This window comes from Plutella xylostella, chromosome 15 (genome assembly GCF_932276165.1).
Source record: "Plutella xylostella chromosome 15, ilPluXylo3.1, whole genome shotgun sequence".
NCBI lineage: Eukaryota > Metazoa > Arthropoda > Insecta > Lepidoptera > Plutellidae > Plutella > Plutella xylostella.
The window spans coordinates 12138781-12203264 of NC_063995.1; the positions used below are offsets into that span (position 1 = coordinate 12138781).

General features: G+C 42.5%; 3 protein-coding genes across 4 annotated transcripts; 1 reads left to right on the forward strand and 2 right to left on the reverse strand.

The window, feature by feature from the left end:
* Window positions 1-702: 702 nt before the first annotated feature.
* Window positions 703-4221, forward strand: LOC119691277 (thialysine N-epsilon-acetyltransferase). 2 transcript variants are annotated; one of them, XM_048625985.1, is made up of 5 exons: window positions 703-910; window positions 1634-1685; window positions 2044-2285; window positions 2862-2942; window positions 3350-3468. In XM_048625985.1, the coding sequence occupies exons 1-5, from the start codon at window positions 821-823 to the stop codon at window positions 3434-3436; spliced, it is 552 nt and encodes a 183-aa protein (XP_048481942.1). In that variant the 5' UTR covers window positions 703-820; the 3' UTR covers window positions 3437-3468. The 2 variants fall into 2 exon arrangements, with proteins under 2 accessions (XP_048481942.1, XP_037964397.2); XM_038108469.2 differs by lacking the exon at window positions 3350-3468 and adding an exon at window positions 3884-4221 and having other exon boundaries at window positions 706-910.
* LOC105389444 (GATA-binding factor A) lies at window positions 4058-38190 on the reverse strand. Its single transcript, XM_048625733.1, has 8 exons — window positions 38025-38190; window positions 12242-12472; window positions 10484-10621; window positions 9402-9571; window positions 7657-7790; window positions 7152-7288; window positions 6780-6985; window positions 4058-5307 (listed from the first exon to the last, which is right to left on the reverse strand). Exons 2-8 carry the CDS (start codon window positions 12426-12428, stop codon window positions 5215-5217), a joined length of 1065 nt encoding a protein of 354 aa, XP_048481690.1. The 5' UTR covers window positions 12429-12472; window positions 38025-38190; the 3' UTR covers window positions 4058-5214.
* A 10337-nt stretch (window positions 38191-48527) lies between these two features.
* LOC119691254 (mediator of RNA polymerase II transcription subunit 29) lies at window positions 48528-56094 on the reverse strand. The gene is made up of 7 exons (XM_048625869.1): window positions 55885-56094; window positions 51388-52456; window positions 50829-51012; window positions 50531-50706; window positions 50316-50459; window positions 49759-49891; window positions 48528-49175 (listed from the first exon to the last, which is right to left on the reverse strand). Exons 2-7 carry the CDS (start codon window positions 52444-52446, stop codon window positions 49165-49167), a joined length of 1707 nt encoding a protein of 568 aa, XP_048481826.1. The 5' UTR covers window positions 52447-52456; window positions 55885-56094; the 3' UTR covers window positions 48528-49164.
* Window positions 56095-64484: the final 8390 nt, after the last annotated feature.

Genomic DNA, 64484 nt, shown 5'->3' on the forward strand with positions numbered 1-64484 from the left:
GGGGGGGGACATACTTTTTACGACTTTGAGAGCTGATATCTCAAAAACCGTTCACTTTAAGAAAAATGTTTTTTAGAAAACTTTATATCATTTTAAAAGACCTTTCCATTGATACCCCACACGGGTATGTACATCGAAAAAAAAATTTCATCCCTCAGTTACATGTATGGGGGGCCCCACCCCCAATTCTTTTTTTTACTATTTAGTGTCATATTTTTGTAGCGGTTCATACAACACATATTCCCATCAAATTTCATCACTGTAGTACTTATAGTTTCCGAGTAAATCGGCTGTGACAGACGGACAGACGGACAGACGGACAGACGGACATGACGAAACTATAAGGGTTCCGTTTTTGCCATTTTGGCTACGGAACCCTAAAAATCGGTGCAGGAACGGCGGAGAACGAGCCAGGACCAAAGGACAGACAGGCGGACATACATGACGAAACTATAAGGGTGTGTCCGCACAACGATATTTCACCGCGCGATATTAATTATCTCGAATTATATTCCGACGAACGCGTATACGTCCTATACGCGATTTTTGCCGCCAGTGCGGATACTCGTCGATAATGTGAATGACTTACGGAACCCTAATGAATGTGACCTATCATCAATCACTATTCATCTTCAGGCATTTCAGAACGGTTTTTTTTCACTGTCATCAACATCATAGACTATTCAAACGGCTGTCATTGATTGACATTGACATTTGATTTGATGTTTTGACTTTTGTGTTGAAGATTTTCCTTGCCGGCTGGTCACCAAATACTTTACCAATTTTTACAGTTAATTGTTATTATTGTACTGTTTACAAGATGAGTGAAAGTGAAAAATACACGGATGATGAGATTTGCGTGCGCCCTGCTAAGAAGGAAGATATGAAAGCCGTCGCTGAAATGATACAAGTATGTACTTAATGAATAATAACACATATATTTTATGTAATGATACCCTTTACTACCTCGCTTACCCTTGTTATTGTTAACTAGCTTTTCAGCGCCTCCTTCACATCGCGTCTCTAAGGACCTGTTGGGTAAAAGTGGCCTATCGCACTCAGAAAGGAGAAAGAGTTATCTTTGTGAAACTGGTCTGATGATTCATAATATAGGTTCTCATGTCAGGTTTTGCTGTTTTTTTGGAGTTAAAACATCTCCTAATGTTATTTTGTAGGCGTCATACAGACCAAAAGTTATGCAGGTGTTAAATTTTGTCTAAAATTTAATTTATAATATTTATAACCTAAAAATTCTTACATAAATACCTAATAAAAAAACACATTAAAATACACATAGCATGTATACAAAATTGCCCAACAGCTATAACAAAAAATAAACGATTTCATTTCATTTCATTCATACTGATGCTTGTTTCAAAAACAAAGCTATTCCATTATATTGTACCATATTCTACTGCTTATATTATGAGTGATTTAAACGTTATTGTAACAACAACAACTTATTAACTTTAATCTTTTTTTATTTCCCTTAATAGTGCAGTTTACCTCCCTCCCTGCGCCATCATGTAGTGGGACATATTGTGCTATCTTCCACACAAGTTTCTTGTTTCTTGGCAGTCCATATGTTGGATTGAAAGTATCTTTTCATTGTTTTTGTGATATGATGTTTCAGGAACTTGCAGATTTTGAGAAGATGCCAGATGGTCCAAAGATGAGTTTGAAAGGTAATAAAATTGTTGGTTTTAAAGTAGTGATACAAGTGATAGTTAGCGTGTATAAATCTTATGTAAAATAAATCAGACAACACATTGCATGACTGACATATAATTATACTGAGCTAGCTGTTTCCTGCAGACTTTTCTTCACGGGTATTATTTATTTACAGGGTATTCTTAACTTACCCATTTATAACAAGTATTAATAGGATTAAAAATTTATATAAATTGCTTGCATAATAGTTTATTTTGTATTTAATTTATTGTAGTTTCTAAAAGTAAAAGCTACTCTGCTGTCACCATTCACCTGTTATGTAAGTAAGTACATATTTATTTGTTTGTAACGGGTCGTCATGTCTACCTACAGAGCTGGAGCGCGACGGGTTCGAGCTGCAGCCGCCGGCGTTCCGCTGCTGCGTGGCGGAGCTGGCGGCGGGATCGGGGGGCGCGAGGGCGGGCGCGGGGGGCGGCGTGCTGGCGGGGTACGTGCTGTACTTCCCCACGTACTCGACGTGGGAGGGGCGCGCGCTGCTGCTGGAGGACCTGTACGTGCGGCCCGCGCAGCGCCGCCGCGGCGTCGGCGAGCGACTCTTCAACCACGTCGCTAAGGTACAATAAGGGGCAGATAAACCTGACTCCCCTCCGAAGCATTATTAGTATGAGAGGGGGTCAGGTTTCTTTACACCTGCCTGACCGTACATACATTTACACTAACCCCCTTATTCATAGAAAAGTTACAAGACGTTTTAACTAATATACTGTTTTGTCCCTCTCTTTCAAAGAACAAATTGTTCTTTGTCGGAGAGGGACAAAACAGTTTATTAGTTAAAACGTTCTGTAACTTCTCTATGAATAAGGGGGTAAGCGTGTGAAGGTTTACTCAACATTTTAATGAATATACCAGCATATTCTGCTGCATCTACACGGGTTCGTTATCGACGTAGATAAACGTGGCTCGCTATTCGCTATAAATACAGCGCTGTGATTGGTGAAACGCTCATTATACGAGTTTATCGACTTCGATAACGAACCCGTGCAGCAGCCGCGGTGTCAAACATTTTCTGTCAAGAGTTTTCTGATAGTTCGAGGCGTCACATTCAATGCCAGTTTTTTTTTCATCAACTATTATACAATTTATACTAGGCATACAAAATAATAAATAAATACATACATTCTATATTGCAGGAGGCGGCGCGGTCCGGCTGCTCGCGCCTCGACTTCCACGTGCTGGAGTGGAACCCCGCCACAGACTTCTACCAACGAAAAGTGAGTACAATACTCAATAACAATACTTATGTAGCAGTATCAGACAGTATGACTCTATTAAGGCGCGATTAAACGACGCGGGCTAGCCCGAGCCGAGGCTGGCTCCGCCCGTGGTTCGCCGCGCCACGCGCTGTGTAACTGCGCTCGGCGCGGCTCGCCAGAGGTCGCACGGCTCGGCTTGTGTTAACACGCGCCGTCTAAACAGATGTCACAGAGCGCGAGACGAAGGAAGATAGTATTTAGTTGTTTTCTTTTCTCATCTCCACGGACGGCTCGGCTGGCGTAGGATCGGGCTAGGCCGCGTCGTTTAATCGCGCCTTAAGTTAACTAGGAAGACTCGCCTGAGAGCGGCATCCTTTTATAATATTTATATATCCGAGGATGAGGATTACTGACTGTTGTCTCAGGTAAAGTCTACCGACAAGAAACTGTATCGCATTAATTTCCGCGAGGGCGAGGAGCCGGCGCCGCGCCCCCCGCGCCCCCGGGAGTAGTGGCGCCCCTCGCGCCCCCGGGGGTAGTGGCGCCCCCGGGAGTAGTGGCGCCCCCGCCCCCGCAGCAGTGACGCCCCTGTTCCTTGCCACCCCATCGCTGCACCCTCCCAAGCTCATGAAATTATACAATCGCAAGATTCCCAAGTAATACAATTTAGAAATCACTGAATTGTTACTATGTCGTTACTATGTATTGTACTGTATGTATTATTATTATCATCTTAATCTAGCTGGGTGTTTCATTTATTCCTCCATATTTATTTTGTTTACTAATCATTACTGTCGTAGAGTACAGTTTGTAACTACTTATCTGAGTAGCTATTGTTTATCCTCTGTATATTTCTAACTCTACATCCCTGTATCTAGCTTAGTAGGTATTCACCTGCATAGTTAACTGGAGAAGCTGCTTATTTTAGTATGTAAATAATGCATGTGTTGTGTGTGCAGGGAGCCGAGAACCTGACGGCCAAGGAGCAGTGGTGCTACTACCGGCTGAGCGGAGCCGCCCTCGCCGCCGCCGCCGCGGGGGCGCCCGGGGTTGGGGCGCCGGGACTCCACGCGTGACCGACTGGTCAGTTCATCCTTCACACACCTCAAGGAATGTAAAATAAAAACCCTTAGTCAGACAGTGCTCAAATTTATTTTATAATATTGTCTTACAGGTAATATTTGAACAAATTTTGAGAGTTGCATTTGATACTGCTGTGATAAATCTTACAAGTTTTATAACATTGTTGATAAACATAATGATTTTAATTTATTCTATTACATATTTACAGCGTTAAGTAAATGCCTTTTATTTTACATTATCCTATTATTTGAGTATAATCTGAGTTTCATGTTATAGTCATTGCTGATTATCAATGATGAGTTTATTGAGAAAATAGTTAACTACAAGTGCGAACTGATTCATAGCGGATACGGACAAGTATTTATTTACACAATATTCTATCTGGCATAACAATAGGAACATTTCTAACCTAGTGTAATTTAACTTACGTAAGTGTACGTACTCATTATTAGTACAGACCTATGTACAAAATATTCAGATCCACGCTGTGCCTGTGAGTAGGTAGGTACATAACGACTTTCATTATGAAATATACACAACCAAAAATTTCTAAACTTACTCTCATTACCTACACGCTTTGTGTTTTGTCTATAAACCTACCCATGTTTAAGTTATTATAATATTAAAACGTAGCTTAATTACATTACATAGGTTTCTAATTAATATTTACACATGTAATAATACTAGATCGAATTTGTTCTCATGATTGCCTCCTGCCCCACAGAGCCCGCCCGGCAGCGGGAGGTACAGGAGGCGACGAGATCTCCACATTAGATTCCATCTTCCATTAGACCCATAAGTGTTAAAATCGTTTCAGTCACGGCGTAACGACATCTATTCAGTCGGATAATCATTACATGAATTACCTAATTATATCTACAAGTCAGTAAACCTATGTACAAACTAGTGAACGACTTCGTAATGGTGTGAAACCACATCGAAAGATATAAAGCATCGAATTGGTTAGTGATTGGTCAACCCTTACGAAAAGGTAATACTTGGTCCTTTCATTCTTATTGATAAGCGACATAAGTTATAGACGCAAACTCCTGTTTACTAATGAGTTGGGAGTGCGTGGCTACGCCTTTAGTGGCGCATGTTCGCTGCGTGTTCGCGCTCGCGGCTTATGTTCGCTGCGTGCCACGCCCCTAGTGGGGCATGTTCGCTGCATGTTACGCCCCCAATGACGCATGTTCTTGCGCGCTCGCTACGTGCTCGCCATGAGCTTGGCGTGCGCGGTGACGTTGCGCTGGTGCAGGAACCCGCTGCCCTCTTCCTCTTCACCCGTGTTAAGCCCGTACTGCTGAACGAGAAAAACGACATCATATTAGGAGAGATTAGATAGATGACAAAATGTAGGCAAAATCTGCTACATAGAACATACCCAAAAGGTCCAGTGTCATAGACCTATCTTTATCACCATTCCATTACAAGATTCTGTAGAGCGGTTACTCCTAAGCTGCTAACTTCTATACTGTGGCAAGTTACTTGGCGACCCTCCTTGAGGGGTGAAAGAAGTGGCGGGGGCGAGGTAGCACGACATGCTACACACGTAGAAAAGTGTGCCCGGATTAATCTCGCGATAGCTTGTAACTATTTCTGACGTAAGTAAAATTTTATTCTATGAGTGTTCCCGTAAATGTCATATTTAGCTTAAAATTTATAGTTTGACAGCATTAAAATTTGGATGTTTACCTTCAGAATATCTACCAATTTGAATTTATTTATGTAAAAGTGTTTTATTTTATAAATCAATTCCCATGTCACTTTCATGTTCACTCTCTGTTTGAACTTGTTCATCGTCGTCGTCATCCTCATCTTCATCATCGTTTTCATTAACTTCAATTATAAATCTAAGACAAAAATCAAAAAACATTATACCTACTTTAAAGTATAATGTACTAGAGTACGCCAGTCATATTAGTTCAGTGTACACCTATAATATTTTATGTTTAATTTACATTAAATTATAAATAAACAATAACATACCTGTCCAATACATCGTCAAATACTCTATCAGATTTATAATATTCGTCTTAATTTTTTATGACATGGTCGTCACAATTTCTCCACTTTTCAGGCGAATAATTAGAGAAAAGCAACTCAAAGTCTTTTATCTCTTTATCTAAGTTAGAGTCAATCGACGTTCTTGCGAGCTCGCCTTTCACGTACCCCCACATAAGTTCAATAGGATTTAATTCCGGGTGGTATGGGGGTAGGCGATGCACGATATGACCATTTTCTTTCAAAATTTCATCAATTTTGTAATTTTTCTCTGTGTTTTGCACATTAATTACTATTACTTTCATTAAATCACATAAATTTTGGTTGCTTTCCTAGTTACAAGAACTGACAACTGACGCACTGTCATATGGACTCTTCGTCTTTGTTGTTTACTTTTTCGTATCTGACTGCGCAGTACCAACCTTTAGCCGCGTAGCATGACTGATCCGGTACGCTGATTATACGATTTGTTGTTTTTAACGTTATTTTGTTGACGAATTATAGATACCTAAGACTAATAGTCTCAGGATCAATGATCTCATGTGGGTCGCACTCAAATTATGACAGACTATACAGCATGCTGCGCGGCCGAGACTGCCGTAACAATGACGTGCAGTGCACGCGTTGCCCTTCACCGCTGCCCCTCCCGCTACCCGCTGTCGTCTTGGGTACCTCGTCCCGTCCGCGTCTTTCACCCCGCAAGGAGGGTCGCCAAGAAACTTGCCAATCTATAAATTGTTATTGGAGATGGTAGTGGTATGTTGGTACCTGTAGCGCGTGTAGGTAGTGCTGCTGCGGATAGTGGGCGTGCGCATAGGCGTCGTGCGGCGTGGGCTCGGCCTTGATGTTGAACAGCGGGTGCGGCAGCAGGCCGGGGTAGGCGGGCGCGGCGCGGGGCGCGGGGGGCGAGCCGCGCGCCGCCGCCGCCGCCGCCGCCGGCAGCTCCGAGATGCGCGGCTTGCTCTCCAAGGGAACTGAAACGTGAAGGGACTTATTTCAATATTCCGTCCTACGAACCGAACACTAGTTGGCGATCGCCAAACCATTCGGTGAATGATTAAGTAGGTAAACAATAATTGTAAATGAGAGTGAAGCAATGTAGTGTAGATGGCTGATGGTGATGATGTTGAAGCGCAGTACCTTCAATCCCGGGCGAGTGCTGCTCGTCCTTCTTGCCGCCGCCGCCGCCGGGGGGCGCGTCGGCCGCGGGCTTGCCTCCAGACTTCTTCGGCTTCCGCTTGCGCGTCTGGATGCCTTCCTTCCTCATCGCTAATGGTCTGTAAGCATACCCAAGCATTCATTACATTATGAAAACACCTTATAGGTAGGGACTTACGAGAGTTAGTTACGCAACATTAAAAATCCTTTAATAATAAGTACCTATATATGGAGTTTTTAAGAACCGGTGCCCCGCAAAGACCTGATCTGTCGTCGTGTGTCGATTAGTTATACCTATTAGGTATCTTTTTATTGTCTTCATATTGCGATATCAGCCCTCCAAGGCATGAGGTTGAATTTTGGGACCCCCTGTATGTTTGGCATCATTGGTGACAAACGCTAGACCAGCTCAAGCGTACTTATTACTTCCATGCAAGCGTGGTCTGTTACCGCCTTTTAAAGTAGAAGAACAGGCGTGGTTGCTTACCTGTTGACCCCGTGCAGCTTGTAGTACAGCCCGCAGGCGTTGCACACGGGCTCGCCCTCGTTGTTGCGGCGCCACAGCGTGGTGTTGCGCGAGCCGCAGTTGGTGCAGCACTGCCCGTGCCGCCGCGCCGCCGACTGCAACCAGACACGGTCACTCGGTGCACGAGAGGAAACACCATCGAGGACCACTATCTACATCGACGAACCAACGAACGAATCGGCATGCTTAACCTCTTGAGACCCAGAGGCCAAAAAATTCAAAACTCAGATTTCGACGGCTGCAATCTGCTGATTTGTCTGAGCCCTGAGGTGGGTCTCCTCATTATGTCCTCGTATGAGATACTTAGTGGTTAGCGCTCAGTTTTGTTCGGAGCGCTGGCATTTATCGTTCGTTCGTTCGTCGATTTAGAGAGTGACCCCCCAGGGCCATCGAGCGAACAGTGGTGAGGTGTGCAATCAGATAGGAACACCGTGGAGTAGCTGTGGACGATTGTTGGCTGATGATGATGATGATAGATCGAGTGTTGGTTCCGTTTGGCCAGTAGCAGTAGCAAACTGTTCGCTCGACGATATTGAACAATTTAAAATCGGTAGAGATGCATGCGTTGGTGTTAACGGCCGTGAAAAAACATAACATTAATCTACTCACACGTAAACCAAATAATAATACTAACGTTAACTTACAAATTATCCCCGAACACCATGCAAATCGCAAAGTTATAAATACCCAATTAAGATACAACTATCATTATCATTTCAATAAAGATACGCGGAGTTACAATTACGGCCCCGCGTCTCTGTACGCCCACTGAAGCAATTTATCTTTGATATACTGTAATGCTATTAGATCCTGATATGATACTTGTAATTTAAAATAGGTATACATTAGTTACTACATAACGTTTTGAAATGTTTACAGTAAGGCACACTACACAATAGAATCGAGTATGATAATCAGGTAGCCACCACCATCTAGTATCCCACCACCGCCGCCGCCCCCGCGCCCCTCGTGCCGCGCGTGTTGTGGGGACACCGCCGGGCGAGGCGCCGCCCCCCGCCCGCGACTATGACCCTTATCTACATCGCGACCACACTCGCGCCGGACCGCGAGTTTCCATACTAGTGCCACTATGTATATAGGTACATACTACATACATATTATTATTATCCCCAGAATACTGCTGTAGTTGCTACTGCTCTACACGAGTCTAGATAACACACTTATCGTTCCAGCTCTGGACATTAATGTAATGTTATGATTACAATATTATAATGATTCATCTCATCTTTGATCATTCTAGGTCACGGGCTTGCAATATTTATTTCTGATCTGCATTTTATCAAAACTTCACTACCACTAGATTTTGGAGCATACGGCACATGGCAACCACCTTATTTTGATAATAGATAAAGAACTGGACGTGATAAAAGATTGTGCAAAATAAAGATAAGGTGTTTGCCATCTCACAAACCTAGAGAATCGTCATTCAAAGTCGGGAGCGGTAGCGTGTAGGGCAAAAAAGAAAGTCAAAAGCCAGTAGCAGTAGGGAGGGTTAGTGGAGCGTGCGGTCGGGTCAGGCATGCACTAGTCTACACGCCACCGACTCACCTTCTTCATGCCTCTAGCCATGCCCTCCACGCTCATCCAGCGCTGCACGGAGCCCTCCTTATAGAAGCGCGTCAGCAGGTCGGCGTCCCCACCCGCACCTGCACACAGAGAGCGTTACTAGCGCGCCAGACACTCACCAGCCGCTTGCTCGGCTTCACGAGCGGGCGGTTCACGCCGTTGATCTTGTGGTAGAGGCCGCACGCGTTGCACAGGTAGTGGCCCGTGGCGTCGCGGCGCCACAGCGGCGTGTTGGCGGCGCCGCAGTTCACGCACTCGCGGCCCTCGCTGTCGAACGCCGCCTCGCCATCTGTAGCAGCGCGCGTTAGTACCCGCTCCAGTTCAGCCAGCCCTCATTACGTCATCTGCTGTCGCCTCTAGATGAAAACCCGTGCTTACATATGTAGCTCAGAGTGCAGTCCGAAGCCGTGAAAGGCCATCGGTAAAGGTAGTGAGACTAGTGAGTGTTTGCCTCGACATTATTCTTGTGTGTTAGGTAGAATATAGCATTAGGTGATATATTATAATACAATATAAATTAATATCTTATGATCTACTCGTACATTAATAAGTAGTACAGTACAGAGGGCTACAATCGGCTACATTGTAAGTAGCGTTCTGAGAATGATGCGGGCGCGCGGCGGCTCTACCCGGCTGATAGCGCACGCTCCGCTCGTGTTTACTAACAGTTAATTAATAACTGATAACTAGCCGCGATACCAGCGACTAATTACTGTTTTATTTTGATATGCGTTTATCGATAACTTGTTGCAGCAGGTATTGTTGTTATGTTCAATAGGTCATCTGTGCCTAATCTATTTATGATATTTACTAACTATGAATAAAGATAGGGCAGTAGTTTTCCCTCACAATGCTATTTACCAAGTATTACTTTTTGATAATGTAGTAGTACCTACTTATTTCTGAATTTGAAGATAAGTATGGTTTCCGATGGAGTATTATTGAATTTTCCTCAATGGTAAATAATATAGTTATGACGCGATATTTTTCGATGATTAACACAGGCAGGGACAGGAAGCACAAACACAAAGTGTGATCATGTTTACAAAATGGAACGAACCATAGAATAGTAAGTATGGAAATAGGCCTCTCCAATTATCATCATCACTCAAAATGAGTCTACATCTGCTCTTATGACCTGCTGTGCACGGGTCACTGGCGGCGCCGGCCATGTGTGGTGTGAGTGGAGGAGGAAGCTCACCATAGGGCGGGGGCCTCTGCAGCGCGTCGTAGGGCGAGCACCACGAGCCCATCACCATGTTCTGTGGGTACAGCGCGCCGCCCACCGCGCCCACGCCGCCCACGCCGCCCATGCCGCCCACGCCGTGCGCGCCGCCGCCTGCAACCAACGAGCGTGCTGTCAGAAGAGAAACAAACAACGACCCATCCGTCCGGGGGGAAGCAAACATGCTCATAATAACCATTATAGTAGGAAACATACACCACAAATAATTCAGTAAAATCATACAGGAAAATATTAAAAATACACAAAACAGCAGCGCCTCGACGCCACCGTAAATAGAACACTTGCAGCTTGCAGATGCATAAATAACCCAACTCTATCCGTCTGGCTAGATAAAAAAGATTGATGGAGGGAGATGAAGGCCAAATGCAGAGATCCTTGGAATCTACAGTGAAGTCAACTAAGACATGATGGCGATTTTTTTACAGCACAATAAGGAATTTCAGCTCTAAACATACCTGCGATGGCTGTGAGCCCGTGCAGCCAGGCCCGGGGCAGCTGCTCCACCTGCTGCAGACTGAACATGTCCTGCTCGCACTTGAGGCCGGAGTCACAGGGGAGACAGAGAGGAGACACAGGGAGAGAGAGGAGACACGCGACCTGGCGGTCAGAGGTCAGCGCGCGGACTGGCGCGGCCGCCCGGGGCTTATCGCGCGCCGTGAGCCGTGAGTAATCGCCCGCCGATACCTATTGCGATGCTACTGGACTAACGCACTTCTACTAACCAACACCAGGAACTTTTGAAGAAAAATCTATACTCAGTAATAAAGTTGGAAGAGATAGAAGAAACACTCTAAAACCTCAGTTCGTCAAATACACTCTTCTGTTGATAGTTAATCAATGCTAATGTGAGCATGAATGTATGTTTTGTACTCTTCTAAGCAACATACCACAACAACTACCTATAGAAGAAGGCAACTTTTTAAATCTCACATTTGAAATATCAGTAAAGTTTTTGGGAAAGGATCGTATCTTGTAAACTAAGTTAATATTAGTGTATCTTTTTATGGAACTCCAAGTCTAAATTAAAAAATGTTTGTAAAATTATTAGTAAGTGACTGTATGTTTCCCAAATACAATCAAATAAATTCTTTAAAAAAAAACAGTGTAATGTTGTCAGTGCTGACTGACCTACAAAAAGGAGGAAATCTAAACTATTGGATATTTTATTTGTTATTTATCCTGCTATTACCATTACGATTCGGGGAATGAGTTACGAATAAATGACAAACAATGAATGATTTGTTCTGGTTATGTACAAGAACACTCGACGTCGGCCCCGGGACTAGCCGTCGATGACTAGACCATGGACACAACCACTGAGCACGAACCCGGTGAGTAATGAGCTTCCAGCAATTAGAACATGGAGATAAAATGGTGTCATCACGGCAGTCATTAATAGATATTCGATATGATGAAATTATTGATGACTGAGTGACTTAATGATCATTGCGCGAATTTTCTATGGTAAATTTATTAGAAATTATTACAAGGAAAGCGACTCTTACTCTCTCTCAGAGGGACCGGGGAAGAAAGAAAAGTCGTGACTGAGAGGAATGGCGGGAACAAAGAAGATTAAGGAAGGAAATTTCTGCCATTCTTCCTACTATACTAGCATACTACCAGAAGTGAAGAGTTTAGTTTCAGCAGCTCCAGGGATGGTCCAGGCGGCATATTCATAAATACATAAAATAACTGTACAAAGTATGTCGGTACCTCCATAGGTCTGTGGGTAGGCGTCGTGGTGCGAGGCGTGGTGGTGCCACACGTTCTGGTGCGGGAAGTGCGCGTACTGCTGCAGCCGCGGCGCGCCGTAGCCCAGGTACCCGCCCTCCGCGCACTCCTCGTACCCCGCACCCCCCGCGCCGCCCCCGCCCCCAGCACCCCCGCCGCTGTTGAACATGCTGCCGCTGCGGCTACCAGCTCCGCATGCTCAGAGCCAACAAGCTGCAACAACACACAAATTAATAAGTTAGGTACATTTGGATCAGTCTGTCTGGTATGGAATGAAAGAAAATGTGAATCAGTCATGGTTGCTCTTACTGAAACTACTCTGAGACTGCTAACCGACTTTAAAACAATATCCCTCGCACAACTGATCGTCGTTACGTGTTCGTATTTTTAGTTCGGTAACAGAAGTGCCACTTGACTTTGTATCATGTGTAGTCGGTAGGTCAAGTTCGAAGATCTGTTCTGTATGAGATAAAAATAAACAAATGAGTGTGAAACTGGAGTGAGCCGCGGTCAGTGAGCGAGCACCTGCAGCGCTGACGCAGGATCAGCAACAACGAAACGACCAGCCTAGACCTTATCGCTATCTTCATAAGTGTCAGAATGGCTCATCACGTGTGAGTAGGTAGAACTGTGCTGACGGTATCAACGCGCTATCGCCGACTGATATGACACGTTCATACCCACTGATACACTAACGGACTTGCCTCACATATTCACGTTACTAAGTTATAATCACATCATATAATACATAGTCGTATCAAAAAAAAACATGTTTCGCAAAATCATTATAACTTATTTTGTTAATAATGCTGTTATCAGTTTTAAATTATTTTATTATTTTCCTTATCATTTATGCGTGCAATATTGGATTGTAACAAATATAATACATAAGTATAGCAATAAAAGTGCGTAAGTGCATCGATACTGCGGTTGTGGACAAATGCCTTTATCAGCTCCGCGGCCCATTACATTACTTCATCGTACACTTGTTATTTTATAGTATTTTGTTGTATAATACCTTACACCTAATGCAGGCGAGTTAGATTCTGACTGTGTCACTAACAACGGCGGACCGGACATGAAATCGCAACAATTCACATTTTACACAATACATAGGTACGTTGTAATGTATAAATAAATATTTCATAAAACGTTAATAAGTAATGTCATTTTGATATGAATTATCGCAAGTACTTAAAGTATTTTTATCATCGACTGAATACGACTTAGATTTTTCTTATGAAAGAACATTTTTTTTCCTGGAATACGAAAGCTAATTAGAATTTTCTTATCTCTATAATAAATTTATAAATACGATAAATTAAAACAATTACCCATTCAGAATTCTCAAAAAATATGTTTGTTATATACACCTCAATGATAAAATAATTGTGCTGAAACTGTTTATAGGTATAAATGATTGAAGCTTTTTATGTAAAGAAAATAACATCTGTACGGCTCGTGTTTCGATCTGTTTTAAAGTGATAATTGCAGTGGCTGCATCGCTCGTAAACCGCGGTGACGGATGAGCCGAGACGCGGCGTCGCTTGTAGCTATTAGCGCAACGAAATTAAAACGTTAAATTTACGACCGAAGTCAAAAAACTAGCGCCATATGTCGCCTAATAGATGTAGACTGCTGCGAAAAAATACAGAGTTCCGAGCAAACTAACTGCCGCGACGACACGACGCGGGGTGGTGAGAGATGGATAGGAAGACGCATTTCTAATTCCGCAATTCGTAGTACTTACATATTTGGCACTAGGCCTTGGGAGGTAAAGTTGGTTGTCTTTGTAATGGGCTCTGCACAGGGAGGATGGCAAAATGTATTAATCTAGGACCTGGGATAACATTGTAGCAGATAAGACGGCAAATTTTATTAAATGTAGGTATTTCTGGCTTCTGTCCATGCGGCATGATTTCGTAGAAACTGAAAAATAATTCCAAGGGCAAGGGTTTCGAGCTTTTTGTACGCAAGGACCGAAAAACCATTAGAATCGTATGTCTTATAGTTTCAGGCTTGATAACTATTCTTAATAATTCAAATCATTTTTAGTTATTTTATTTCAAATCATATGTATTTATAATGATATTCATTAGGTGTTCGTCGGAGTCCTATTGCAGTGCTAGAGTCAGCAGGGGTAGAGCAGAGCGCACGTGACGCTACGGAACTGAACTCATTACGGAGCGGAATGTAGCACATTCCTGCAACACGAGCCCGACACTGCCGACACCATCCTGATTTATATTCACACTTATTAACGCGGTTTCATTCCTTACACTATATTTGAGATAACCCTTGTACGCAATCATTAATACTTATAAGTACTTAACATTCAGAAGAAAATACAGCTACAGTGTAGTATCCAAATCAAACAATCGTAAGTTTTTGATTTCCTGTTGCATGAACTCCTCTCTACTTTTCCTATATAACTTTTACAGGAATAGCTTAAACCGCTATATACGAGTACAATGTTTATTAACCTTATAGAGAGCGGAAACACAAGAATCGACTCGATTTGAAATTGTACAAGTTATAGGTACGTATTGTGATAGCGACGGCGATAGCGCGGTCACGACGCTCCGCGGACGCACACGAACTGACCATTCCACAATATCTCATTATTAAAACCTACATACACTATTAAATACAAAATTCAAGCCCCAAACTATGGACTAGCCACTAAAGTTCCAGAATAGCTAGAATTTCAGAGTATCTAAATAGGACTTTCACATAGGTAAAATATAATAAAATTACCTTTAATCTCGATATTTTATTCTGTAAGTAAAGCTTGGAGCTGTAAAAGCGGTAACCGGAGCAAAAGGAACTCAATGCAAATTTCTTTAAGAGTGATATTGGCGAAGATAAGGCGGCTGTCTGATTTACGCGGTGCATTAGCGGGCGCGCGCTGCTCCGAGATTTATGACCGAAGCTGAAAAATTATGTTTCGCGACCCCCGCCCGCAGCCGCCGCCGCCGCCGCGCCCGGGCTCTGCGGCGCGTTGTAGTACATTCACAACATCACTTTATAATGCGTTTATTGTCAAATACCTACGAATAAGTCATAAAATATATTCTAAAATTTTATCAGAAGGTTTTTTATGGCTACGAATTCGACACCTTACCAATCCCTTTCAATTTATCTACTACCACGTGGTATCTATCTTGAAAAAAATCACACTTGATATCTGCATCTTCATAAACTGTTATTAAATATTAGATAACTACCAGTTTCTTTAACTTTATCTTTTATATATTAAGTTATTTTCATACGATTTTGACAGGTTGTTAATGTGTCAAAGTAGTATGAAAGTAATCTACCAGGTATCGGTAGATATACTAATTGAAACTGGCAGTAAGTATTAATTCTGTGACAATATGCATGTTTTGTGATGTTTATATGGAAGTGGCTACGAAAACTATAGCCAAGTTAAAAATGCCTTTTGACCAGTATCACAGTGACCAGTTGATTTATTGCGAATAGCTACAATAACGGGAGTGGTGCTCGCGGTGTGTGGTGTGTGGTGTGTGGTGTGTGTGCAGCGACCTAGCCCAACCCCGGCCAGGCGCGGCGCATTTAGAACCACTTGAGCCGCCGCCGCCGCCGCGCTGGCGCCGCGTATCACACGTATGGGACGAGTGATGTGGACTGCGGTTCATATAAGCATTACCTCATCGAACTGAGCATACCACAAATCCACATATTACAAGTTTGTTATATTATTTAGAGTTACCTATAGTTACCTATACTACCCGCTTATACCCAACGTCACCATCGGTGGGATACATAATAACAATTAGGTATTGAAATTTTATGCCGCTAAATTTGCTATGAAAAGAGTGCTCAGGATTCGATCAAGATTCGATACCTAAGTAGAGGAATTACCGATAGCATACTATAGCACATAGGTTTAAGAAAATGTAGCGAGGAATATCCTCCAGCTCGCTTGGCCGATGACCTTAAGACAGGTAGTCGTTGCATGAGGGAGCCCGTCGTGTTGTAACACTGTTCTGGCGCTCCATGGTAGAGAACTATACTAATATATACCTACCTATATATGTATATTTTCAGCAGTGAATAAGGGCTGATGGTGACGTTTGTCTATATTATGGTTATCGAGTAAAAAAAAATGATGGTAACCACTATGCACTGGTTAGAATGGTTTTCACGGGAAGATTTTGTCGCTATGGCTATGTAGAAAAAAAAACGAATTCTAAAAAAGTTCTGTTTTTGCATTTCATTGAACATCCACAATTTGGCTGAAAAATTCAGTTAATTGTAGTTATTTGTGTAGTGTGTCGGATCAAGAGCTCGACACCGGCGCTGCTCCCGCTTTGATCTGCGGACGTTCCGACACGATGCAGATCAGCAATGATACAGGGAACTTCAATTTAGTATTTTCATACAGAGTGATTTTAAAGCCAAACAGTTATACTTACATATTACTGCATACAATTAAATGAAGGTCTTACTTGATTCACTTATCTGTAAACGCAGAATTTAAAACAGTGCCAAGAAGACAAATTTTAATGGGATGGGATTAAATGGTCAACCTATTAAGACGATTTGAACCTTACAGGAAAAGTTTGTAAAAGTATAAAAATATAAACGACTTTCCTTTCCACGGTATTAGGATTGAGCAATTAAAACAAGAAAAAAAAACTTGTTCATTAAATTAATTTTTGTTCCCACAGCACAGACATAACGGTATGTGCTGTGTCGCATGTGAAGTCAAGTGGACTGGCAGGACCACGCGACCTACAAACAAATCTAACTCGTATCTGCGAGCAATAAGGATGAGAATGTAGTGCGACTGCTGGCTGCAGGTGGAAGCTCTTCAAGGCTCGTCCTCACTCCACTTGAATCTATTTTTTACTGCGCACATAACTGTGCCGCTCTCCAACTAACTAACAGCTAATTGTGTGTTTACATGAAACGAAAATGCTCCGTATTATTGTGAGCCTAAACTATCAAGTGAAACATTATAACATAGATCGCAAGCAATGAAAAAGTTCCACTTAGAAAATGCCGACACCAAATGGCCCCAGTTTTTTAATCTATTTAATTTACTTATAAAATTTTAATGCACTATTAAAGTTATTAGAGGTAATTGGTAAAATTCTGATGCGCTGTTAAATGTAGTTACTTCTTTATTTCTCGAAATATAAGATAAAATTACAATTATGAGGACTAACTATGTATAAATGGAAGTGGTCATTATTTAAGGACACAGAGTGGACAGGAGTCGCGTCGTAGAGACAGGGACAAGTCGAGCTATACCACGAACGGATGCAACTATGCATGTTGTTATTAAATGCACAATTGCACAGCCGCATGAGAAGCTTGATGGTTGTGTATTGAGGATTACCTGCCGAAGACTGCAAACATTGCGTAGCTAAGTACGAGGAGTTGCATGAGCTTTAATCCGGATTTAGAGGTGACGTGACGTGGCTTTCCCAGCGTTCGCTTGTGGCGCCGAGCTCACATTCACCACTAATCCTATGACATTTGACTGCAATGTAGCCTGTGCGTGACGGAGCCACTATAATGCCTGATGAAGATCCATTCTTCTGTCGCAAGTGTCACAACAAAGTGAAGTGTTGAAATGATTGGCGGGAGAGAAAGGGATTATGTTACGGGGGCTGCGTGGAGGGTGCCGGGGTGGGGTCGCCGTGTAATGCGATCATTAGCGGCAGCGCGTGCGCCACCTGCCCCGCGCCCCCCGCGCCCCCCGCGCCGCTCCCCGCGCCGCTCCCCGCGCCCCGCTGCTGATAAGATAGCGCTGAAATATCGCCTCGCCGCGTCTATTAGGGCGGCGGCATGCGGGCGACGCAGTTTTTTAGGTTACCGCTACAAGTTTATTAGAGTGTCACCCTGGCTCCGATCGCTAACGGTCTGTTGCTCTAAATTGTCAGCTCAGGGTTACTGAAAGCCGCAAAACTGTAAAACACAATGCTAAATTTAAACAGTTAGTTATATGTAATCCGTAGTAGCCTAAAATCGGGTTTGAAGTAAATTGGAAATCCAAATTGGTTTAATTATGACTTTTCCGTTACTTTTATTCATTTCCTCAGAGAAACCCCGAGCATAGATGTTTAAATAATTCTCTGAGCGACTTTTAATCGGTGGATCGTCATCCGCAAGTCCATCGTTAGTGTCTTCATTACTGAACGATACGCCATAAGGCAGGCAGGAGGAACTGATTTATGATTTTTATGTCCAGATTTTGTGAAATGTGTCAAACGTGTCAAAGCTTCCCGTATGCAGGCTGAAGTTGTATTCTCCTTGCAGCCTCCTTGTCAAACTTCTGCATTTTCCAATAGTCTGTTCGAGCAAGATACCTGCTTGCACTAGTTCGATTTTTTATTTATTTATTTTATTTTAAAGCATCATAAAACAGGTCAGACACAATACATTTCTAAGTAAATATGTTATTTAACAAACAATCTAGTGACTAACCCTTAAGGATATGATGACAGCATGCTATACGAATTTATATTAAAGTCTTAGTCCTAGCTAATATGTTTTTCTAAATACCTATATATTGCTGCATTCTCCCAATTACAATACAGTGATATTACAGCCCCCTACTGTCTCACTCTTTGTTGCAATTTGATGGGTTTTATTTTGAGGTCCTGTACTCGGAAAGTCATAGAAGCGGCGTTGTATATCCAGATATCTCACCACCTCGATAGGGATATAGCAACAGTTGATTAGACACCTATGCAATGAGACTTTCTCATACACTTGATACACTCATCATAGCGGTCCACAAAGGCCAGACACAAGGGCTGATTGTTTATAGAGACGTTTTATAAGCTTTTAGCTTGACTTTTACAAAACTCTAAACGTAATTCAAATTACATTTTAAACCTTAATGTTAGACGTTTCTCTAGGGATAAAGTACACATAAGTACGTAGTTAAAAGGTGTACATTCATGTGGGCAGTAGTTAAATGGTATAGTGTTTTTGTAATAATCTAACTAAGCCAAGTTTAATTGTAGCTTTTATAAGTTTACGATCACTATTATTCCACTAATTAGCTTCCTTAAATATTCTCGTGAACATGAAGCATGTGACGTCACGTGACCAACTCTTTATAGGTAGACGATAAAACTAGCAAATAGCAGTGAGTGCCACTGCCGAGTGCGGAGGCACCGGGAGCCCGCGCGGCGGCGGCGGCGGCGGCGGCGGCGGCGGCGGGAGGTACTGCGCTAATTAGACTCCATCAAGACTACACGCGGTTTATGTTATGATTAAATACATCTACGGAGTTGCTCGTCGTAACCTTGTAGTTTACTACTTTGATTATCTCTATCAAAATTGGATAATGGAACGAAAGAATACCACTGCTTACTTATCATTATCACGTTATGTAGATATAGTTGCGTAGATAGTTGGAGATGCGTCGTGTAGCCGGTTATATCAGTGTGTCGGTGCAAGAGGCAACGAGCGCGAGTGCGAGCGGGACAGCCGCCCCCCCGCCCGCCGCGCCGCCCCGCCCCGCCCCGCCCTGCGCCCCGCCCCCGCAGACAACTGTGTGCATGTTGATATCATCTCCCCAATAAATATACGGTGGTACTCTTGTACGTTCTTGTACTTAGTGCTCATTAATGTCGCTGAAAATCATGAAATCGCCGATGAGACTTAATTTTCTGTATTCCTAAGTTGTCTGATTAGTCGATCATTAAACATGTAGAAAAATTATTTGAATAGTGAGTATTTTAATATACATTGTATAACTTAATAATTAGTGATGGGCCGAATGTGGATTGAACCGAAGTTCGGCTTCGGCCGAACATTCGGTTAAAATTTAAAGTTCGGCCGAAGTTCGGCCGAACATTCGGTTCAATTTGTTGCCTTTGTAATTCTATTATGCAGGGTGGAATTTCCGCAGTAAAGCTCCCGAAGGCAAGGAAATGTAGCCGATAAATACTGAACAGGTTCATAAATTGTCAATGAAACCCCGAAAATACGAATACAGTTGTTCTATAAATTTAAGTTTGTTAATGACTTTACTATGAAACAGTAGTTTTTTTCGCGATTTCAGAGCCATTCAAAAAGCATTAAGGCCAATTTCCACAAATCAGTGTTGCTTCAGGGCCCGCACTGGTGCGGCGCAGTTCTGTGTCAGTGATAAGTATTCTTTCAGACATGTCTATCCGCCATCCATAAATGGAGGATGATGGTTTGATGGAATTGGTTTATATGGTTTATCGCACGAAAAGTATACATTGATTAGAAATATGAATACAAATTATTTGAAATTTAATTAAAAACAATTTTTTTTTAAATGATTGCATGCAAAGCTACTTGTATTTAAAAAAATAAACAATTGGTGTGAAATTCTATCTAAACAAATTAAAATTAGTTGACGACGTAACCGTTTTCACTGAAGGGTCGTAAAATTATCATTGAAGCTCCACTGACATGTGTGAATATCATAGAAGCAACTCTGAAACACTGACACTGAACTGCGCCGGACATGTGCCGGCACTGAAGCAAAACTGATATGTGCAAATCTTTACAGGTAGACTCGGTACCAGACAACAAAAACGTCTCTGACCAAATTCCACATTGTACTTATTTCATACAAAATTATAGAAATAGGTGTGCCGAATGTTCGGCATTTTACACCGAATTTCGGCCGAATACCGAAGTTCGGTTAAACCTGCCGAAGTTCGGTTAAACCGAATGTCTACCGAATTTCGGCCCATCCCTATTAATAATCAATTAAATATAATACACACGCACCCCCTCCCCGCGCCGGGGCGGCTTATCTTCAGTCTGGTCGTGGAGGAATTCGCCGCGAGAGTTATGGGACCAAAATTATAATATTCTCAATTTATTACATTGGGGACATTAAAACAAAAATTTCTATTCAAATTATTTGATTACAAAAAGTACTTAGGTGTACTTACCTAAGTATAGGCATGGTTTAGGCATACTTTTTGTGCCCAGTTATCTGATCAAGTCACGCTTTCAAGATAATGTTTATGGAACGACTGGACATTGCAAAAAAAGCAAAGCACCTTTGTACTCATTCTAAACCTTGGCCAGTATGTAGGTACATAATTCCAAATGATCTAGTTCAGAGAATTAGTAGGTATTACGGCATTAGGTAGGTACCTATTAGGTTTTCATCAGATTTTTGCGTATCTCGCAAGGATTGCTATCTAGCATAGATTACTTATCATTAAGTCTACTAGTAGCATACAAAAGATCATCAAAGTAATTATCATTTAAGGTCAACTATTTATTTTATTGCTTTCAGGAAAGACTCACCGCTCCAATCAGCGGGAAACGTGAGTACTTAGTAAAATGTATGTAAGCATTCATTCTCGGAGTACCTTCTCATTACACCAATGCGTTCTAGTCCTAAAAGTTAATTTAATTTAACATAAACTATACTAGGCCTTGAGTATTATGAGGTAGGTTCTAAGAATTCGAATTAGCATCACTAGCAGATTTACTTAATAGCAGTTTAGGAAAAAATCGGCTTTACACAGCAGTTTTGAGTTTATTTTCAATTGACTGCGCTATTTATTTAGCCCTAGCACGTACGCCGTGATTGAAGAATTGTCGATGCGCTAGTTTTCCATGTTTTATCATCCGCTCGGGGAGTTAAAGCAAAAACTAAATTATGTCTCAGTATAAGTGCACTCTTTCATAAATTAAAAAAGTTTTTTTGATAGAGATGTAATTTTTTTTCTTGTAATTAAGACATGTTTCGATTAATTTTATTTATTATTTATTATTATTATTTATGTTGTGTCGTTACCGTCTCGGGACCATGGGGTCCCGGGCATTTGGAAGGCGTGCATGGGGCCGAAGCCAACACGTAGAGGCCCGTTTGACAACATTAATCTATATGAAATGTGACACCAACCGACGATTTTCCCTGTGTAAACTATGGAAGTAAACCCAAGGAAACCGGTTAGTGCAGGACTACTGTAGGATATGGAGAAAACTAATACAGGGCTATGGAGTGGGGTGCTAAATGGACTGGGTAACTGGGACTATGGAAGGACTATGGCCCCTGCCTGACCTATATGTTTCACACACGGATAAAAAGGCAGGGGGTGACTCGCACATACATTAAATGGGCCCCACAAAATAGTCGCTAGCACATCACAGTGACGTAGCAACAAGGGGGCAACATGGCATGAGGTGCTAAGGAAGGAGAGGTATTCCACGGCTCTCAGGACAATCGCGTGATCGGTCAAGATCCCTGCAAGCACCTTACTGGGTAATACATCCTTCCTCGAGCATTGCTGCTCTAGCGGTACACAACTCAAGCCAGCCAATGAAGGCAAGCAAGAGGTGGGAGATCCTGTTCCTCGTCAGTGTTCACTCTGGACAACCAATGAAGGCAAGCCAGAGATGAGGAACAGGGGTTCTCCCCGGCATCGGGTGGGTGGGGTCGCTAATGCCCAACAGCTCGCCACAAGCTGCCCTGCCGCCAATGATTTCAATGCCTGCCGCATTATTATTTATTATTATTATAATTATAGAATAAATATCCAGCAAATAGCACAAACGTCCTTCACATGACCATGACAGGATATTATACTCTTCTATTTATTATTTCGTGGTGGTTCTTTTCAGGACGCTTCCGTACTTCGGACGGCACGTTAAGCCGTGGGTCCCGGTTGCTGCTTCGGCAGTAGTCGTTAAGGCTAGTCAGAGGCCTTCGGGCAGCTTGAAAACATCTGACAGTCGGGTTGCCCACTTACCCGACTACTTCAGTGCATTGTACTCATTTAAAAACGGCGATACCTATCACATGAGTACAAATGTACAGCGAAAAGCGGGTGACTTTTGACGCTTGCGAGTCACCTCTGACTACCCCTTCGGGGATTACAGTCGTGAGCATTACATGTATGTATGTATTTATTATTTCGATTCTATTCTATTCTCAGTGGGGTAGGGGTATATGTAGGTACTTGCACTAGGCTCTTTCTAATGGACCCTTTGTGCAAATCCCCAATATTTAATTACATAACTTGTGGTAGATGACTATCGACAAATAATTGTAAAATTTTACGTCGATTAAACCATTTGAATTTTTTGTAAGTTTTCACAATTTCTCACCACGCTGGTCCACTGCTGGTTGGTGTACATCTACGTGTATATATGTATGAGGTGTACCTACTTAAATCCTTTAATTTGAAAACAATAATTGCCAGGCCAGGATTGAACCCCACGAGTACCTAACTACCTACCCGAATTTCGCGAATCATTGTGTTATTGAACCGCTCCGGATTTCAGCGCAATTTTTCACATTTTCTACAGGCTTTTTCACTTTTTTGTAATCTGAACCAACATAGGCGAGGTCACACGGAGACAAAATACAAATATAACCCTAGATACTAATGTCTAACCTATTATGTATGTATCTTATAAGGTTGTATATAAGTATGAATGGATATTTAAGTATGTAATATAAGTATATTATTTTAGTACGGGAAAACGGCTGGACCAATTACTATGAAGCTGACAGCCTAGCTTTACTAACAGGCTGTGTTGTGTTCGAATAGTTGAAGAGTTTATTTCGGTCAATTCACTTGTATTTGCCTTTATTTATTTATAATTTTAAGTTGACCTGGGACAGTTTATTTCTGTCCTTAAATCAGAAACGACGTTTAGCTACAGAAGTAGCTCCTCTTATTAACTCAGTTATAAGCATTATAACGAAGAAAACTTGTGTCCCTATTGACACCGTCAGTAGTAATACTGAAAATAGTACAGTAGATTTAAATTAGATTTTCAGACAACGGGAGAGCATCATAGCGTTGATATAAAGATTGATTCAGTTCACTGCTCTCTCGGCTCAAAACTATCGAAGGACAAGACATTTAAGAATGAATTTAAATTGGTACATCAGAATATTCAGAGTATTTCTTCTAAATTGTTAGAAATAGAACTATTTTCGGAAAAATTTAACATTGATTGTTTATGTATCACAGAACATTGGTTAGACGAGAATAAAATGATGTTCCAATTAAAAAATTACAAACTTATAAGCTGTTTTAACAGAAATATCAACGAGCATGGTGGGTCACTTATATTTCTTAAAGAAAATTGTAAATGTAAAGAACGAAAGGATATAGTTGCTCTTTCTGTTAAACACCATATAGAAATTTCATGTGCAGAGCTTAATAAGTATATAATAGTATGTACCTACAGGCCACCTACTGGTGATTTTATTACCTTTGAGACTGTCATGGAGGATGTTCTAAGGTTAGCTTCCAATAGTAAAAAGGAAGTAATAGTGTGTGGTGACTTTAATGTTGACCTATTAGGTGACTCTCCTAATAGGTCGAAATTGTTGTTACTTTTTAAATCATTTAATCTTTTTAATGTTTTTCTGGAACCAACTAGAATTACACCCACGTCAGCCACTTGTCTAGATAACATATTCTGTAACTGTGAGTTTAAAGACAGTAGTGTGATTAATTGTCTGAGGTCAGACCACAGTGGGCAGACCATTACCTTAGTAAACACTGACAAGACAAATAAAACTAAGGTGAGATGCAGACCGATTACTACAAAGAAAATTGACAATTACTTGAAGAAACTAGACGAAAAACTTCCGAATGTTAAATTAGATTGCAATTCTAATGAGATGTATAGTAACTTGTTTAAGATAATAGCTGATGAGTTTGAGAGTAATTTTGAAACGAAGGAAGTTTTGATTGATAATAAAATTAAATTTTGTGACTGGGCTACAGAGGGTATTCGCAAAAGCAGGGCGACATTATATGATCTGTATGAGATGAAAACATTCATACTCCGACCTGACTTTCAATCTTATGTGAAGAAATATAGCAAGATGTATAAATGTGTCTGTCACTGTGCGAAGACAATTTTTATTAATAACAAGATTAAAGACTCTGCTAACAAATCTAAGGCCGTTTGGACTATTATTAATAACGAAACGGGGAAGAATCGAACACGCGAGACAAATTTATCTTTGAAGGTAGGCAATGACATTATAACATCGAATGATGCGGTGGCGAGGGTCTTTGAAGAGTTTTTTACGAACATTCCTTTAGAGACTACGTGTAACCTGGATTCTTCGGCTGCAGCAGCTGAAACCCTGACGAAGGAGAACGCACCTTCAACCGATAAGGAATTTAAATTCAGATATATTAATACATTAACTATTATAAAAACATTTAAGTCATTAAATATGAAGAAAACTGAAGACTTGTGGGGAATGTCAGTTAAATTTGTTCTTTCTATTATTAATAAAATCGCCCCAATTTTGGCTAACATCTTTAATAAATGTATCGCTAAAGGTGTGTTCCCAGATCTTATGAAATTTAGTAAAATTATACCTCTGTTCAAAAGTGGGGATATGGAGGACCCTGCAAATTTCAGGCCTGTCTCGGTTCTTCCAGTTTTGAGTAAAATATTTGAGAGGGTCATACTCAGTCAGATGCTTTTGCATTTCAATGATGCTCGATTGTTTCATAGCCAGCAGTATGGTTTTACAAAAGGCAAATCAACAGCCGATGCCGGTACTGCGTTGATTAAGCACATATTTGACGCCTGGGAAGACCATCACGATGCTATTGGAGTCTTCTGTGATCTGTCGAAGGCGTTTGATTGTGTAGACCATCAGACTTTAATTTCGAAACTTAGATACTATGGAATAGGAGGAAAGGGGATTTGATATCTTCATATTTAGACAAGAGACAACAAAGGGTCGATATTAACAATACTAAATCACAGGGGGCTCATGTAAAAATAGGCGTCCCTCAAGGATCTATTCTAGGACCATTTTTATTCCTCATTTATATTAATGACTTGCCTTTTATGGTTGAAAAATTGACTAATATAGTTTTATTTGCTGACGATACTTCTTTGCTTTTTAAAGTTAAAAGAAGAGAAAATAATTTTAATGAAATTAATTCAATTCTATCTGACATACACGATTGGTTTACCGTTAATAATCTTCTATTGAATTCTAAGAAAACGAAATGTATTAAATTTACACTGCCGAATGTTAGACAATGCGATACTAACATTATTCTAGATGGGAATAAATTGGACCTAGTTAATGATACTGTCTTTCTTGGGATGACTATAGATTCAAAGTTACAGTGGGGACCTCAGATTGAAAAATTGTCTGGAAGGTTGAGCTCCGCAGCTTTTGCTGTACGGAAAATTAGACAGCTGACCGACGTTGAAACCGCCAGATTAGTTTACTTTAGTTATTTCCACAGCTTATTATCGTATGGCATTTTGCTTTGGGGTAGAGCAGCTGATATTGAAACTATATTTGTATTACAGAAAAGAGCCATCCGCTCTATATACAAACTTGGTTCCAGGGATTCATTGAGAGAACTATTTAAAGAAATTAACATCCTTACAGTTCCATGTCAGTTCATTTTTTCCAATTTAATGTATGTACGAAAGAATATTTCAACTTTTGATACAATTGGCAGTAATCATGACATTAATACTAGGAACAAGCATAAGCTGGCTTTTCCAGCGATGCGTCTGGCGAAAGTTAATAAATCGTTTTTAGGGTACTGTATTAGATTTTATAATAAGCTTCCAGCAGAAGTTGCTCAAATGCCAGAGAATAAGTTTAAGTGTTACATTAAAGAGAAACTCAGTAAAAAAGCTTATTATAAAATTGATGATTACTTAGAGGACGTTAATGCATGGCTGTGATAAGTAGTTAGCTCTGCTCATATTATTATAATAATAATTATTAAGCTTATATGTATTGTATACCAACTAGTTTTAAGTCTTTTTTTGAAAAGTTGGCTCAGGAGTTTCTTGCCTCCGTTCTTCTCCTTAGACAGAAAGAGCCCCCCCTTATCCGAACGGAGAGTAATTTGTAAAAATTGGCGTTCATCAGAAAATTTTATATTTGTACGATGAATAAAAAAATTTGAGTTGAGTTTGAGTTTGAGTTATTTTACTGCTCTCAGTGGCACCAGGCTGGCAGGGCCACTGCAGGGCTGAGGGAGGCGGCGGCGGCGGCGGCGGCGCGGGGCTAATTGCAAACCTGTTCCACGGCTCGCAGCACCATTACGTCCTCAAATCACTCCGCCAACTTTACATCCGCGTGCTCAATAACGCAACAAATCAATATAATTGACACCAAGTAAACTCACGATGAGTCTTTTAGATTCTCGCAGTATGTATACAAATGGAAATAGACCAGAAGATTATTAATGAAACTAAAAATATTGAGGCAAATACATAAAGCTTTTTATGCCTACGTATAATTTTATTCATATTCAGATTTTAATGTGTAGACATCTCACACACGACCAATGGACCATCCGACCCCAAGCTAGGCAGAGCCTGTAATACGGGTATCGGGCTGCTGATTATCTACACAGATACAATAGAGAGAAAGATATTAACACCCAAGACACAAGTTCAAATATGGCTGGAGATGGAACCCGGGAAGCTGACCCTGACTATGCCCTGACTGCTATGCTGAAGCATAGCAGTCAGTGTCACTAACCACTACAAAATTTGGTCGTCAACTGCATATAACATGAATTGAGCGCCGCCGCTGCGAGATCGTTATCCGAGCGATCACCGGCACACTCACGCCGCCTCAGCTTCCTTGTCTTGTATGGTTTTGTTACACTAATTTACATCGTAAATGTTTGAATAAAAGTTCAGAGCGAGCCATTGTCTCATTTTCTATGATTATTTAATAGCTCAGCTATATTAATATAATTTCATCAGTATCTGCCTCAATAAGTATATATTATTATCGGTTATTACCTTAGATATCGATTTCCATGGTGAAAAGTCATCCGAAGACGTTTGTAGGTAATAATTTTAATCACGAAAACGTGTAACCCGTTGCCCACGCGTGCTTAATTCAAATAACGTGGATCTTTCTGAAAGTTTATTGGAGTTAATAGATAATTGAAGTATATTTACGAGGAGAGTGCGGCTCCGGGCGGCGCTAGCGGGTCGTTACGTTGCGCAAGCCGGGCGGGGGCGGGGGGTGCGGGGGGCGCTGGCCGGGGCGGGGGCGGGGGGAGCCGGCCGGGGGGCGCGGGGCGGCTTATCGCGCGCCGGCCCGCGCTGGCGCCGCTGCTCTTAACCCGGGACTCACTTTTTCTGTTTTTTGTCAACTCGAATGTTGGAAGGTAATTAATTAGAGCGCAGTGCTCTCTGTGGGAACCCGCGACACTCGAGCACTCGGCGCAGCCTCCCGCGCCGCCGCCGCCGGGCCGCTCGCCAGCCTCTGCACTGCACGGTGCTAGCTATGGGCTCATTCTATCATTTAAATACACCGAGACATGTTTTTATTTTTAAAAGCATATTGAGGTAATCCAAAAAAAAGGTTGGCGTCAAGCAGCGACGCAAATCGCAAAGCGATTGTCATCAGCACAGCGCTGACTCAATAAAGTGTCGCCACAAAGCCTTAGGAATGTGAACGCGATCCTTCCCTATTGCGTAACGATCCTTTTACAAATGAGTCACGACAAAAAAGACTGGAGTGGAGATGCTAAGATAAAGGCGCTAAATGTGTCGGGGGCGAGTGCGCGGTCAGCGAGCAGCGAGGTGATACAATCAGCGGCTACCGGCGGCGGCGGCGGCGGCGGGGCTTATTAATAATTCAAAATTTTATAAGGCTCGAGCAGGCACTCCGCGAGGCCCCGGCGGCGGCGAGGCCCCGGCGGCGGCGCGGCCCCGAGCCTCGGACCTCTCGCTCGCACAGCCGCCGCCGGCCGCGGGCGCGAGCGAGAGGCGCTGCCTTTGTTTGTTGGCTATTAATAACAGAAAAACAAGCCGATCGGAGTGGATTAACACATTAACAGGTTCGATGTCGCCAGAATAAAAGCATTCCCGATCTGTGTCGGGAGACGGCGCCCAAAAAAATTGGTGACATGTTCGGTTAAAACGCGGCGGCGGCGGCGGTGGCGGCGCGGGGCGCGGGCGGGGTGCAATTAGTAGCCGCAGGGCGCGGGGGGCGCGGGGGGCGCGGGGGGGAGTGCACTTAGCGGCGCGCCGACCCGCTACTAAATGTCATCGGACCTGAAGGGAAGCCTCGCACTGATCGATCGTTGCCAACTTCGGTAAATTCCGTTGGCATTCCTGAGAGCTGGCAGTTTTTGTTTTCAGGAAATACGAAGTAAATTTCATAATGAGTTGGTAGCACGAGCGCTTGGTATCGTGGTGGTTGGTGATCGTGGCTGGGCGATTTACCGGCTGCTATAGCACTGCTACTTTACAGGCGACGGCACGAACATCCACAAAAGGGCTTTCTAGCCTTTAATTACATAAGGCATGAATTGTTTCAGTCAACCATAAACCTGTAGATGAACGGATGGCTCAGTGGTTAGGGTGATATTTGCGGCGGAATCATAGAATACAGACACGTGATGATTATGACACTTGCGATTTGTTGATAATTCAATTTGAACATTCGCTGCTACACATGAATACCGTAAATGTGTCTGTAGGAACCGTATTTACAGTAGAAGCCGAGGAGTGTTGTTATAGCGCGGGTCCGCTGTGCGTGTCGGCGGGAGTAGGGAGGGGGGAAGGGGAGGGGGGAGAGTACATGGAAAGGCTCTCACCGGCGCCGCGACCCGCCGCCCGCACGGAGCTGTAAAAATATACCACTAACTTATAAACTATACTAATCAAAGACTATTACTCGGACTCATTATCAATACCGTTTACGTACTGACGAATATTAAACCTGTGATACCGCAATCACCTCACTCATGCAACACATACTTTACAACTCAAACCACAAATGTAATTATCATCATGAAGTATAAATGTTGAATCCTAGTTTCTGGGGATGTGTGAGAGGTAGTGATGAAGAGTTGGGTCTAAAGTAATGTTCTAAAATTGTAGGCTTCGCTGAGCGTGGACGGTTCGTAGATAAAGTATGATAATTAGCGCAATCGCGGCTACACGTGTCCCGCGATATACTTATCTTTATATCTTTTGCGAATATTTTACGTGTGTTTTGATTTTTAAACGAAATAAAAAAACATGTGCATATTTTCGTACCCACATTGAATGCGCTGTGAGGGATGATATCATTATAATCTTATTAAGTTGTTTTCGTTGTGGTCAGGTTTCTATGCAGGCCACTGTACCAAGTCCAGAGCGCCCCGCCCGCGCCCGCGCCCCCGCCCCCGCCTGGCGCCGCCGCCGCTTTGATGTCCCCAACACTCACCGCGTCTCACACGCTTTATTTATACTAATTACAATAAAACGTATCCACCTCTAACTGACTACGCCATTAGCATCACACTTTTATGGAAAAAGAAGAACTTAACTCGGACTTTGAATAAAGGAAGTTTTTTACTAAATGTTAACTACGTAATAACTTTGCATTTTAGAATAGGAATAAGTACGTTTGTTAGATTTTAAAAGAAAAAATAATAATAGGTTGATTATAATAATATTATTATCATTATGAAATATGCAATAAAAGCGTAGGTTCGTAGAAAAAACTTACATTTGCGGCGCGCGTTGAACTCTTTTGAAGGCATCTTGCCGGCGACGCGGCCGCCGCGGCTTGCCTTGAAAAGAGTTCAACGCGCGCCCTAAATGAAAGTTCTACAATGCAATACGTTCGTATAGGTATGATATACTTATGTTCTATGTGTGTTAGTGTCTCATTTATAAATTTTGATATAAGTACTAAGGCCACACAAATATATGTAGGTATTTATCATTATTATTAAAATAATACTCACGGGCAATGAAAAAGTTCCAGTCAGAAAATCATCAAGTTATTACTTAACGGAAAAGGCTAGCTTAATGACGCCGTGTGCAATATTGAAGTACATTTAAAAGCTCACGTGAATAAACAAATCAACTAAAAACGTAAACATTTTGTTCAAATTTCCTATTAAATGTATAAAAAATTGAGGCCATTTAGTGTTGTATATTTGTAAGAGGAACTGTTTCTTTGCATGTGAGTGTAGTTTAGTTTAGATTTATTTGTTTGGGAAACAAACAGCTTAGCTAGAATAGTAATCAGTATAAAGCAATAATATGTTTATAATTTATATAACTTATTATTAATTTGTTTTGTGGGTTACTTACATTAAATTAATTAATGGATTGAATTGCATTCATAAGGATGTGTATACAAGTGACAGACTTTTTATTTTTCATCACATCATCACGACCCATGACGTCGTCGTCAGGGGTCTCCTACCAATGAAGGAAGGTTTTTTTTAGGCCTAGTCCACCACGCTGGCCAAGTGCGGGTTGGTGGACCCCAACACAAGCAAGCTTGTGCTGAGGGAGTTGTCGGGTAAGTGGGCAACCCGACTGTCAGATGTTTTCAAGCCGCCCGAAGGCCTCTGACTAGGCTTAAGGACTGCTTCCGAAGCAGCAACCGGGATCCACGGCTTAACGTGCCGTCCGAAGCACGGAAACGTCCAGAAAAGAACACTTGAAATCGATCACCCATCCAATGGCTGACCGTGCCAGTTGTTGCTTAACCTCAGTGAGCAGTTACGATCACTGATGACCGCTCGACTACGGACGCTTCTATTATTTTTATTTACTGTTATTTAAATATAATAGAAATACTATTTTAGCAGCAGTCATAGTCATATTGACTACTTTTACCCCGGATTTCAAATTGGCAAGGCAATTTTATTATTTGAATTGAAAGGAAATTAGAACGATGTAGTTGAACAATGTTTTCAACTGTATCGATCTCAGCTTGTACAGAGTTGTTGCAAGGCTTTGGGGCGAGTGTTGCGGCGAGGGTGGCGCAACGGCAGCGGCTGCACGACACCAGACAGTAGTCGTGATGGATGGAGGCTCACGGCGGCTTGCGCTGTCTGGGAACTCGCATTGTTCATTTTTATATTGCAGCTATATACAGAGATAGAACTACATCTAGGAAAGCCTGCCAGCACCTTAACTCTCCGTTCTTATATGGAGAAGAGTTAAGTAAATGGCACAAGACAAATATTAGGGAGAAAGGTTGCGCAAGGAACAATGTGGCAAGCCTTCTCACGGCCAAAAGTATATCAGTACCTCGAAATGAGGCTAAAATGATACCTATACCAGCCGCAAGCTGCTGTGTACAAGTACATTGTATGCTGGCGGATAAAAAACCGCACTTATTATGTTTTTATTATATTATTTACGAAATTACCTATGCATGTTTAGCAACATAAAATGTAAGTATGTTTGGGAATGGTAAGTGATATTGTTATAATTTCACAAGAAATGCTGTCATCTGTGTTTTACTAGTTACAAAAGGCCGAAAAAACCGTCCAAAAATATATCATCAACAAAGTCAATAAACAACGTGATCCTCTCGACCTAAACATCATAAAAAAGGGGCCAGTTTTATAAGTGACACCCCGCAGTGGGCACGCGTCAATATTGTTCAAGCTCGAGGGCGGGCGCGGGGTGCGGGGCGCGGGGCGGGCGGGGCGGGGTGGCGCCGCGCGGTGCCCGGGCTGGCACCGGCGCCGCCGGCAGCTCCGCACTACACTGCGCCTTCAAACTTGCTATTTACATGAATTTGCAAATCATCGGCCTAATTGATGAAATAACGATGCATGTTTCACATGCCGTATTATAGGTAGTTTAGTGTTGATTCCTGCATGTTTAAGGGGTACCTTCCTCCATAACAGAATCTTTGCAAGCCAATAAACACCTTGTCGACTCGAGTTGGCGTATTTTAAAGTCCGTATCTCCGCCGTTTACAGATGTAAGCTGATAGCATCTCGGATACAGGCCCGATAATTTAATACTGCACTAACCAGTTAATATTCCAACATTTTCTAATAAAATTAACAAAGTTATTCCTTACGCCTACTCGATCAATATTCATATAATGCGTGCCGAAGGAAATGAGGAAAAGCATTTTAGTATAAATTTATTAAAATACGTGTGCTTTCATCGCGCCGATTAAATGTGTCAATGATAAAGAATGAGCTCTCGAGAGTGGAGGAGCAAGTAGCGGGACCGGTCGCCGCGGCGCGGTGGCGGGGACGGCTACAGAGGATGTCACACTGTAAATTATATGTACAAATATGCCTATCTATGTATAATACATATTATATTGGCTGACCTTATGTACACATGTTTACATCTGTTGTACTTGAATTACCCTCATTTTGATCAGTTGTTACTAACTAGAACGAGTTATAAAGTTAAAAAACAAAGTCAACTTTTATGCGTTAAAATGCCGATAATGGCTCCAGTTGTCAGCTGACAATAATTTGTGTTAATTCCGCAACAGAACCAATAAATACCAATGGACGGATTTCTTTCCAAAATACCTCAACGCTAGTCAGCCCTATTAATTTCCTTTCTTGACATACCTGGCGCCTAAATGACACGTAAAAAAAGTGCAAACGTTTTTTTGGCCAACGGTAATAAAGATAGAGTTGAGATAACGTCCCAGCGATAGCATCTCACATCCGGACCCGGCGGAGCGCGTGACGTCACCGTCAGGTACGCCGGTCACTGAGGTGCATCGTGTCTTTGCATCACACTGCGCTGATCTAATTAAAACTGTGAAAATGCGTATCCTCTATCAAATAATGTAATTACAACCCTTGGGAGTAATCATCATTTAGTGGAATTTCAGCCATAGGGCCTAGTTTCTACAGCCATCTACACTCCTTGAAGAGAAAATTCAATTCTATTCTATTATGTACAATTGTACATAGTGGGATCAGTCGTGAGCGACACTAGCGGGCCTCCACCGCGCCGGCAGCCGTGGCCCGCTAATACACTTTGCTTGTTCCACTATTAATTGCTTCGTCGCTTTTTTGCCTCCGCCAGCCGCCGGCTGACTAACGACTGTCGAACTTGATGCCACCCGATTAGAAAGTGAACGGAATTAAGGTGTTTGTAGTTTTTATGCTACGAGATTGTTTTTAGATCCCCCAATTAGGACCATTGACAAAAAAAATCATTGATGGTTTGTGCTTTATTCCCTACTGAAACCATTATCCTATAATTATGATTATCAGAAGCTGTACATAAGGGTGCTTTTCCACCAGAGATGTGCTATGCAGCTATGCTGCGAAGATGTGATATCTACGCTACGAAAATATGTGACCGTTTCCACCAATACTACGCTAGGTAGCTGTGCGAGGAAGATGCGCTACGAAGATGCGCCGCCGCGAAGTAGCTGTGCGAGAAAGATGCGCATTTGCTTCCACGATGGCATGTCTACTTTCAGTGAAAAACGCGGGCATACTGTAGGTCTGCTCTGCACATACATAGCTACACCACTCGCGATGGTCCATAGCACATATCCATAGCACGCATCCATAGCACACATCCATAGCACGCATCATTCCATACAAAAAACATATCTTAGTTGAATCCGTTTCCACCAGTGCTAAGCTATGTGCACCAATTAATATGATTGGTGGATATCAAACGCATCCATAGCATCGTAGCATAGCACATCTCTGGTGGAAAAGCACCCTAATACGCGCATAATACGCTTTTATACAGTTGCAGCTGTCAGTAGTTTGTCTTTATAAATGCATCTAATTTTTTTGTGTTCATTGTTGTAATATATTGTTGTTTATAAGGGAACTCTTGTAATTGACTTTCATCTAGGTATATACTTTTAGTTTATCTTATAGTTTTACCAACAAAATAAATATGTATCTGTATTATGTGTATGAGGAGTGGTGGGCGGCCGAGCGCACCCCGCCGGCGCTGCGCTGGCGGTGGCGGCGGTGAGTCACGCGCGGCGCCGCCGGCCCCTGCAGCTGAGTCTCCCGTGCACCGTTGCATGCGCATTTTACGAATATTATAATGACAATAGGCTAATTGGTATGTAACCTTAAAGAAGAGGGAATTGTCTAAATTGTCGAGCCTTGATCGTTTCTTGTAGTCGTCGTACGATTTGGAGCATACATTTAAGTACAATATGTTACTCGAATTATGACAAAGACGTTTGGTTTTATAAGTGCAACGTGTTTATGTACTTGTATCTGTCTGTTGTAGCGTAGCTTTCAAACGGCCGAACCAATTTTCGTTTTGTTTTTTTTGGTTCATAGGTAATGTTACCCCGAGGGTTATTAGCGTATTATTTATCAAAATCGGCGTAGCAGTTCAAAAGTTATGCTACTTTTAGTGTTGTGTGGTTTTTAACGTTGGTTAGATATATTTAATTATTCATATATGTATTGTAGGTATATACACTTTATTGCACACAATAATCTAATTTTACACTAAAAGACTTGGTACATAATTAGCGCGAATAGGCGGACTTTTTGCCACAAAACAATTTTATTTCTTCTTTGATTGGTGATCGATTGTTTGGAATTTATCTCTTAAAATTACCATTTATTGCATGTTTAAAGTTTCTAATAGTTTTTAGCTTTTCTTCGCCTTCACAAGTGTTCCCATGGGAATGGCGGGGTAAGCTTGTCATATTAATTAAAAAATATGTTTATATTAATTAAAAAACTTGTAGTTTAACCTAAAATATTCATTTTTCACAAACTATAAACTCGAAAAACAAACACCCTTAGGGATAGAATATCCCAAAACACCTTAATTCTAAACATTTATTTTTTATAACTTCGTCCTAATACTTGTGGTTTCCGAGATAGATTTTATATTGAGCATACGATCTTTACCTAATGATAATAACTTTATCAACTAAGACGTGGGCGGAAGAGAGAAAAGTTCAATTTAGCCTTTGAACCCATCAATGAAAGAAAAAACACATACAGTATGAAATGGAATATATTATACATATACCTACCTTATCGTACATACATATTTAAATTATTAGTGGATGTCAGTTCCTGCTGCCGACTAGCTAGCATGTAACATTAGTACATATCCCGTTAAGACAGGTTTCCTAAACCTTCAGTCGCGGTTACTGACCCTAAAATTATAAATATTATTTGCGGGTTGGGGAACAAACCTTATATGTGTGTATGAAATAAGATATTGTTGTTTTGTCTTATTGATCGGAATATTCGTCGTCATTTATGATTTTAATGTAATTTAAAAATAAGTCGAGTATCTGCCAGTACCTACCTACAGTTTGTCTTGTTCACCACTGCGCAGCCGACCACGACGGCGCGCCGCCGCCGCCGCCGCGGAGCGTGAAACCTCCGAGCTATTCGCTACTAATACATTCCCGATGAAATGCGCTAAATGATGATTAATCACTTCTCCAATTAATTAAGCATTGCCGTTTTTTACTTACGTATTGTTGCACGCGGGGAAGTTGCTCGCATGTGTTTATTACTCTTACTCGATGTGAAAAATTGCCGTTACTATAGTCATGTTTTTATTTGTAATGTAATAGGTAATCTAGTTCTGAAAACAATGTTGCAGTACCTAATTATTTAGATTCCGTAAACTAAACTACTATGGTTATGAAACGGGACTGCCTGTCCGCTACAGGGCCTCCCCTTCCTGTTACATAAGAACTGCAATAATGGAGGATCGTGTATTATATTCAGTTATGTAGTTGCATTTTCATGATAAAGGTCTCAGATTCTCATTTGATTAAATATACCTTTTTTATTTCATTTATTTATTATCAAAACTAACACTATTGTTATAGTCACAGCAAATTCAATTATTATTAAACCCTTAATTGAACAAAATAAATTGTTACAAAGGCGAACTTAATGCTAGCAGCATTTTGTACCAGTTAACCTTTGGTGATGTTGAAAAAGTGATTGGTAGTGCTTACGATAGAAGATGGTCTAAATTGAGTACCTAACCAAAATATTAATATAACTATACCTATACAAAATAAGTAAATAATTATATACATGATACATACATACATACATTACATACATACATAAACTTAAAATTACTATCATCATCATCACATAGATAGGGATTAGTTAAGCTGAACGTTCTGCTCTTGGCGGTAGTGGAGACGAACTTTAGATTTAAAAAGATCTATAGACTTAGTTTGCCTTATATCCAGTGGTAACTTGTTCCACAAGCGGGCCGCTGTCACAGTGAAAGAATCAGAATACCCTGCCGCATTATGCTCTGGGGTACGAAAGAGAAGATTGCGACTTGACCGTTGAGGACGGTCAGAAAAGTCGAAGAACGTGAAGCGTTCTGTTAGGAAGGATGGGGCACAAGAATTATATTTCAATAGTGTAGCTACGCGCCTATCTCTCTCGAGTGGAACCTTTGTAGATATCTATATAGTCTAAACACTCTTCCAAATCTTGGACCATCTCCCACCACGCTGGTCCACTGCGGGTTGGAGGGTTTACACTTCTTGATGTTCTAAGTCTACTTTCTTATCTAAATGTAGCACATCTACATTTTAATATCTCACAAACTTTTCCTTAAGGTGCAAAAATTCTAATAATAAGTACACGTATCTTTTTGATTTTTTCGTTTCTGCAATAACGAGTAGTAAGGTATCCATCTAGAAATTCAGCTTCAAGATTCATACATTTATTTATTATTTTTGCACAGTATACAAAGGTAATTATGTTCAATCAGATAGATTTAATGCTAAAAACTTTGTATCTTGCTTAAACTAGCCGTTCACTGTGTTATGTATAAAGTTATGTATACTCTTGATGTTTAGGCCTATTTGTGTGATAGGTAGGTACTCAATTACGTTTATTTATAAATGTTAGGTATTAGGTGTGCTAATTATTATGCACATTGGTAGTCATTTGGTTATTTATACCTACGTGTTGTTTCGTAAAATTAACTACCCTCTTCTGATTAAATTTAGCGTGTGTATTATACATAATCGTAAACATAGTTAGGAAGTGAGTAGGTAGGTACTTACATGAAATATTCAGTAGGAACACGATATATATGGAGTATGTTGAGCACCGGCAGGCACTTATCACATGCAGCACTTGCAAAAACTACAGTCGTATCGTTATTATCACGTTATCAATCACAGTGAGAGCACAGACACAGTCGGTCGCGATACGTGCGCGCGCGGCGGGGCTGGCGAGGACACTGGTGGCGGCGGCGGCGGCGGGCGCACCGCCCCCTGCGGCTCCGGGGGCGGGGCCAGGCCGCGCGCCGCCCCCCGCGCCCCCGCGCCCCCGCCGCCGCCGCCGCTGACCGGCGCCCACACTATCGCCCGTAACGCCACCGGTCAGATTTATGGAGGGTTCGTTTTCGGCCTCTAATGGAATTACTGCTTTGTTTATAGACTCGGCCCTCGCTCACGATTATTACTTAGCTTTAGCTCTCACAAATAGTAAATGGTACGTTTTTGTAAGATTTATTTAGACGGAACCCCTGCTTAACGTCGGTTGTTCTTACAAAATTATAGGCACTTAGATTAACATGTATATTCTACAAAAAACACATGTATAATTCATTCACATGCTTCAATCCTGAAATTCCTGAATGTAGGCAGCGTTATTTTACTAAACAGTAGCATTTAATTTTTTTTTTTGTGAAAATTGAAAACTATGTAAACAATAGTGACGCTACGCAGCGCTACGAAATAGTGTCGTAGCGCTACGCGGCCGCTACGGCGTAGCGCGTGTCGTGACTACGAGCCATCGCTCACGGCCAGTTCACACTCTGATTGCACCCACATACGGCCCCGTATGAGGGAGTCTTATTTATTAATTCATCAAACTGCCCGGTCCCTAACCGTTAATAAAGTCAATTGGCATCTCACCGTAATTTTTTGTAAAATCAAGAAAAACTTTGTTTTCAATTTATAGCAGGTTTTTTTTTCGAAGTACATATTAGGAAAATAGCTTTTATTTTATTGGAATCATCATGTTTATTCACTTTCAAGTCTGACCTGATTTAGTATGTTTAAGTTAGCTCTGTTTAATAATATGTTCGGAAATTTCAAACACGGCCTTACGACCCTATATAAACTAAGTCTAAAGCCTGTAAATGTGTATCGACAGCGGATCATATTTATACAGATATATGTACGTATATATATATTAACACCCAAAGCTCTAGTACAAATATCTGCCGCGGCCGGGATTCGAACTCGGGACCTTTGGCATAGCAGTCAGGGTCAATAACCGCTAAACCATTCGTCGTCAATGCATATACTAATTACTATAGTAAAATATCTTTAATTTATTACTTTATAATCGACACATTACTTCAGATCAACATTTACCAAAAAATTAAGGGTAAATGTAAATATTGAAAAATACGTGTGAACTGTGATATCAAGGATCGCACTAAGCGACGTGTCATGCAAAAGGCATCCTATGTCTTCTGTTGTGTGCTTTTAAAGGTAGGTATGTAAGGAATAATATAGAATATCCTGTAGCCTGTAACCTTCAGCCGCTTTAAGCAATGGTGCAGCCGGGAGGAGGAAGGACACAGTGTTCTGTACTGTGGCAGATATAGGTGATATTTATACCAATGCAAATTAAATAAAGATATGTACATTCTGACATCAAACTCAGCGCCTCCTCACAGTTGTGAAGCTGTAGGAGAGGGCTAATTTTAATTTAATTAAAATCGGTTCATGGAGCATGGAGTTGGTTGACACCCTGGATTAACACATAGGCTACTTTTTATCACCGAATTCCCACGGAAAAAACTTTTCAAGGCGAAGCGAAGCTCGCGGGAACAACTAGTAATTCATAATCATGAAAATGCACAACGAAAAGCGGGTGAATCGCTTCAGTGATTACAGTCGTGAGCATAATATGTAATTATGTTGTTTTGTAATGTATGTAATCATAATTTTATATGATCGTTTGGATACTTTAAATGAGTTAACCATAACAAATGGTCGGCATTGTGAGAGCGGTGCGTGCGCAGTGACTCCCACACTGTTTACCTTTGTGCGCGAACAATCGGGATAATCCCTCAAGTGGCCATCACACGGTTAGTGCTGTACGAGCACCGCCATTGTAGCGGCCGCGGGGGTGCGGGGGCGGGATGCGGGGCGCGGGCGGGGCGCCAGGTAACCGCGGCTACTTCACACTCGCGCAGACAATGATCCCGTGTGTGAGACACTTCTTAGGGTACTCGTTAGGATCCCTTCCCACGAGGCTAGCTTTAGGTTCTTGGAAAACTTACACAAGCATTATTGTAGGAAGGAGCACAATACAATGTAGACCCATGACTACTCTTTCTAGAACGTGACCGGTAATTAGCTTCTAATTAGTGCTTTATGTGTAAAAAAATAAATGTCTTATTTAAATTTGGCGGATAGTGTAGGAACGCGAGTCTAGACAAATGAGGGCCTCCCGCGCCGCCTGACGGCCGAGTGAGGGCAGAGCGGCGCTTCTTGGAAGAGGGAATCATGTCCAGCGTTGGACGAATACAGCTTTACGATCATATTATATTTCTTGTGGAAACTTTATGGTTTTATCATTGTAATAATTATATTATGGTGGAATACCTTCTCAGTATCCCTTCCGTTGAAGAAGAAATTTGTCCCAGCTGTTTTCCCGTCAAAAAGTGCATAACAAATATTCATTGATCAATCCATACTTAGGTACAAACATTCACGTTCATGACATTTGTATAATAATAAAGATAAAATAAAAGAAATAAAATAAAATATTTTTAATTCAGGTAATAAAATCCATAGTGACATGTACCTAGATTAAAATTAAAATTATAAAAAAAAACCACTCATTAAATACATGCACCAGATCAGAAATAGATTTTTTTTATCGTCATTATTTTTTCCCGCTTACTCCCGTTCCCGTGGGAACTTTGCAATATCCTGTTGTAACTAAGCTATAAGTTTACCAAGGTATCTGCATCGCAAATTTCAAGCATCTGACTTAAGCGTTTCTCAAAGAATTTAGAAAAACTCTTTTTAAAGCACCTCTACGGTATAAAGCTACGTCCCTTCCCAATTTCAAAAGCTTACTATTAAAACTTAGAAGTTTCATACAAACTTTGACCCCTTTTTACCGCCTTAGGGGTTGAATTTCGCAAAATCTCGTCTTAAAGAACACCAATATAAGTCCTAAAAGGAACCCGCATACAAAATTTCAGACTCCTAGCACTTATAGTTTCTGAAATTTCGTAATGAATCAGTGTGTACGTGACCTTTCGCTTTTATAAATCCCTACAAGGTGTTGCAAAAAGGGTATTAAGCCGAAACCTACATGTGCAGCATGTTATATCTAATTCTAATTATGAAATTTTGATTTCATTTTCGGGATTAGATATAATAACATACTGCACATGTAGTTTTCGGCAAAAACAGCGGGAGCATTCTGATACCTTCATGGAACGTAACCCGGTTTGTGACACGGATGAAACTCATTATAATTACCATAGGATTCCCTGCGCCATTTCGAAACACTATTCCTTGATTGATGTTTCGCTGATGACGTTCAGCCGGGATGGGGGCGTGGTAGGTTACAATACAGTGATCATTTAAAGATGTGGAGGCAAGCTGGATTTGAACCCTAACATAATACATATACTGGGTGTTAGATACTTGGAGTTGCAGCCGATGTCACCATAACCGTCATAGCTAAGGGAAAACTTTTTTTAGTTTTTAAAACTTAAATGACTTTACAGAATTTTTAGAAATCATCGATCTTATACAATAGATTAAAAGTATCTATGGAAAGAAAAATCTGATAATCTGTAAATAATCAACTCATTACCACCTAATCCCACAATGTGACTAGCACTAACATTTGAATTTGATCCGTGGGGTTTCCAAAATATGGTAATTCTATGTATGCTCTTCTTATTCGTACTCGTACGTACCTCAATAAAAGGAACATCACTCTTTGCTAATTATTAATTAACTATTAAATCATTCAGCCGTGAAAGCACAAACACACTTTCGCATTCATAATTATGTTAAGTATAGAATTGTGCCTTATTTTCTAATTCCTACATTTATTTTATTCCTCTTTGGCCTCACCGCAATATAATGTTGGTATTTGTATGTTATACTGTAGGTACAAAGTGGATTAACAAACATATAGAGCGAGTTAGTTGGCTTGGCTGATATTGAGTTAGACGTCAATTAAACAATGATCGAGGCCGAGACGCATTAAGCAGTCGAGCCGCAATTAATGGTTCGGAATTGATTAGTGCGGCCGGGATCGACCCCAGGCCCCGGCCGGCGGCGTTTGATATATTACACGCGGCGGAGCTAGCGCCGCCACCGCCGCCGCCGCCCGGGCCACTCCGACCAATATGTACTAACGATCTTTTGTCCCGAGCGCTCAGTAGCTCCTCCGTGGAGGAAGGTCGGATGCGTCGCGAGCAGCCGGTCGACAATGCACCGTGTGGCCATGCCCGCGGGTGCAGAGTGCGGCGGCGGCGGCGGCCCCCGGCCCGGCCGCGCGCGCCTCGCGGTAATGTGTAACCGGTGTCGCCGCGCGCGCACTAATGCGCCCGGCGCCGGCGCTCCGTATAAAACAAAAATGTACAACATTCCTGCGTTTAGGCCGAGAGGGTTTATATTCCTTTTTTATCTGTCGTATGAAATAATAGAATAGTACAAAGCAGCCGCGAGATACGGCGTCCGGATCCGTCGCCTATCAGGCGGTATCGCCGCGCGGCGCTGCATTAGCGCTGCCCACCGCTGCACCGCGCCGCCGCCGCACCGCCACCACCAATACCACAAACGTTGACAGTCACTATCATATTTAGAAACATGTTTCAGATAAATCGATTATAGATAAATTGCGGCATTAGAAAGCCTTTAAAAGGCATTCCATTGTGAATACCTAACGTATTGTTTTGGTTTGTTGTTGCGGAATCGTATAACTACAAAAGAACCATTCATCAAATGTACTGTTTCGATTAAATTTGTTGTGGAGTACTAAACTAAGTACAGTTCTAATTCTGTGCAGCGATTATAAGATTCGAAACCTCCGTTTACGTTGCGTATGTCAAAATGTAAGGGGAATTTATTAGTTCCAAAAGGGACATTTGTTTTTTCCACGTTAGGTGGAATTTCACCACCAAACCAAACGCTATGACTACTGTATAGGTCTTCACACATTATAACAACTCCACGCCAACGCGGCAGAAACTCTACCTACACTCTCGATGAGTAGTCAACTAGTTGATCCACCCAATGGTCACTAGTGGACAACGCAGTGTCAACGAGTGGACAACGCGGTCTCACTATATTTCGAATCATGGGCTGGCAAATGGTTGCCCGTCACGCGTCAGTCGCAAACGCATAGTCGTTGCGTGGACAACGTGTGGTCGTTGCGTGGACGACGTGTGGTCATTGCTTGACAAACGTGTCGGGGTTGACCGTATACGTCTACGTTTAGTGTACGATGCGATAGGCCACTCTTGTACACTACTTTATAATATTTTTTTGAAATTAAACCTTGAACATATGACACAGGGCTTAAATATAAATGTCTAGCATAGAGTCGAGTCACCGGTGAGTTGTTAAATGTGCGAAGACCTTAAACGTTTTTAGTAGCCTGTCATAAGTCTGTCAGTTACTACAAAATGTATTTAAAATTTGATTTAAATACTATTTTATATACGTTTAGCGTTTGGTAAAAGTGACCCTCAGTGTATAGTTTCGAAAATAGTATCGAATCCTGTGATCGCACCTCTGACAATCCTAACTAATATTATAAATGCGAAAGTAACTGTGTCTGTCTGTCTGTCTGTGTGTCTGTCTGTCTGTTACTCTTTCACGCCAAAACTACTGGACGGATTTGAATGAAATTTGGTATACATATGGTCTAGACCCTGAGAAAGAACAAAGGCTACTTTTTATCCCGGAATACCCACGGGAAAACTTTTTAAGGCGAAGCGAAGCTCGCGGGAACAGCTATCTTTTATAAACGATAACTATATTTCTTGCCAGCAATGTTTATTTTTGTCATCAACTTGTATCAGCAAATTAATAGACCAGTCGCAACTAAATATTTTTATCCTCAAATAAATAAAAAGTGTCCAAACAAATTTAAAATAATAGATAGATAATTGACAAAAAATTGGAGTTCATTACATAAATAAAAACTTCATTTGCAGAATATTATTTTTGCTTTTCAAATAATAATTGAGCCCGCAGAATAGTAGATTTGCCAGCAAATATATTGACTTTAGGTCGCATATTGGGGGGTCGACGACACGCCGTTTGCCGACACGGGGTCTCCACTCAAGAACCTTTCTACTCCAGCGGTCGTCGGTTCTGCGGGCTACGTGGCCAGCCCATTGCCACTTCAGCGTGCTAATCCGTTTGTCTATATCGGTAACTTTAGTTTTCCTGCGGATTTCTTCATTACGAATCATATCTCGCAGTGGCACTCCTAACATAGCCTTGAATAAGCCCTTTGGTGAACCACGTCTCGGCTCCGTAAGTCATCACTGGCAACACGCACTGATTGAAAACTTTTGTTTTCAGACACTGAGGTATATTTTCAGTGAAGATGTGTCGTAATTTCCCGAACGCTGCCCATCCGAGTTGGATTCTACAAGCAAGATCTTTATCGAAGTAGGATTTATTTATTAGGGAACACCAACAGCATACATATAAAACAATGCAAAGGAATTTATTATTATAAAATACTGATATGTAAGCCTCATTATAGGTATCCACATCACTCTTAAACAATGCTACAACAATATACTACTCTGTGTAAAAAGTATCGGGACTGGATCAATAAAACAAAAAATGATTTTGGGTCTTGGATGTGCCCGTAAAATGGCAATAGGTCCGCCCCCTATTACATTGGGACTAACATAACGCTCTGGCGAAAAGTGGGTGCAGCAATGCATCTCTGCCTACCCCGCAAGGGAGTACATTAGTACAAGTGTGTGCTTTTTTTCATCCAAATTTATTTTATCACCTTCAAAGTATGCTCCTTCAGAAACGATACACATACGCCAACGAATTATCCAATCATCACAACATTTTTTTAAACGCATACGAGTATTTCAGAGTTGTGTTTAGTACTCGCGGCGATTTTCAGTCATGATGACTGTTTTCTTTAACTATCCCGATAGTTGTTGTGCACTCGGAATTCTTGCCAGAAAGTCAAACGGTAGGAAAAGAATATTATTTGCGGGTTATGTGGAATTTAATACAGCAAATTCGATCATCATTGTGAATGAATTTTTGAGCAAAAACTCAACAAATACCATCGAGCATCCACCATATTAACCAGGCATCACGGTTCTAGCATATTTTTTTCCAAAACTCAAATTACCACTTCGAGGCACTGTTTTCAATCGATAGAAGAAAAAATCGGAAAATGTAAGGAAAAATCGCCGCGAGTACTTACACAACTCTGAAATATGCGTTTAAAAAATTGTTGTGATGATTGGATAATTCGTTGGCGTAAGTATGTGTATCGTTTCTGAAGGAGCATATTTTGAAGGTGATAAAATAAATTTGGATGAATAACAATCATTTTTTATTTTATTGACCCAGTCCCGATACTTTTTACACAGAATGTATGTTAGGTACTTAAACGAAACTAAAGACCAACCTAACAGTGTGAGAGATAACAGTAAAACAACACATACATGTTACCCTAACTAAACTAAAGATTAACCCAACATATATAACAATGTGGGCAATAAAAGTAGAAAAGAGATGTAACTATGAACCCAATAATAAGATAACCTTTTTTATTATTATTATTTTGAAAAGAATTGCATGAATTTGGTTTTGAAACAGTTAAGGCTGTCGTGGAAGATGTCGAAAGACCATTCACTTGTGTATTCAAGCTGTTGTACTCTCCACACATTCTACAAACAGGAGAGGTCATGCCCGTATTTGTCTTGCAGCAAGGAGACTTATGATATTCTATCAAACAATTTTTTGGTGGCTCATAGTTATTTCCACAACCTGATTTCGATGCGGGTTACTATGCACTGTCTACAAATAGACAATTATATTATTATTATTACTAGCTGTTCCTGTGAGCTTTACTTCACCTTAAAAGTTTTCCGAGAGAATTCCGCGATAAAATAATATTTGTATGTGTAGGGTGTTGCTAAAGATGGTAAGAGGGTTGCTCTAGTGAGTCACACACACAACTCTGTTCTACAACTAGGTATTGGCAAAATGCGAAAAAAACAGTTTTCCATAGTACTTAAAAGTTTCTTTTATTTCATACTAGCTTTTCCGGTGAGCTTTATTTCGCATAAAAAACTTTTTTCGTCGGAAATCCGGGATTAAAAGCCTATGTGATGATCAAAGTTGTCTGCATACCAAAGTTTATGAAAATATTTTCAGTAGTTTTTGTGCGAAAGATTAAGACACATCCATCTATAGGTCCATCTGTACTTATTACTTCATAATATTAGTAAGAAGGAATCATGCACTTCCCTATACTTTAGTTGCTGTTTCACAATGTCTGGGTAATGGCTACTTCTGGGATAAAATACATTCTGATAATCTCTGTAATTATGTTTTAGACAGTGATAGCATGCCTTTTATTCGACAGTTAGCCATTATGAAGACATTGTTAAACAGGCCCTTAATGTCAGACTCAAAGAGATTATGATGTTGGACGTTTAACGCGAGAACTTCCACGCGCGTGATAGCCAGAATAGCATGTTACCTTGTCACCCGAGATAAACTTCATTTCAGTGACAGCTCTGCGTTGGAGATTCATCTCCCTACCTCGGGGGCCGATACCCGGATCTCTCAAAGTTTCAGATTTCAGAATACTGCCTATCTATTTTAATATAGCAACTTCGGAATCGGTAGTGCCACCTACTTGTGGCTCGCGGCACCACGTCGCGCCCGCTCGCGCCACGCGGCGCCGCGGTGCACGCCGACGCTCCCAGGTGGCGCCACTCAACACAAATTGCGGTCTTCTCAGTTTGATACAGATTCAATGTAAATACTCTTCCTTTTTATTCGTATTATAATATTATTACTTTTGATAATTATGTAAAAGAGATTCCGGAGATATACTCTATATAACGAGGTATTTTTCCTAATCATTATGATAAATCAATTTCTTATAAGTACCTATAGTGAAATTAGGCTTATCGCTAGATTTTACTGTAGCAAAAATTTACAACTACACAACTGCACTGAAACAACAAATTAGCAGCATAATTATTGCGGAAAAACCTTTTTCAGGCGGAGCCTGTCGCGGACAATTACGGACAAAATCTAGTAGAGTATATTTAATTTAACCGACGCAAAACAGTCGATATGCGTATCAAGGCTAAAACCTCGGACGCCTTAACACTCGATGACCAACGCTTGGACTCGGTCGATGCATTTACTTACCTCGGAAGCACGGTCACCCGTCAGGGAGGAGCAGATGAGGATATAGAGAGCAGGATCAAGAAGGCGAAGGCTGCGTTTGCCCAGCTCAAACCTGTTTGGGACTCGAATGTGCTTACAAGGCGGATAAAAATCTCCCTCTTCGACTCCATCGTGAAGTCCGTATTGCTCTTTGGTTGCGAAACGTGGAGAGTGACGAAAGGGCTGACGAACAAACTGCAAGTGTTCGTCAATAAGTCCCTCAGGTCGATCCTACGCGTTTTCTGGCCGAAGACAATACGTAACGAAGATCTGTGGAAGCTGTGCCGACAATCTCCCATCGGCAAGGAAATTGCGAAGCGAAAGTGGAGATGGATTGGGCACACTGTACGGAGAGGAGCTACGAATGCCGCAACTATAGCCTTTGACTGGAGGCCACCAAATGGCAAGCGCTCCCGGGGACGCCCTGTCCAAACATGGCGCCGAAGCGTCGAAAACGAGCTGCGAGCCGCTGGACTAAGCTGGAGTGAGGCCAAAAGTACAGCCGAAGATAGGCGGAAGTGGCGGACGTTAGTGGAGACCCTCTGCACCTCTGGGGTGCCATAGGACTGCAACAATATTTAATTTAGCCCATACCCATATCACACCATCATAATTGAACCATCTATGTTTTTCTGTTGGAGAAGGTAAATACTTACCAGAATATTAATGGATATCGAGTTGAAATTAAAAGAATATAAAATCAATCTAACGAACTAGGCTAACGAAAAAACGGCTATTCCCATTACGTTTATGTCTTGAAAACATGAGTATATTTTGACACTTTTGCAAGGTAAAGTCTATTTTTTTTTATTTCAGATACTACACTTATTCACAAATTCTATTGGCGGGACAAACGATTGTTGATGAACCGTTCAGAATTAGGTCAGTGTCAATTATGAATCTGAGAAAAAAAAATGACTTTATAGTAAGGTACTCATCATCATCATCACGACCCATCAAGTCCCCACTGCTGGGGCACGGGTCTCCTTCCAATGAAGGAAGGCCCAAAACCCTTCCTTCATAGTAAGGTACATTTTTATAGAATTACATTTCCAGTTTTTTCTATTGAATATAAAATTTTATGAAGGTAAAATGAAATTACTATTGTATATTTAAATATAACTTTATAAAACCTTTCATTATTACACTGATACTATGTACATAAAATTTCGCTTACATAATATCTTAAATCTAACTATAATTACATTTATTTGTAAAATAATGAACTATATAAAGACTTTAGTACAAAATAAGACCACAGGTCACAAACACCAACCTAATTGAACACACTAACTATACACAATCACACACGTGTCTCACACAACCCTCACAAATGAACTAAGTACTTATTTACTTATGGCATAATTTATTAACTAAAATATTGTTTTAAATAAAAATAAATTCGTACTTAGCTTGTGCTAATTCTTTGTGATTTTAAGTTAATTGCTAACCACGCCCTGTCGTTTATAATTCATATTATATAATTACGGGCACTGGTTCATTACTTTAAAGAAGGCATCTAATCAAATGCCTACGCATATTTGGAAGAAACGACTAGCTTATTATTTTCTTAGTAAACATTGACCTATATATTACTTTGTAAATCTATATGCATTAGCTAGCTCTGAAATCTTCACATGTCAATAATTTACTAATGTTTTAATAAGTATAAAGTTGATTGTCTGTGATGCATGGGGTAGCTAGGGTGGGCGGTAAGGCGCGGGCGCGGGGGCGGGCGGCGACGCTACCGGTATCCTGCAACACAAGTATTCACTTCATACCTCGCCTCGTTACATCAGAGCGCATATCTACAGATTACAGCGTCATGTCGTCATGTGTGCACGCCGCGAGCTGGGACATGCGCCTGCGCAACTGACAGGAGTAACTACGCAACATTGACACATAGATAAGGATGAAAGAGAAAATTAAATAAAGAACATAAAATATTTCTAAACAGGGACTGACAGATTAGTTATAGAAAACACGTTTAACAATAAGATCAGATACTTAATATAACCCAAAAGCCAAGCTGGTAACAGACAGAGAAGCGGAAATAATGATAGTTGAAATGGTGACTAGGTTGGTAGGTACTTCCCATTGTTCATAACTAACAAGGAACATATAATAGTTGTTGTTTGGACGGAGTAGTGACACTCACATATGGTGCCGTGCGAGGGCGGGGGCGGGGGCGGGGGCGGGCGCGGGGGGCAGCAGCAGCGCCGGCGCCTCCACGGCGGCGAACAGCGCGGGCAGCGCGCGCCCCTCGCCTGCGGACACACACACGTCACTAGCACGACACGCACACACGCGCGGCACACACGCTACCCGCGCCACTCACCGCCCAGCGCGCCCGAGCCGCCCGCCCGCCCCACGCCGCCGCCGCTGCCGCCGCCGCCGTGCCCGCCCATGCTCTTGGGCTTGCGCTTGCGGGTCTGGATGCCGTCCTTCTTCATGCTGAGCGGCCGGTTCACCTGCAACGTACGTCATTATGTACTCACTATGTGTGACACAGTGTGGCGGAGATACGGCCGCGCTGACCGAGCGACCCGCGTATCTGCACCGCCTCTAATCTAGGGTCGCGGAGGCTCGTCTGTCTATCGGCAATGAGTCAGGGCCGAGGGAACACCTCGTAATCACCGGCCTAGCTGTATCATCCTTTAAACAAGCGTATCACCTACTCGCGAGGAGATAATTGATAAAAGATTATTTATCTCATTATGAATATTCGTGGTCGCGATGATAATTCTCTATCAGTCGGTAGCCCCGACGTTTATCTCGCTAGATTAGATGAGACCCTGTGTTTTGATTTTTATACAGTCCCAATATTTGCCGAGGAGTTCCCTGATAGCTGCAGGCGCGGGGGCATGGCGCGCGGGGGGCGGGGGCGGTACTCACGTTGTGCAGCTTGTAGTACAGGCCGCACGCGTTGCACACGGGCTCGCCGCTGTTGTTGCGGCGCCACAGCGTGGTGTTGCTGGTGCGGCAGTTGGCGCACGTCACGCCCACGCGCCGGTTGCCGTTCGTGGGCTGAAACAAACACTGAGCGATTACCTACTACACCATTGTTTCAAAACGATACTTAGTTGAGGTGAGTAAAGGGATGTGCATACGAGTTGCTGCTGCGGCTTCTTCTGTCCCTTGAGCGGCGGGCGGTTGACGCCGTTGATGCGGTTGTAGAGGCCGCACGCGTTGCACAGGTAGTGGCCGGTGCCGTCGCGGCGCCACAGCGGCGTGTTGGCGGCCGCGCAGTTCACGCACTCCTTCACCTCGCCCACGCCCGCCATGCCTGCAACAACACAACATACTATTACGTCGGAAAAAAGTCTTCACGAGAGAGAGAGAGAGAGAGAGAGAGTGCAATAAGATGGCCGTTACTCTGAGGAACAGCTATGCCGTGGCGGCACTGACCTGGGTCGAAGGAGTCGTCGATGGGGATGAGGTTGTGCTGCGGCCACTGCGAGTAGCCCTCCACCAGCAGCCCGCCCTCGTAGCCGGACACGGGCACGTACTCCAGCGCGCCGCCCCCCGCCCCCGCCCCCGCGCCCGCCGCCGACACGTACTGCACCGAGCCGCCGCCGCTGAACAGCGTCACCTGCAGGGAGAACCGCGTCACTACTCGGGGACTGCCTCAAATAAATGACTCAACGTGCAATATATATGGGCTTGGTGGGATCACATCATACTATCTAGCATGTGCAGTGCCATCTCCGTAAGAGTGATGGTATCAAAGGATGAGATACATAAATGCCATAGAACTCATTAGATTCGAATGCGCTTATGTATCTTGAAATAAGTGCGTAGCTGTTTGAGATATTACTCCCTAGACAAATTGACGCCTGTCTGACATGATGACATCATTACAAGTGAAATAGAAGTGAACAGCAAGTAGCCGTTGTAATCACTACGAGAAGGCAACAATGATGATTGGTTTGAGATGGGTGATGAGTGTGACGTGTTGGTGGAGTACCTGCTGTGAGTTGGGGCTGGCGGGCGGCGCGTCGTACAGCGCGGGGGGTGCGGGGGGCGCGGGGGGCGCGGGGTACAGGTGGCGCGGCTGCAGCGCGGCGGCGGACAGCGGCGCGTCGCGGTACAGCTGCGCCGGCGGGGACTCCTCGCGCGCCCCGTACAGCGTCAGCAGCTCCTTGCCGCCGGCGTAGTACCCGCCCCCGCCCCCCGCGCCGCCCGCCGCCCCCGCCGCCGCCGCCGCCTGGTAGCCGTAGCCCAGCGAGGTGACGGGCTGCAGCGCCGCGTAGCGCGCCTCCTCGCGGCCCTCGTACTTGAGCTGCGGGTAGGCCGCGTCGCCCGCGTCCAGCGCGTACTGGCGCTCGTCGTACTCGCCCTCGGCCGCGTAGCGCAGCGCCAGGCGCGGGTAGGGCGGGCGCGGGCGGTAGGGCGGGCGCGCGGCGGGGGCGGGGGCGGGGGACGCGCGGTACTCCGGCTTGAAGGCGAGGTAGTCGCGCGGCTCGTAGCGCTCGTCGTCCAGCTTGGCGAAGTGCTCCTGCGGCTCGTCCTTCACGTCGTCGGGCGGCTCCTCCGTGATGTGCCCCGCGGCCGTGATGGTGCGCAGCGGCCGCCGCAGCGTGATCACCGACTGCTGCGGCTCCTCGCCCGCGCCCCCCGCGCCCCCCGCGCCGCCCGCCGCCGCGCGCTCCTCGCTCTTCACCAGCTGCAGCGCCTGTTCGCCGGCGTGCAGCGCCAGCCCCGCGTGCTGCTGCAGCTGCTGCTGGTGCTCCATCTGCTGCTGCTGGTGGTGCTGCTCCAGCTGCTGCTGCTGTTCAATGTGCTGCTGCTCTAGATGCTGCTGCTCGTGGTGTTGTTGCTGCTCGATGTGCTGCTGCTGCTCCAGGTGCTGCTGGTCCAGTTGTTGTTGTTGTTGTTGTTGTTGTTGTTGCTGGTGGTGGTGCAGCAGCGCGGGCGGCAGGCGCTCGGGGCGGGGCTCCAGGCGCGCGGCGGGGGGCGCGGGGGCGGGGGCGGGGGAGAGGGAGGGGGGAGCCTCCTCCATGTGCTCGTGACCTTCGCCTTCCATCTTCAACAATCTAACAACAATAATGTAGGATTAATAACTATGTGTTCAGGTTTAGACGGATCTATTGATATATAAATAAATGCAGTGTTCAGCTGATAGTTCATGATTTCAGATTTACAGCTTTTCAGGTTATCTAGTAAATACCGCCGCCCATCATGATACTTAAGACTTGCAAGTACTTGACGACATACGAGTTTTTAGTCCAATTTTATTTTTGCCAAATTTAGTTTGAGGCTAATTTTAGTTTTTTCCGCGCTTCTCATTTTATCGTTAAACTTTTCCTTTCGTTTTTCCGCCCTATTTCGATTTTGCGACTGAGGTTTCTTACTCTACCTACCGATGCCTGGTAGTTAATTTCATACTATTTTGACAGATTAAAAGTTACAAACTGACAAAATAGTGTGAACGTAACTACCAGTCATCGGTAGGGTACCACTAGAGTTATTGAAACTGGCAGTAAGTAAGAATACCACCCGCTAGGCTAGATATCACCATCCCGTCTCCTATTTTGCGGTTTAAAGTACTTATCTAAATATTTTTAATTTGTAAACCCCTTCCTTCATTGGAAGGATATCCGTGTCCCAGCAGTGTGGATGTGATGGGTCGTGATGAAGTGATGTGATGAAGTTTACTATAGCTCTACCGAACCGAGCTCATCGATTCAACCATGTAGAGTTCCTCCGTGGTTCCGAACTGCGTAGAAATGTGTTGCGCACAGCAACTTAGACACGGAGGAGGATGGGAACACACCAGGCAGACAGACCTCACACGATGGCCGCTGTCACCCGGCCGCGGCGGCGTGAGGAGCTCCTTGTGGACTCCAGGGGTGGGGAACGAACGACGGACTTTTCGTATGAATCCAAAGTTTGACATCCGAAAGGGAAAGTACCAAAAGTCACCGCGATTATACTTCCTCGAAGAGTTGTTTGTAGTTTGTACAAACAGCGAGCGGCGCCGGGCGGCCCTGGACCGGAACTACATATAGGGACCGCCGCCGCCGCCCGCACACTACAGTGTTCTATATTAATACAGGTACCACTTTATGGATTGAGTTATGTTTATGAAAATAAGATATAATTTTGTGTAAGATTTTGATGAATACAACCTACATAACTACCAGCGGGGGCGACGCCAGCCGCCGCCGCCGTGTCACTCGCTGTGAACAAACAGCGCCCGGTCGCACGCGACTGTCGCCCCTACCGCGCTCCACACACGGCCGCATTTACCATCCACCACTGCAGCAGCAAACAATGCGCAACCTCTCAAACAAAATGAGACCCAAAACGAGAATGTTTTAAAGCGATTATAGCGTGTAAGTTCAGCTCGCTTCGACGACATTTCCGCTCTCCTTTAGGCCTAAACAAAGTTAGTAATTTTATGGTTAGATGTTTGCTCTGTGATCTAGTGATAACCACAGGGGACTACTCCATCGCGTTTATAACAGTAAATTATGAAAATGTAGTTTATTACACGTGAACAATTTGGCGGCAGCTGCATGTAGCCACAGTGTGCACACAATTAAGATATAATTATTGCGTGAATTGACTTGAATTGATATGAACAGGTTTTTCCATGCGTGAGCAGAAGCCTTGACACTTGGTTCAATGAGGTTTCCTGTATTCTATCCCACAGCGGTAGCAGGAGGTGCTTCTACAACTGCGTGAAGCATTCGGGCGTAATTTAAGGATTTTCCTTATAAATAAAAATTGTAGGCCGCTGAAGCTGTCCTCTACGCAGATGTTACAACCTCGCCAGTAGCTACATAAGCTCTTCAATTGATCACAATGCTACGACACTAGAGGCATGGTGTGATAGGCGACTATACTACGGTTATACACTCACGAGACTCAAAGAAACAGTTCTCTTACGAAATTCCGACACTAAATGGCTTAATTTTTTTAAACAATTTATAGGAAAATTAACATAATTTTAGCTTTATTGGTAGTATTTTTGTGAGCTTTTAAATGTACTTCATACGGCTTCATTAAGCTAGCCTTTTCCACTTAGGAGTAACTTGGAACTTTTTCACTGCCCGTAAATGTATTTGTATAAATGACTGTAAGTTGCGCAATGTGCTTGGAAATGAGCTATGCCCGGAATTTGCCTTATGGATAGAAGCTATGAACTAAGACCGACAGTTACCGACATAGGTTTTAAAATCTGAAATCTCTGCCGAAGAACCAATTAGTCCAATGAACGTTGGATTAAACTTGTTTCAGGCAAAGCTCATATTTTCCTGAAACGACGACCTACGGCAGGTAGTGGATGGATAAAGGTCGAGGACAGAGTATTTTGGTGCTCTTCAGTAGGCCTATGTCCAGGATGGACGATGACGGGCTGATGATGGAATTGCTATAGAGCGCTGTATCCGCTACAATGACTTTATGTACCGCCTACACAACACCGTCTATCCCACCTACGACTGTCAGACTGCCGTCTGACTGAAGGTATAGTGCCTGTAGTTTATGACCAAGTCGTCGGGAATTACAGGTCACTATAAATATATGACGTAGTTCAAAATGGGTATCGTGTCACTCCACTCCTGCATCGAGAGGAGCGTCAGGACGCCGCACAGGGCGTGGAACATGCAGTCATGGGTTTCACATAAATATGTAAGTAAAGAATATCGATGATGCGAAGTGCCTCCATGATGAGCTCGTGTTTAATTAACATATGGACGAAAAAATATATTATTGTTGAAATAAACAAAAAAAACCGGATGTCTCATTTGACGATTGCCGACGGAAAACTGAAGATGAATTTATAATTTTGGTTCATCGGTAAATAATATACCTGCCCGGTCACACGTTCACAAATGGAAAAATAAGACTCATTGATAAATAAAAATAATTATTTACACCTGATATTTATAGAGCGAATAATAAAAATATTTCACTTTCACTGACACTAGTAACAGACACTTGCTTCACTATTACTTACGCAAAGTTAGACACAAATCACTGAAAATTTGAGAGTGCAAAGCGTATCCCTAGTAGAAGTACCTATATAAGAAAATTATTGTCACTTAGATTTTGGCGATTTTCCGATAAGTACACTGGACGAACATGAGTCACTTTCATGAGCCACCGAGCTAGCAGTTATTACATAAAAGAACTGGATATAGAAAACTACTATTAATGAAAAGGAAAACTGACTGCTGAAATTTTCCTCTAGTTATTTCATAAATAATATTTAGTTAAAGTATAAAATTAGAACAAACTTTATCAGAATTAAGTTCACAGAAGAAAAAAAAGTTATATTATTAATACTAAGCAAGTATTTACCTAATTCAAGTTTCTGAAACGTCATGAACTTTAATAAGTAAAACAGGTAGAGAATATGATTCACTAGGGGTTGCAATCTTCGATAGGAGATAGGTCGGTCGCTCTAGCCGTGATAAGTTATTGCGATTAAATTAGATAGTGAATGCGGACTTACCGCTGCCCCGGAGTGGAGTGGAGACGAGCGGTGCGGCGCGCAGAGCGTGGTCGGGGAGCACTGCGCGGCGGCGGCGGCGGCGGCGGCGGCGGCGGCGGCGGCAGGTGAGCGCGCGCGCCGTGATTGGCCGCCCCGCCCCGCGCGCCCGCGCCCCGCTTCAGCTTCAGCTGGCGTGTTTCAGCCGCGCTGCCCGATGCCCCGCTACGCCAGCGCCGCTACTCCGCTAGTCACTGCGAACTCCCCACTGCTACGGCTTCACGACCCTTTCACAAGCTAACCATTCATAAGTATATCTTTCTGTAATTTAGGTAACTAGGAACTTAAAATTGATATTGTTTGCTTTACCTTCTACTCACAAAATGTTGCTAGATAGCTTATTTGCTACCGAAAAGCTCAGTCGCATGAGCATCCGTTTTCGAATGTTTCAGTTTGGTAATATACCTATCTCGCTTTTATCCTATTTCTTTTTTAGTTTTTCTATCATTTTACTAACTTTCTAGGGTTTTTCGTAGAACAAAGCTATCGAATTGTCGAAAATCGATCTTTATACATAGTTGTTTGAGCTGTGCATTGATATATAAATCCACTTTTATGTTATATTATGTAGAAAACTTAATTTTATTATTAAGTAAGCCCTCGATATCCTTTTAAATAACTGATGTTTGCAATTCTCATACAAAAAAAAAACGGAAGTAGCCTGTTTAGGTACTAATTACGATGCGGATGTTAGTTCGAGTAGCAGTCTGTGGGTAAGATTAGATACAATTGCTGCAAAAAAAGATTCACGGTACAATTAATGCTGATGTACTCCAGAAGTCGGTATGGCCTGTCGTGGGGTCGCGGTAACCAACAGCGAAGTTGGTTGAAAGGGCCAGGTACAGGTAGTACTATTGGCTCTGGGCCTTCAGCCACAAAGTCGGAACACATCCTTGCAAGTTCATCGGCAGCAGTTGTCTAAGGCAGCAGTATTACCCAAGTCCTTTTATCAATTTGAGTGTTGTACCTATGGTATATCTTATGCTTGTGATAAAGGGATAGTTCCTTTTATTTCATGGACACAAGAAAACTGAAATACTGAATATGATGAGTGGTATTTTTCCACTGTAGTACCTGTATACTAAAGTACAATAGGTACATATAGGTTGATATGAATAAAATAAAAATGGTTAGTTTATGTTTCTGAAATATATAATTGTAGATAAGAGGACTCAGCGATGAATTAGCAGCACCTACGTGCTTATCTAATCAGGGGCTTACTTGAGACATCGATCATCGATCTAATTACCCGCGATAGCATTAATCGTCCACCAGCTCGCTCTGGGCCCTGAACAACGCGGGCTCGGGCGCACCCTCCCCCGAGCGGCCCCGGGCGGGGGCGCGGGCGGGGGCGCGGGCAGGGGACGCGGACGGTTAGCTATCCGTGGTGCTACACCCATGTCCATGTCCCATACCGGCATAGATAAGCTAAGCTAAATAATACAAATTGATAACGTTCTCCCTCGAAAAAAAATCGTCATTGTTTTCAAAGAAATTACTTATTTATTTGTTCCTGAAATTTTCAGTAACAAATAACATGATTTGGTGATGTAGGTAGGTACAAAGTGTAAGATGTAGAGTAGATTCACAGTCGGAGTCGGGCAAGGCTTGTGCACAAATATTGTTGTCTTATCTGAGTCGCACTTGACGCCTCCTCGATAACTGTTTCAGAACCGCTCGATATCTCACGCACACACGCGCACGCACCTCGCAATGTGCGCGCATGTGTGATTCATTGCCTAATAATTATATGATCACCTCACCTACATGTTTTTCCCTTTGCTCTTATACTTCTCTATAGCGGGATGTAGTTGGAAAAAAGCACCCCTGAATATCGTCGTAAAAAACAATTCAAATTGCTATGAAAATTTCAATTTGTATGATTATAAGAGTACCTACCTCGATAATTTTATAATAATAATAATGTTCGAGTTTAACTAAAACAAAAAAAAAAAAAACACGCACTCACGCCTTGTACTAATGTACTCCCTTGCGGGGTAGGCAGAGGTGCATTGCTGCACCCACTTTTCGCCAGAGTGTTATGTTAGTCCCAATGTAATAGGGGGCGGGCCTATTGACATTTTACGGGCACATCCAAGACCCGAGAACAAATATCTGTGTTTAAACAAATATCTGCCCCAGCCGGGAATCGAACCCGGGACCATCGACTCAGTAGGCAGGGTCACTAACCACTACGCCATTCGGTCGTCTAGTTTAACTACTTTATCCTAAATATAAACTTCTTATAATTTATATCCTGCTGTGAGCCATTGGGCCAAGTATGGCAATTATAAGGATGGTATTAGCTCCATTTTTTCCGTCTTATGTGTCCATCGTAGGTTACATACATAGGGTAGTTATGTACATGGTTTTGCAAGCGCCGAGATTCTGCTGAAATTCCCAGGTGTGCCCGTGTGCTGTCAGTCATGTATGTATCATCGTGGAGTGGTCACAGGACGACTGTCTGTTATCTCGCCTGTCACAGTTTGACACTGTGGCGATAACTGTGACACTTGTCGATACATATCTTTATCTTTGCAATGTTTGCGATAACGTGATGATCCCATCGACACATCACTCGCTCATCTCAACTTTATTTAGGACAACAGAAGACTTGAAGTATGGTCTATTTATTAAATGTTAAACGCATCGTATTTTGCGTCAGGGGTTCAAATCAAAAGGTGATTATCTACTATACCCTTGGTTTTAGTATTCCTTCTGCTCGCTCCAGCCATGCGTATACCTATTAGTGATGTAACGAATGTGTGTTTTTAGACATTCGCGAATGCGAATGCGAATGCGAATATCTGAAATCGACATTCGCGAATGCGAATGCGAATGCGAATATTCAGTTTGTGTTCAAATTTGGCGTTATTTGTATGGTTTGGTGGCAGTCTCGTACTGAACGAGGTACGTTTCGTTCTAGGCGCATTCCAAATCCGACTAAACAATACTAGACGCAATTTTTTTTTAAAACTTTATTTAGCTCCGTAACAGTTACGACACTGCAGTTTCTGAGGACGATTTACACGAAACATTTAAACGTATTTAAATGTATGGCTGTCTTGCTCTGAAATTATATTGTCAAAATACGTTTTTTGTTTGTTTATTTACACTCACGGGCAATGAAAAAGATCCATTAAGAAAAACACCAAATTACGACTTCTGCAATTTTTAAGTTCATTTAACGTCGAATCAGAATATTACCAACTAAAAACGTTAATATTTTATCAAAATTTTCTATTAAATGTTTAAAAAAATAGGGGCTATTTGGTGTCTGTATTTTTTAAGTGGAACTATTTCTTTGTACGTGAGTGTATGTTTAGGTCTTATGAAACTACAAGGTGGACCAATAGAAGTCATCCGATGTTGTTTGGCTCTCATTTTTTTTCCTAAATGAAAAACTTGGATTCTGTTTTTTTATTATGTTTATTTGAACCTTTTCAATTTTGTTCTTTTCAATTTCAATTTTTTTTTTTCAATTTTATTGAATATAATAAGCCACTCTACTTGGCTTTTGTAGACTATGCCAAGGCATTTGACAGTCTTTCACATCCCGCAATATTTCAAGCCCTCATAGACCAAAATGTCCCGGAAACGTACATAGACCTAATAAAAATAATCTACGAAAACAGTACAGCCAATATTAAATTGCAATCAGCAGGACCCTTGTTCAATATAGAGAAAGGCGTAAAACAGGGCGACCCGCTATCTCCAAAACTATTTACTTGCACTCTCGAAGAAGTTTTCAGAAAGCTTGCGGTCCCATGGGAAGACAAAGGTATTGACGTCGGCGGCAGAAGATTAACCAACCTTCGCTTCGCCGACGACATTGTACTCTTTGCCCCGTCGGCATCAACACTCGAACACATGCTGCAAGATCTCAGCACGGCAAGCCTTCAAGTCGGATTGTCGATGAACCGGTCCAAAACCAAGATCATGTCCAATAGTGCGAAACGCAGGGTCACGGTTGACGGTCAGGATATACAATATGTCAACGAGTATGATATCGGCAAAATGGGCGTCACGATTGATTGACATACGGGCTCGTTTACGTTTTATGGCATTTCTCATCACTCCAGCGAGAACTTCGGGCGAGAGATTCTTGCACTCGCCTTAAGGGCTTCCAGAGACACTGGCTTATTCACATAAACACGGGTCTTCAAAAAACCCCTCAAAATTGTAGATTTTGCAGGGGGAAAAGTCAAATAAAACGAAAAAAAAGGCGTCCCGAAAACTGAATAAGTATACAGAATTATTCCGCGATCTTGGGGAGTATATCACTCCATGGCTTCTGAATTTGTATTCTGCATTTGTCTTGTTCACCATTATCAAAACAAATTTGAAATTGGCGGCCATTTGTACAAATGAGAGCAACTTCCAATAGGGATGATTACTTTTGGCCCACCTTTTATTAACTATTTCTAAAGTTTCATTGCCCAAAAAATAAATAAATAAATACCAAATGACTGTAAGACTGGTAATGTGATTAAGAGGGTAATTTGTAATAAAAGGTTATAGACGAATGGATTTTGATTTTGTTAACCTACCATTATTTTAAAATACTTTTACCTAATAGGTACTGATATTCGCAAAACATTCGCACAAAATTTTGCGAATGCGAATGCGAATGCGAATATCCAAAAATGTGCGAATATTCGCGAATGCGAATGCGAATGCGAATATTCGTTACATCACTAATACCTATGTACTGAGTAATGATTATCATAACATATACAGCCAAAAGGGGGTGACTTGAATTTCCAAAAGTTGTAGAACAAAAGTTGTATACATGCAGGTGACCAACTCTGATGACTTTGAGCAACCCTCTTTTGGCTTAGTATAAGTACCCCTTTTGCAAAGTTTTCATCATCATCATCATCACGACCCAACGAAGAAAGGGTTTAGGCCTAGTCCACCACGCTGGCCTAGTGCGGGTCGGTGGACCCAACACAAGCAAGCTTGTGCTGAGAGAGTTTTAAGTGTTTGATGAAAGATAAAGTTGTATTTGCGGCTGTTTTAAATAGAGGATTGAGTTACAATCGTCTATTTTCCCTCAATATGAAATACTTATTGAAAATAAGGTTCGACTCGTACCATTCAATAGATATAATTAACTTAAGTAATCTACAAATTACGAACTTTTCGTGTAAGTATAACAAACAACAAGTTTATAATATATTCTATATGAGTATTCCATGTCATGTTGCGGGAACATCATGAAAGGATTACGATTTTATTAAAGGTTTATTGTAGCTGGCTTATCGCTGCGACTCGCACCTTATCTGACACGCATCGCGGCCCTGCGCGCCCGCCCCGCGCCGCCCGCCCGCCGCCGCCGTGCTCGCTCTCCCGAGGATACCCAGCGCAAGCCGGCCCTGGGCCAGCCAGGGGGTGCAGCTGCCAGCGCCGTGAGGGTGACGGCATCACGCAAGCTACTGCCGTGCCGTGTGAGAGTAGGTCAGTCGCTCGGTCGTCAACTTGCACGGTTTTAGGAAATACTGTGATTCGTATGGTGCATAGAACCATCAGGTGTACCCTCGGTATGGTTATTATGCAGGAGAAGTGTTAGTGGACCGGTCATAACTGTCGAAAAACCGTTGACCATCGGGGTAGACGAGTCCTCGAGTGGAGACCTCCGCCTGTTGGACAGATGCTCTGTGACAGGTAGCTAGTAGTATAGTGCATGTATAAGGAACGTCTAGGACAGAACGTTGTGAGAGGCCCATTGACAGAAGTGGACTACTAGAGGCTGACGCTGATGACAAGCCTGATGATGATAATGCTTTACAAAGGCATAAGTTGTGCGCATTTAGAAGTTAATGTCACCTATCGTTTGCTAAAGTGGAAGCCAGTTAGTAATGGTCAGAAGCACAGCACCACAAGGCAGCATCAAAGTATAACATAGTAGGTAAAGGATTAAAAAAATATAGTTTTATTACTTTATAGACGCACCAATTGAAGCTCGAATGTTTATTTATTCGTGTGACTGCAAGGGGCATGATATCGATAGCAAATAGACTCGGAGGGTATCTACATCTAGTAAATAACAGGCGGTGACGCGGCGGAGCAACGACCCACAGATACTGTATCTCGTCCCAAGATATGCTAAACTGTTATCTGTTTTATCTTAACTAGGCGTTAATGTGGTAGTGGTTATCTTAAACTTTTGATAATCGTATCTGTATGAGATAACTGATCAGCTGTGCGGCCGCGCTGACCCGCTGCCGCCGCCGCCGCCGCCGCCGCCTCGGCACTCACCACCGCCGGATTGAACCCGCGTGTTCTTCAGCATTTCAACAAATTATAAATGGACGTAATTTCTAGTGACTACGATGACTCGCTCTACTTGTTGACTATAAATAGAGCGTTAGTCGAGGGGTTAGTGTACATGAGAGGCACTAGTGATGTGTGGGTAGGTGCACGTATATGGAGCAGTGATAAGCGAGGACGGCGACGAGCAAACACGGCGAGCGTCGGCAAACACGCGGCTCCACCCCGCGTCCCGCTAGATACCGCAGATAGCATCCTCGATACTGTGTAATTATCAGATACACCGCTACAGATTTGATTACGGGGAGCGTATCTCATTACGAGCCTCCACCGTTAAGATAAACTATCAGGGAAGAGTTAACGTATCTGTCTCCTGGAGTTCAGTGTGAGTCCGAGTGGTGGTGGCGCGCGCGTGCGGTATGTCCCGGGAGAGCGACGGGCGACTCGGCCCGCGTCCCCGCGTCCCCGCGCGCTGATAGTGCGTCGATACATCGCCGGATTATTGATGGGTGCCGCCGGCCTCGATGCGATCTTATCACTTGTTTTTTTCGACAAATATTTTCTGTGAAAAGCTAATAATGTGTGGAGTGAAGTGGGGAGGGGGGACATGACGCAACTCGGGCGCCATTTTGTACAACGGTGCACGCCGACTGCGAATGATCAAGTGCTTTATTTAAACGTTATACCTAAGTAGCTATATCCGCGAGTAGGAACGACTGTTAAAAGGTATTTTATTTCGTGAGTGTACCTATGTTGAACGGCAACGGCACGTATTCATTCCGTTAAACATTATAAAGACATGCTGCTTCTAGTGCTTTGTCCACAAAGAAACTGTTTCCTGTTCTGATAAAAAAAATATTGAAAATTTAGTCTAGGTTTGAGATCGTTTAGCACACTAATTGTCACTAATATAACATAACATGATGTACTTACCTACTATGGGTAGGCAAAGGTATTGCTGTACCCACTTTTCAAGGTACCTCTACCTACCTAATAATATACTTAATGATGGTGTAGGAGTAGTAGGAGGCTAGGCCGGCAGTCGGCAATGGAACCCGTCGGCATTTGGTGCTCGAACTTACGTACTAATAGCTGCACCGTTCCAAATCATAAGTAAAAAACCGGCCAAGTGCGAGTCGGGCTCGCGCACAAAGGGTTCCGTAGCAGCAAATATAATAAACTTTAAATCAACCTATCTCAAAAACTATAAGAGATACTTTGATCAAACCAAAAATCGTTGAAAGAGTTAATTAGCATGCATCACCTCTATTTTTTTTAGAATTTTATACCCCGTAGTTATAAAAATAGAGGGGGGGGGACATACTTTTTACGACTTTGAGAGCTGATATCTCAAAAACCGTTCACTTTAAGAAAAATGTTTTTTAGAAAACTTTATATCATTTTAAAAGACCTTTCCATTGATACCCCACACGGGTATGTACGGTGGCCTGCGCCTAAAAGTATACAGGCGGAGTTTTTAAAATAGCGATCCCTGATGATGAAGGGACCAGCTACATCTGTTATAAATCCGGGGACGTGTTGTGTGTAATGTGTGTAGCAGTGGTGTTTATGTGGATGTGCTTGAGCAGCATGTGAGCTTAAGATCGCTATTTTAAAAGCTCCGCCTGTATACTTTTAGGCGCAGGCCACCGTACATCGAAAAAAAAAAAATCATCCCTCAGTTACATGTATGGGGGGCCCCACCCCCAATTCTTTTTTTTACTATTTAGTGTCATATTTTTGTAGCGGTTCATACAACACATATTCCCATCAAATTTCATCACTGTAGTACTTATAGTTTCCGAGTAAATCGGCTGTGACAGACGGACAGACGGACAGACGGACAGACGGACATGACGAAACTATAAGGGTTCCGTTTTTGCCATTTTGGCTACGGAACCCTAAAAAAGGGCAATAGCGTGTCGGACACGCACAGTCGCACATGAAAGATGGGCAGACCGCTTGACCAAAAAAACTTTTAAAAACTATTACAATAATTCTGAAAAAAATTAGTTATATCCCTCCAAGTAAGTCCTTGTAACGAAAACTATAGCGGACTCTGTATCATACATAGTTATTTCTATTCAACTCCATGAACTTATGACGCATGACGTGCAGATGTATGGATTTTTTTTGTGTCAAACGTTCGGCCCATCTTATTGCTACGGAACCCTTTCATGTGCGTGTCCGACACGCTCTTGGCCAGTATTTATTGCTTTTGATTTTAGTATTTAGTTTTTGTAAATCTGTATTAGGCCACGCCGTTTGCCGACACGGGGTCTCCACTCCAG

Bases quoted from the DNA above. Each gene is read 5' to 3' on its own strand.
- LOC119691277 (XM_038108469.2), top strand. From the start codon at position 821: ATGAGTGAAAGTGAAAAATACACGGATGATGAGATTTGCGTGCGCCCT. The intron at 911-1,633 runs GTATGTACTTAA...ATGATGTTTCAG, and splicing joins CCGTCGCTGAAATGATACAA to GAACTTGCAGATTTTGAGAA. The intron at 2,943-3,883 runs GTGAGTACAATA...TTGTGTGTGCAG, and splicing joins CAGACTTCTACCAACGAAAA to GGAGCCGAGAACCTGACGGC.
- LOC105389444 (XM_048625733.1), bottom strand. From the start codon at position 12,428: ATGTTCAACAGCGGCGGGGGTGCTGGGGGCGGGGGCGGCGCGGGGGGT. The intron at 10,622-12,241 runs GTACCGACATAC...CGTTGGTTGCAG, and splicing joins CTACCCACAGACCTATGGAG to GCGGCGGCGCGCACGGCGTG. The intron at 9,572-10,483 runs GTGAGCTTCCTC...GCGCTGCTACAG, and splicing joins GCAGAGGCCCCCGCCCTATG to ATGGCGAGGCGGCGTTCGAC.
- LOC119691254 (XM_048625869.1), bottom strand. From the start codon at position 52,446: ATGGAAGGCGAAGGTCACGAGCACATGGAGGAGGCTCCCCCCTCCCTC. The intron at 51,013-51,387 runs GTACTCCACCAA...TTCTCCCTGCAG, and splicing joins CCAGCCCCAACTCACAGCAG to GTGACGCTGTTCAGCGGCGG. The intron at 49,892-50,315 runs GTGAGTACCGCC...CGTACGTTGCAG, and splicing joins TGTACTACAAGCTGCACAAC to GTGAACCGGCCGCTCAGCAT.